The sequence below is a fragment of the Phodopus roborovskii genome, unplaced genomic scaffold, assembly GCF_943737965.1.
Source record: "Phodopus roborovskii unplaced genomic scaffold, PHOROB, whole genome shotgun sequence".
NCBI lineage: Eukaryota > Metazoa > Chordata > Mammalia > Rodentia > Cricetidae > Phodopus > Phodopus roborovskii.
The window spans coordinates 15,042,624-15,104,731 of NW_026126636.1; the positions used below are offsets into that span (position 1 = coordinate 15,042,624).

General features: G+C 42.5%; 3 protein-coding genes across 3 annotated transcripts; 1 reads left to right on the top strand and 2 right to left on the bottom strand.

Moving 5' to 3' along the window:
- Positions 1-6,419: 6,419 nt before the first annotated feature.
- LOC127238506 (platelet glycoprotein VI) lies at positions 6,420-21,882 on the top strand. Its single transcript, XM_051207123.1, has 7 exons — positions 6,420-6,437; positions 6,597-6,683; positions 11,352-11,691; positions 12,410-12,736; positions 18,102-18,152; positions 19,658-19,708; positions 20,193-21,882. Exons 1-7 carry the CDS (start codon positions 6,420-6,422, stop codon positions 20,363-20,365), a joined length of 1,047 nt encoding a protein of 348 aa, XP_051063080.1. The 3' UTR covers positions 20,366-21,882.
- Positions 21,883-28,470: 6,588 nt separating this feature from the next.
- Positions 28,471-37,512, bottom strand: LOC127238420 (natural cytotoxicity triggering receptor 1-like). Its single transcript, XM_051207032.1, is given in 8 exon segments — positions 28,471-29,761; positions 29,881-29,928; positions 32,759-32,809; positions 33,011-33,170; positions 33,172-33,290; positions 36,852-37,136; positions 37,331-37,366; positions 37,444-37,512. Coding segments are annotated over 8 exon segments (984 nt in total). The 5' UTR covers positions 37,478-37,512; the 3' UTR covers positions 28,471-29,510.
- Positions 37,513-44,216: 6,704 nt separating this feature from the next.
- Positions 44,217-58,665, bottom strand: Fcar (Fc alpha receptor). Its single transcript, XM_051207026.1, has 5 exons — positions 58,564-58,665; positions 57,748-57,780; positions 52,040-52,321; positions 47,096-47,383; positions 44,217-44,683 (listed from the first exon to the last, which is right to left on the bottom strand). The coding sequence occupies exons 1-5, from the start codon at positions 58,595-58,597 to the stop codon at positions 44,520-44,522; spliced, it is 801 nt and encodes a 266-aa protein (XP_051062983.1). The 5' UTR covers positions 58,598-58,665; the 3' UTR covers positions 44,217-44,519.
- Between the last annotated feature and the right edge of the window lie 3,443 nt (positions 58,666-62,108).

Genomic DNA, 62,108 nt, shown 5'->3' on the forward strand with positions numbered 1-62,108 from the left:
AGAAAGAGACCATGGGGGGGATACCTTATAGAGACTGGGAGGATAGGACATGTCAGGTATTCTCTGGTAAGATAAGGCCATGTAGAAATATATGGATTAATAGAAATAGGTTAATAATTGAGAGAGCTAGCCAGTAAGAAGCCCTAGTCACTGGCCAACAGTTTAATAATTAATATAGCATCTTTGTGTGTTCTTTGGGGGCTAAATGGCTATAGGACCAGTCTGGAAAGAAAAACTCTAGTTACACACTTTTATCTACCAAACCATCTGGTAAACCTCCAGTGTGTGCCAGTTCTTAAATGCAGTTTGACATCAAGTGAGGTATACTTAAAAGTTCAGATCTGGCCATTCCCTCCTGGGTACATAAGCTGTGTGTTGCATACTGGGGTGCAATTTCATTCAACCATGGGTCACACATGCTATGGGAACCCTATAAGATTATAATAGACCTGAGGCATTCCTACTGACTATTGACATCACAGTCATTTGGTGGTACAATGTATTATTCACGTTTTAACAGATCTGCTGCACTGGTGATCACATAAAAATATGACATGTACCCTTTGTATAGTCAGACAATCCTTTGTGGGAATCCACCACCTCTCTGGCTCTTACAATCTTTCTGCCTCCAGTTCTGTGATGGCTCCTGAGCCTTTGGAGGAGGAGATGTAATATAGCTAGTTTTTAAACTTTAAAACCTGCATTGCAACATTAGGATTTCACAGTGACATCTTCATACAAATGTATCGTGTACTTTGCTTATTTTTACCTTTGGCAGTTTCTCTAGTCACCTCTCACTGGTCCTCCTCTTCCTCTAGATGGTCTCCCTTCAACTTTCATATGATCATATGCTAAAGACAGTCTCCCATAAGTCCATTAAGGGTGCACATAGAGTGATGACCAATTGTTGCTTACAGTCTTACAGTAAAGGTGTTTGGATATAATTTGTCTGATTAGTTTTGGACACATGGTGGAGGATACTGTGGTAGAAGCAGATAAATGTTCTGTTTCTGATATACAGGGAGATGATAAACTCCAACTATCCATTGGACAGATGAATGACTTTTACAGCAGTGTGCAGTTTATATTACAATGTGTGGGGCTGGAGGTATGACTCAGTGGTAGAGCACCTGCCTAGAATCCTCAGCAAGGGTCTGGAAGCATGGCTCAGTGGTAGAGCCCCTGCCTAGACCCACTGAGGGGTGTAGATGTGGCTCAGAGGTAGTACACTGGTCTAGAATTCACCAGTGAGGGCTTGGGGATGTGGATTTGTTGTAGAGTGGAGTGCCTGTTTAGTATCTTCCACTTCAGATGCGGCTCAACATCAGCAAGCTTGCCTTGAACCTACCGGTAAGAGATGAGGCTGTGGCTCAATGATTAGAGCACTTGCCTAATACATGAAAAATCTTGGTTCAGTTTTTCACAATGCAAAAACAAAAACAAACAAACAAACAAAAAACAGAAATAGAATTTAGAAGGCTAATTTTTGATGTGTAAGTGGCAAAGTCACCTCCAAAAGTGTGCTGTGGTTAGTGTGTTATGGCTTTGAGTCCAGGACCTGCCTCGGGGTTGACAAGAGTGAAGACACATGACAAGGCAGACGGTCCCACACTCTGTCACATACTCTCCAGCAGCCACACAGGCTTCAATTTCTCCACAACCTTACCAGTATTTGTTATTTTTCATTTATTACATTTTCTGTAGTAATTTCATACATGAATGTAACATGTTCGGTCATATCTATCCCCATTCCTAGAATCCCTACCACATGATGGGGTTGTTCTTCTGTATGTGTTAATCTTATTGGTTGATGAATGAAACACTGTTGGCCAATAGGCCAGCTTAGGAGATGAGGAGAATTCTGGGAGATGTAGGCAGAGAAGGAGTCATCATGTGAGCCCGGGAAGAGAGGATGAGAGTCAGGCATTCTCCGGTAAGATAAGACCATGCAGAAATACATAGATTGGTAGTTATGGGTTATAATTAAGACAGAGCTAGCCAATAAGAAGCTCGATGATGGGAGATGTCATTCTGTAAATATGTTTCTCTTACTGGTTAATGAATAAAGCACTGTTGGCCAATAGGAAAGCAAGATAGGCGGGACTAGGAGAGATTTGAGGAAGTAGTAGGGAGGAGTCAGCATGTAGAGATTGGAGAGAGCAGACATTGGCCCCACTCTCCGGTAAGATGAGACCACGTGGAAATACTTAGATTAATAGAAATGGGTTAATACTTAAGACAGAGAAACAAATAACTGGCCAACAGCATTATATCTAATACAGAGTCTCTGTGTGATAATTGGGGCTGGTGCCTTGGTGGGTCCAGGCCGGCAGGAAAAACCTTACTCCTAACATATGGTGACACAACATGGCTGGTAAGAACTTCCACTTAAACTTTAACAAAAGCTTAAAAAAGAGTTTTAGAAACAAAAGAACAAAGACAAACAAGGCTTCTTGCTAACAGCATTTTTCTGGGTTGGACTCTGTTTTGTGAGAGACAAGCAAAGATTTGCAGGGCTCCTTTAAAGGAGATTTCCTGACTCAGCATAAGTGGCAAAAACCAACCAACCAACCAACCAACCAACCAACCAACCAACCAAACAAAAAAAACCACGTGGCTTTTAAGAAGTGCTGCTAACAATTTATTGGTGTGTACGAGAGCTGGCAATGGCAGTGACCACATCTCCAAGCCAGCAGCATGCTGCTGGATGGCAGCATAGACCAAGGCAGTGAGCACAGCTCTCAGTTCTGCGGTAAAATACCTGCCGCCATCTTGGATAGATCATGGCTAATACAACTATGACTTTCATTTTAGCAATGTTGTTATTTACCAGATAAAAGACTCATGGCCAGAAAAAAGATAAAGATTTACAGTAAAGACAGATTCACATTAAGAAAAACCTCTAAAGGTTTACAGTGTATTTTCAAATATATGTAGGCTTTGGAGAGAAAAAGAATAAAATAGTTTTAAAAAGACAGAGAGGAGCTAGGTGTGGTGGCACATGCCTTTAATTCCAGCACTTGGGAGACAGAGGCAAGCTCTCTGTGATTGCAAAGTAAACCTGGTATGCAGAGTGAATTCCAGGTTAGGTGAAAGTTACACAGAGAAACCCTGTCTCAAAAAATGAAAAAATAAAAGTAAAAGAAACAGAGTAGTAAAAAAGCCACATAAAGATGGAAAGCACAGAGAGAATCTGGATACTGTATGGTATTATATTGTCTTTGTATCATTTGACTGCAGGAGAAATAACAACTGTTAAATGCTGCTGGATCAATCCAGTTTATATATTTTAAAAATGCTTTGACTTCAAAATTTAAGTCTAAGGACAAGTTACTGGGGAAAAGGATTTCTATTTTTGTTTCCATAGAAAATGAAAAGCTGTGGATTCCTTCCAGACTAATGTGGTTTGATCAGGCCAGACCCCCCTGAAACAGAGTACCAGGTGATCCTACATTCAAGTTGGGGCATAGCAGCCTTGCAGACTACAGCCAGGATATCTGCCTCTTCTTAGGATCCCCATAACAGCGCCCCCTATCAGCAGGAAGCAGTTTGGAAAGAACGATGTCCAAATTCCCAAATATTATTTATAAATGTTTTCATTTAAATGGGGTTAGTTATAAATAGTTAATGACCACAACCAATCTTTTTAAAAGTAAAAAGGGGATTATGGTATAGATATGAATAATTTGTTTTGGAATGGATTTTCATTTATTGATACAAATCTAAGGTCAATTTTGTGATATGTGTATCTCTCCTCTTGTTTAGGTATTGTGTTTATATAGCTCATTTAAAAATAATATATAATGTAGTACAGTTTATAGATAATTACCTATAATAGTCAAAACTTAGGGTTAAGTTAGTTAGGTTTTCGAGTTGTATTTGAGATAAATAGACATTCTTCAAACCTTTCAAAGACCTACAGAATATGACATTTAAAATGGTTTAGGGTTTTTCTTGATAGTGAGACATAACTGCTCCCGGCAATACCATCTGCGTCAGAAAGGAAGATGGACATTAAAGAAACACGTTATGGAGTTTGCTTTCAATATGGCAAGACTAGTCATTTGGGCAAGATACTGCTCTTGTGTGGACTGTTTGACTTCATGATGTATAAACTGGACATGCAGGACCCACAGAAAAGTGACTGCTGATTCAAGATGGATATTGCTACAGGGGTTCCTGCTTCATGGAAGAGTCTGTCAGACATTCTGCAGGACACAGAGAAAAGTGGCTGACAAACTGCCAATAAAAGAAGACAGTTTAAACTTTCCTGCTTTGCTGAAGAGTCTGCTAGAGACACTATGGCCTATAGGCTAAAAATGGAACATTACAGAAGAACTTCAGGTTACTGACCAGGCTAGTAGTTGTTTCTGTCATTTTTAGAGTTTATATATTATCTTTCTGTGGTCTTTGAAGGAGCTGAAGACAGATAGTTATGGTTATAGTTTTCCTTAGTTAGGATTAAAGATAAGTTACATATAGGATGTTAGACTCACGAAGAAGAATAGATGATAGAATATTTTCTTTAAATCTTGCTAAATGTTAATGGACTAAATATTGCTAACACTGATTCTTATTTGATAACTGTTGTGTGATATATTTTGCTATGCTAAGGTTAAAACCCTTCCTTTTATTTAGACAGAAAAGAGGAGATTATGGGAGATGTCATTCTGTTAATATGTTTCTCTTACTGGTTAATGAATAAAGCACTGTTGACCAATAGGAAAGCAAGATAGGCGGGACTAGGAGACAAGGAGGATTCGAGGAAGGAGTAGGGGGGAGTCAGCATGGAGAGTCTGGAGAGAACAGAGGTCCGGGCCCACTCTCCAGTAAGATGAGACCACGTGGAAATACTTAGATTAATAGAAACGGGTTAATCATTAAGACAGAGCTAGCCGATGAGAAACAAGTAACTGGCCAACAGCGTTGTATCAAATACAGCATCTCTGTGCATTATTTTGGGCTGGCACGGCAGTGGGACCAGACCGGCAGGGAAAAACCTTACTCCTAGCCAATAAGAAGCTCTAGTCATCGGACAACAGTTTTATAACTAATATAGCATCTGTGTGTTCATTTGGGGCTGATGCAGAAGTGGGACCAGGCTGGCAGGAAGAACCATTAACAACCACATGTCCTTCCAGCTTCATGCCTCTACTTTTCTCCTCCTCCTTTTCTCAAGATTTAATTTTATTTTTGTGTGTTTATGTAGGCGTGTGCAGGTACCTGCAGAGGGCAGCAGAGGGCGTCAGATTTCATGAAACTGCAGTTATAGGTGGTTGTTAGCTACCAAATGTTGATGTCTGGATGTGACTCGGGTCCCCTAGAAGAACAACAAGTACCCTTTGCCACTGTCATCCACTGAAACATAGGCAATGTACCATGGGCCAAATCACAGAAGAAAGATGGCTTTCCTCATCAACAGCCATTGCCTGCCCAAAGCTCATCAATTATGGCTTGGAAAATTGAAAAAAATAATTATATGTGTATGTGAGTTTGTACACATTAGTGTAGGTGAGAGCAGACTACAGAAGAGGGCATCACATTCCCTGGAGCTGGAGTTACAGGCAGTTATTGAGAGCAGTCCAATGTGGATGTTGGGAACTGAACTGACATCTTTTGGAAGAGCAGCAAGTGCTTTTAACTGCTGAGCAATCGCTCCCCCTTCCCCCCCAACGGAAAGAGGTATTTTCCATGTTTTGGAGGTATAAAGACCCAGTAGGTACATGTGTCTGGGGGAGGACACAATAAAGATGCCACCTAAATGGTCACTCTAATAGGAGGGAAGGATTTTATTGCAAGCATTATGGAGAGAACACCCAGAGGTATCTGAAGAGCCCAGGGTAGGGAGAAAAAGAAACAGACTGGACATGGCCAGGGCTAGGGAGGTGGGAATAGCAGAGGGTAGTGGAGAAAGCAATAGATAGAGGGGACAGACCTTGGTGTTATATAGAGAATAATTGACTATATAGAAGAAGGGAAGCCTGTGAAGATGAAAAGGGCCAGGGTGCTAGTATGGGGGATTTGAGATGTGTAATAGGTATTTGTGAATAGGGGCTGTAGGAGCCTGGAGGACAGCATGGGCTTTGATGCGCAAGCACAGGTATATGTCAATGGAGAGCCATCTCTCCCGTCTGCCAGGTAAGGGCGACGACTCCTTTTGGAAGACTGGAACTGTCTCAGGAGTTCCTGAGGAATGCTGGCTTCTATCTAGCCACCAGAATCCTTGGCCCAGCTTGAGTTGGGTCAAGGGAGTAATTTCTGGACATATCCCCAGTCCTTTGGAGTTTGGGGAATTGGATTGTCATTTGAACCTGACAGTATGAAGTCAGACGTATGAAGTCTGAACCAACATTTCCCCTGTGACTGCAAAGAATTTTGTGGGAGTCTAGGACATAGGTCGTGTTCCTGCGCTCGGACAGATGGCCGACCTACAGCTGGTGAGAGGAGATAAGTGATGAGTTCAGGAGCTTGTGTGCAAGTCATCCCACTGGGGAGATGTCCCTGTCTTGATGACTCCCATTTAGGAAAGCTGGGGCTTGTAGAGTCATGGAGGAGGGAATTCTTCACCCTCATCACATCCTGTGCCTTTGTTCCAGGCATCTACAACTTCCCTGCTTGGCCACACAACTCAGGACCGGGCTGTGGAACCATGTCTCCAGCCCTACATGCTTTCTTTTGTCTTGGTGAGTCCTAAGGGTTGACCTGGGAAGTACTTTGAAACAGTCTCTGCGTACAAAGGATCGAAAAATGTCTTGTCAGTGGAACAAGAATGGGAGTCTGTGAGGTTCCATTTGTTGGAAGGAGAAACAGAGAAGAGATGATACAATTGGTTTCATTGTTTTGGTTTGCTTTGCTTGGCCAGGACGCTTGAACAGGTGTTCTGGGGTTGGCCACACTTCCGCCCTCTATACCAGGAACACCAGGGGCGGCTTTCTTTCCTCTCCTTCTCTCTCTCCACTTAAAACATTAATCATTTACTTATGTTTGTTCAGTGTGTGTGTGTGTGTGTGTGTGTACATAGACACACGTGACTCTACACCATGGAGATCAGAGGGCATCTTATTTCTTGCACATGTTGAGTCTTGGGGAACCAAACCAAGGTCGTCAATTTTTGTGGCAAGCATTCTGACTTATGGAATCACTCACTGGCCCTCCTTTCCTCCCTCCTCTACATATCTTTCTTCATCTTGCCTTTTAAACATTTGCAACACCTTGTCTTCTTTCTTCCTTTGCGTCTCCCTCCTTCTCTCCCTTCTTTCTTGCTTTCCCCTTTCCCTCTTCATCTCGCCCTTGTTCCCAGGTGGGTTTGATAGCGTTTGGATGAGTTCTCAAACCTAGTCTGCCTGTATGTGCTTTGATGGCAGAGCACATGAGAATCTTTGCCAAATGATACTCGGCGGAGCAGGTGTTCCTCTTGTCCCCTCTTCACTAGGCTGGTACTCTCGCCGTTGTTTCCTTATTTTATCAGAAGAATTCCATGGCCTAAAGAGGAAGAGCAGGCAGGGGACTGTTGCACTACTGGGGATAAGAGGCATCCTCTGAATACAAGCAACCTGCCACTCACTCTTTAGCACACGCATGTAACACTTATTATAGGTTAGACATTAATTAGTCTGTGGCTCCTCCCCTCTTTGTTTTAAAACATTTATAACTCATTTACTGCCCCATAGCTGAATGAGGCAGGGACCGTAATTGGCTTCGCTTTATAGGTAAATTAATGAAAACCTGGAGAGGTTAAGTACCTTAACGCGTAGCAGGGATTCAAATAGAAACCAAGGAGTTTTGCCGCTATCTCTACAGCTATTTTTCCAGCATGGAAGAGTAATTGGATTGTTTGTTCTGTTTGTAAAAATAATTTTTATGTGTTACAAAAATTTAAATATCATTCACGCGGCTCTGTTTCTGGGCTGTTCTCTACCCCACGGTGGGTCCTTTTTTCTTCCCACTCATGCCACAATCTTACTCACGATTTAGTTTATCTAGAATCTCCACACTTTAAAAATGCTTATCTTCTTCCTTTTTGTAGGTGGGAGGAGGGACATGTATGGGTTTTCTCACTGTCATAAAAAGGTAAATATACTTATAGTGGAAGAAGACGATGCTTTGATAAGTGTCTGCGCATGGAACAGCTAGCTCAAGCTAATTAACATGCATTTCATTTTTTTGTTTATTTTTTGTTTTTGCACCCAACCACAGTTTCCCTCCCCTCTTCCTCCCCCAGTTTCCCCCCCCCCCACTCCTCCTCCCTGTTCCTCTTCAGATGTGGGTGGATGGCCATGGATATCAGCCAGCCATGGTATATCAAGTTACAGTGAGAGTGGGCACCTCCTCTCCTATTAAGGCTGGATAAGGCAATCTGGTAGGAGAAAAAGGTCCCCAAAACAGGCTACAGAGTCAGAGAGAGAGAGAGAGAGCACCCCTGATCTCACTGTTAGGATTCTCACAAGAGGACCGCATATATTCTAATTTTTAAAATGACGAGAACATTAAAAAGTTTCCAGAATAAAATATTATGTGTAGTCATCTCTCAGCACTAAAATACCTGTTACAGAGTTCATACAAGGCCTCTTGGCTCTTCTCACCCTGCCATCTACCCTAACCATCTTCAGCTTATTTAACTCCCCCTCTGCAGCTTCGCATCCCTCTATAATCCTCTGTTTCATCCCCGCATCTCTTGGTGTTCTCTTGACTCCCCCTCTTCCATGCCCTCTCTCTTGGTCCACCTCTTTTACCCCCCACTTTGCCCATGGCCCAGTTCATTTAGTCTACTACTTACCCTCCCTGCTCCGGATGCTTCCATATGGCTTGGGCTTCACATCTACAATAAAAGCCTTCCTCTCAACCATAAGATATGTTGTTATTAACAACGAACAAGCCACACACAGAGGGAATGTGGCAGACAAACAAGACTTGACAGATTTAAGCCGGACAGAGTCCCACCCCTAGCCAAAAGGCTATTTACAATTGAAACACACCGGCAAAGGGAAATCCAGTTTTCTCCAGTGGAGTGTTACTGGGTTTATCACACTCCATACACACTCCATACTCCAGGGCAGGTCAATGCTCTTGAGTGGTTGGCCAACACCAAATAAACTTTTTTTTTATTTTTGTTTTGGCATTATTTTTGTCTAATTGCTTTTTGTTTGTTTGTTTGACTTTTTTTTGGAAGAAAAGAAAGAACATGAAGTTGAGTAGATAGGGAGGTGAGGAGTATTTTGGAGGAGCTGGGGGAGGGCAAACATGATAAAAATATCCTGTATGAAAAATTATTCTAATAAAAAACAAACCATTTAAAATTTTTTTATAAAAAGTTACACCCCCCACTGAAATACTTAAAGACCCAAAGACTATTCAACTAAATGGTTAATTTCTCTCTCTCTCTCTCTCTCTCTCTCTCTCTCTCTCTCTCTCTCTGTGTGTTTGGGGGTTGCAGCTTTTTATAAGTAGACATTCAGAGCAGAAGCTGTGGAACTTCACAGTATATTTTATACTTTCACTATCAAATCTATTTTTATGCTCTTGTCTTAGGTTAGGGTTTCATTGTTGTGAAGCGACACCATAACCATGGAAAGCCCTATAAATGAAAACATTTAATTGGGGCAGCCCACACTTCAGAGGTTTAACCCATTATCGTCATGGCTGGAAGCATAGTGGTGTGCAGGCAGACATGGTGCTGGAGAAGGAGCTACGAGTTCTACATCTGGATCCTCAGGCAGTGGAGAGAGAATACCAAATTGGTTGTGGTTTGAGCATCTGAGATCCCACAGCCCACTACAGCGACGCACTTCCTCCAACAAGGCCACACCTACTCCAACAAGGCCACACATATGTTTATATATATATGTATATGTATGTTTACACATCAACATATATTACTGACTTAAGGTCACATATGAGGGAAGAGATGCAATTTTTTTTCTTGCTAAGATTGTATATGCCTTGCATTCTAAGTCATCCATTAAAAATCATTAGCGACGTTTAGTTCCTTGACGATATGGTACAGGCAGAATTTCTTTCGTCTTCCATGACATTCTTTCCACCCCCAAAGAAATTAGACACGTATTAAGTGTAGGCGGAAATTTCTGTCCTGCCCCATCCTGCAGTTGTTTAGTCCCAAGGAAACTCGAAGAGACTTACATTAATTATAAACTGTTTGGTCGATGGCTCAGGCTTCTTACTGGCTAGCTCTCTTTGGATTATTAACCCATTTCTATTAATCTATGCGTCTCCACTTGGTCTTGACTTATTGGTGATGTCTGGCTCTCCCTGACTCACCTACTACTACCTTTCTATGTCCCTGTTTGGATTTGCTGCCTGGCTAAATCCTGCCTGTCTATTGGCCTACACAACTTTGCTCATCAACCAATAAGAGAAACGTATATTCATAGCACACAGAAGGACATCCCCCATCAATTAAGCAGGCCCACCTCCCCATGGTCGTATTCCTATCATCCCGCATGAGCACTGGCCTGTTTTCTGCATCCTGAAACTATGGCTTTGCCTTTTTTTGGACATTTCACATGACACCATGCAGTATTTCCTCAGCTTTCAAAAAAAAAAAAAAAATGAGTTATTTGAGAATTTTGTGTGATATATTTAGGTCACATCCAGTTCCCCCATAATCCACTACTTTTCACTTTTTTCACAACTTTGTGTGTGTGTGTGTGTGTGTGTGTGTTTAAATTTTAAACCTGTCAAGTAATTTGCGCTGCCCCTATATTCTTGGGTATGTGATCTTCCACTGGATGATGGCCAAGTCACAGCAGGGGGAACACCCTTAAAGAAAATGAACTCTCTCCTCTAGTAGCTATCACAAGCTAGTAGCTCCCTGTTGGGACTTCACACTCACCATCCCTCTCCGGGCTTGGATTTATTTGGTTTTGAGAGTTGGCCTTTTCCATTTGAATGATGTGCAGCAGTGTCTCCTGAAATAAGTAAAACAATTATGGTCTGGGTATGTAGGTCAGTTGAGTGACTTGCCTAGCATCGGTGAAGCCCTGGGTTCTGTCCCCAGTATCACATAAAACCAGGTGTGGTGATGTGTGTATGCGTGCAATCCCAACACTCACCAGGTGGAGGCGGTGGAATTGTAAATTCCAGGTCAACTTCTGTTCCGGAGCAACTCTGAGGTCGGCCTGGGTTGCATAAATCAATGCAAATGAAGATAATTAAAACCAACACAAATGTAATATAATTGTTACGCAAACTAATGTGTGTGTGTAGGTGGTCGCTCAAGGGAGTCTCTAGCCTCTGGTTCTTTCCCTCAGGGCTGTGTGTACTGCAAGTGATCCTAGCTCGGAGTGGTGAGTACATCTCTCTAGTATCCCCAAGCCTCCTGAGGGTTCAGCTAGGGAGAAATCGGAGGGCGTGCCAGGACTCCAAAGGGACCGGTTTTCATTGGAGCTAACCTAGAGGCTGTGATTCCCTCCCAAGGCCCATTCCCTAAGCCTTCACTCAGGGCTCAGCCCAGTTCCCTGGTGCCCTTGGAGCAGCCAGTCACTCTTCGGTGCCAGGGGCCTCCGGCCGTGGATCTATATCGCCTGGAGAAACTGAAATCCGAGGAGTATGAAGATCAAGATTTCCTCTTCATCCCGACCATGAAAACAAGTAATGCTGGACGCTACCGCTGTTCCTATCAGATGGGGAGCCACTGGTCTCCTGCAAGCGACCAGCTGGAGTTAATCGCCACAGGTAACAGAGCGGGGGGGGGGGGGGGGGATAGAGTGTTGTTGGTCTTTTGGCTTCGGGCTGCCTGGATTCCCTGGTGCTAGAGTTGGAATGGGACAAGTGGTCTTGCTTACTAAATATAGGGTGATGTCTCCAGGGCAGTCACTAATCGAAAGGCAAATAACATTTTCATGCGATTCCCAAAATTTTTTTCTTGGAGAATTTCATGCCTGCAAACAACGAAATATAATCCTATCCACTGCCTGTCTCCAACCTCCAACTCCGTGCCATTTCTCCTAACGCATCCCTTCCCAACTTCATATTTTCCTCTTACAATAAAACTAAGTCTGCTCAGAGCTGCCCGTCTGTGCACGGGTATGGGACTATCTCTGGAAAAGATTTTCCTTCCTTAAGCAGCTGTCAACTGCTGGCAACTCTCCTCTCCAATATTAAACTGGCTTGATCTTGTATAGGTAAACCTATCTGCTGTGAGATCATGTTTGCAGAGCAGTGTCATGCTCTGAAGACGGCATTTTGTAAACCTTCTCCATGCTTTTATTATTATTTTTTTCTGCTCCCTTTTCCTCTATGTTTCTTGAGCCTTGGTGAGTGCATAAGAGGCTTGTAGGCCTGAGTTAGATGGTTGTGTATTCTAAGAGTCTTAAGTAAGCCCAGGAGATGACCTATGGATCCATCTCCCCAGTGTGGTTCCTGTCTTTAACACGGTTTTCTTTCTTTCCAGGTGTTTACGATAAGCCCTCCCTCTCAGCTCATCCAAGTTCAGTGGTTCCTCCCGGTGGGGACGTGACCCTGCAGTGCCGGACCCGAAATGGTTTTGATCAATTTGTTCTATACAAAGAAGGGGATACCGAGTCTCATAAGAAACCTGAGAGGTGGTACCGGGCTGATACTGAGCCTTATAAGAATCCTGAGAGATGGTACCGGGCTGATTTCCCCATCACCACAGTGGCTGCCACTCACAGTGGGATCTACAGGTGTTACAGTTTTTCCAGCTCATCTCCGTACCTATGGTCAGCTCCAAGTGACTCCCTGGTGCTTGTGGTTACAGGTAAGTGGGTCCCATCAGCTTTGGAGGGGTATGAGTGTCCTACAGCTGCTGTAACAAATCACCGCAGACTCTTGCTGCCTCACTGTAACACAAACCTATTACCTATTACATTGTGAAGGTCTCAAGTCTGTAAAAGTCTCACCTTTATAAGACAAAGCTGTCAATTATTGCTATTCCACATCGCTGGCGCCAGAGAAGCGCAGATTAAAAAAAAAAATATTCGAGATTCCAACTCACTCCAGTCAGAAGGGTGGTCATGAATAAAAACAAGCAAACAAAATAACAAATACTGATGATAATGTGAACAAAAGTGGACCATTATCAATGGCCACTGGGAATGTAAAACGGTCCAACCACTATGGAAATCAATATAGGCCTTTAGCAAACTAAAAATATATAACTCAGCTCTGTGTATCATAGAGACACTTGCTTTACCATCACTTAATTGCAACAGTGTTTTCAACAGTGAAGTTATATAATCAACCTACATGTCCATCAACAGAGGGATCGATAAAGAAACTCAGAGTTCTTAAAAAGGGAACGTTTTTTTAAAGCCATAAAGTCAAATATTGCATCTCCTCTCATTTGTGGGTCATAGATTTTATACAGATACATAAACTCTCATATGGACACATAACAGCAAAGCTGAAGCAAAACTATCTAGGGCAGCAGTTCTCAACCATTGGGTCATGATCCCTTTGGCGCCTGAATGACCCTTTCACAAGGGTCACCTGAAACCATCATAAAACACAGACACTTGCACTGCAATTCATGGCAGTAGTGAAATTACAGTCATGAGGTAGCAGTGAAAATAACTTTATGGTTGGGGGTCGCCACAAAAAGAGCCACAGCATCAGGAGCCACTAGTCTAGGGGAAGCAAGGGGACGAGTAGAAGGGATGAGACATTGGAGGGAAGAAGGGCATGGAGAAGCTGTTCAAATATACATATTATCTGTACATTATATATATAAACACACATGTATACAGATATATACGTTTTCATATATATACACACACATACACACACAAAAGGTCTTACATAATTTAGCATGATAAAATAAAAAAAACCAATAAGACAACAACAAAAAGTTACAAAGGCCCGTGGTATTTAAAAAAATCAAATGAAATAAAACAAAATGCATGTTGACGACATTTTAGCAACAAAATATCTTTTGTTTGTATATATATATATATATATATATATATATATATATATATATATATTGGGAACGTTCTGGGTCTATCAGCTTTAAGTTGATTTGGACCAGCAGGCCATTCTTCAGTGGCAAAGTCCTGAGAGAGAGGACCAGATGATAGAGAGGATTGAAGATAGAGAAGATAAGAAAGTCTGGGATTGGGAAGTCTTGCACATGCTATGGCCTATGTTAAGCAAAGTCACTAAGAAGTACATCTTACATACTGTTTTCAGTTGAGAAATAGTACAAAGTCAGCAGAGATTTTTTTCATGCAATGGGGGGAAGTCAGCAAGTGGCTAATCAAGTGATGCTGCACAAAGGGAGCATGCTATCTCAGCAGTATTACAGAGTGACCACACAGTCCCCTGATACTGAAACCTTGACCCTTATGAGGCCCTGTCCCACTAGTTCTGAGCAAGGTCACAGGACTCGGTTCCCTTTGTCCTTTCATCAGGGCCTCCGAGAAAGCCTCAGACCCATACTCATTGTTGCCAGGCAACTAAGGTTGCCTGGGAAAAAAACCTCAAGGAGGAAGGATTTGTTTTTGTTTACAGTTTCACAGGCTTGGATTCATGGTGGTCTGCTTCTGTGTTCCTGGGATCACAGTAAGGCAGAAGAACTTCAAGGAAGAAAGACATAGTAGATAGAGCAAGGTCATTGAACATATGGCAGCCACGGAGGTGAATGATCAAAGGAAGGGACTCTCCAAAGGCAGACCCTCAGTGATGCACTTCCTACAATCATGCTGCACCCTCCATGCTCCTCCCACCACCCAATAGAATGTTCAGAATTTTAATCCACCAGTGGGTTAATCCACCGATCCGGTCGGATGCTTTTTTGGTGTAATAGTTTCTGGAAGTGTTCTCATAGACACACCTAGAGGTATGTTTCTAGTTTCTTAGGCATCTCTTAATCCAGATAAGTTGACTGTCAAGAGGTATCACACACTTATTGTAAAAATAGAATAGTATAGGTACCTCGACAGTAAAAGGCTTTTCCTCTTTGATTTTCCAAGCCACAACTAATTATTAGATTTTATTCTTTAGCAGTCATTGTCTATGACTCTATGGAAACAACACAGCCTGAATGAAAATGATTAGTTCACAAAGAAAACGAGATATAAACACATCAAAGACTATGAGACAGATGCTATGTTTTCTAGACATGACACGGAAGATGGACCCATGAAATCTCAATAATATGGTTGCCTAAACAAGACATGCATAATGACAGCCCTGATTGACAATGACAACTGTGTCAAATCTCACGAGGCCCCACCTCTTGATGAAGAGCTATAGGTGAATTTATGGCTGCTCAGAGAGGGAGAATTTGTCTTCCCTGGAGACGAAGCCACCTGAGATGCTATTCAGTACAAGGACAGCCTGAAATACATGTGCATATGAGTAACACTAAATGCATTCAGTAGGTTATGTGTTACACACACACACACACACATACACACACATACACACAAATAATGAAAAAGTGGTCATGAATTTGACGTGGAGTAGGGGTGAGTTGGAGAAGGAAAAGTGTGGGGTGGTAGAAATGGTGTAAACAGAGAACTTATATATGAAATTTTCAAAAAATTATTTTGTGTTCATGAATTATTGGGTTGTTTACATTTGCTTTGGTTTTACAGTACCTTATTTTTTTCTCCTTATTTTAAAATTTTATTTTTTTCAATTCATGGTCTTATGTATCCCAGGCTGGTTTGAACTTCTTACATAGTGGAGGATAACCTTGAACTTCTGAGTTCTCGGACTACAGGCTTGAGCCACCACGCCTGGTTTGTGTGGTGCTAGGGATGCGGCATGGGGCTTTGTGCACACTAAGCAAGCTACCCCAACTGGGTTGCATCATCAGTCTATTTTTCAACTGTCAGTTTTGATATTTCCATAGAATAGAATATATTATTAAAGAATTGGTATAGATTATAAGTATGATTTAAAATAATGAACTGAACGTATCTCTGGTAGGGCACATACTCAGCATGCACAAGGTGCTCAGGTTCACTCCCAAGTACCAAAAACAATGAATGAGTGGACGAATGCATGAATAAATGAATTAAAGGAGAAAGGACTATCATATTCTGTTCTATTCTAACACTCAGAATACTGCATACTGTTTTCAATATTTACCTCCCCTCCCATTGCTCACTGCCCCTCACCCGTGATTCCTGGTGCATTTCCAACACTTGTCTCCACATATAATTCCTGGGGACAAGTGCCAGTCAAGTGACAAATGACAAGTGAGGGTGTAGTCCATGCAAGACAAAGGTAAGGAAGCAGCTGTAGAATGTACCAGGAAACTTGCCAAACATGCTTTCCAACCTGTCAGAAATGGAAGCTTCTTCATACTCAGAATTCCCAGTTAACAGACTCACAGGGTACCGACTTCCCTTCTTTCCTGATTTCTCAGGACCCACTGCCACTCCCAGTCAGAGTTGCCAGCTCCCATAATAGGTGAGTTCAGTAGTTCCTGGTGACTGGGGAATGAAGCTCTACCATGAAGGTGCCCTCAAATGTAGTCCCCATCCTCAAGAGGTATATACGCACAGGCTTTTAACAATATTTGACTTTATTTAATTAACACTTTTCATTTATTTTATATATCGACCACATTTTCCCTCCCTCCTCTTCCTCTTTCTCCTCCTCTACTCCCTCCATGCCCCTCTTCCTCTATCTTCATTCAGAGAGGGCCAGGCCTCCCATTGGCTTGAACAAAGCATGGCACATCAAGTTAAAATAGGACTCCCCCTGAATAAAGGTTGGGCAAGATAATTCAGCCTGGGGAACAGGTTCCCAAAACTGGCTAATCGACAGAGACGGGCTGTGATCCTACTTCTAGGAGCCTTACAAACAGACCAAACTACACAACTGTTATAGTCCCCCTTAAGAAAGGGAGGAGGGATTGTACAAGCCAGGGGGTCAAGGTCATGATGGAGGAACCTACAGAGACAGCTGACCTGAGCTCATGGGCTCTGGACCATCAGGGAGCCTGCATGGGGCCAACCTAGGCCTTCTGCATACTCACAGGCTTGATGGATTCAGGAAACATTTTGGTAAAAATAATAGGCAGTCTTAGGCAAAGACAATGGACTTAGAACAGAAGAAACCTCCTGAAGAAGAGGCTAATAGCTGGTTCTCTTATGATACCAATTTAAAACTGACATACAATTCACATACCATGTGTCCACTAAGATGGTTATAACTTATACAAACACCAACCAACCAACCAACCCAACCCAACCAACCAACCAACCAACCAACCAACCAACCAACCAACCAGTCAAGTGTTGGAAAGATTACTGGGGAGGGGGTTGTCAAATAAAGCATATGACTTTAAAACTAGACTTGTAGTCTTTCAGAAGTTGAACAGAATTATCCCGTGACTTACTAATTCTGAAATTCTTGGGCTGGTACTAATAAAAATTGAAGGCTTAAAAAGAAAATTGAAAACTTACTGTCTTAATTACTTTTTTTCGTTGCCATGATAAGACACTATGACCAAGGTAACCTATAGAAGAAAGAGTTTACTCAGCCTTAAAGTTCCAGAGGGTGAGTCTGAGGCCATCATGGTAGGGAAGTATGGCACCAGAAGGCAGGCATGGCTCTGTAGCTGTAACCGAGCGTTTGCATTTTGATCTACAAGCATGTGGCGGAGAGAGAGAGAGAGAGAGAGAGAGAGAGAGAGAGAGAGAGAGAGAGAGAGAGAGAGAGAGGTGACTGGTGTGGGCTTTTGAAACCTCAAAGCCTACCCCCCCAGTTGATAAACCTCCTCTAATGAGGCCACACCTGCTAAACTTTCCCCAAAGTTTCATCAGCTGGGCAACAGACATTCAGATCGATGAGCCCATGGAAGGGGCGTTCTCATTCAAGCCGCCACACTTAAGTTCACACAAGCTCTTACACTTGGATGCTTGTGACAGCATTATTCACACCAGCCCCAAAGAGGAAACGACTTACCAGTTGAGAAATGGTTCAATTCTTTGAAGCCACTGGGCACTAAGTTTGGGGCTGTTTGAATTTAGTAATCTCAGCAGTTGGGCAATGTGTGACCGATGAAGGAACTTTAGAGAACTCAGAAGGGTTCAGGAGGGTGAGGCCATTTGGGATGAACTGTTTTTATTCTGTGTCCTTATAATATTTCTGCTTGTAACCCTTAGAACCCTCCAGGGGACCTTCCAACTTACTTTCAACCAAGATACCTACAACTGGTAAGTAGGCATTTAAGCTCAATAGAAAAGAGGCATGAGGGGTGACATCCCCAGCCCTATACCGTTCTTGCTTCTCCCCCTGCCCAGTACCCTCCCTCACTCCTTGCCCCCGCCTCCTCCTGTGGGACCTCTTCCTTTCACAACTAGCCTTCGCTCTGCTTTCAGTCAGGTGGAGTGTGTTGGCGTAAACATACCCTCCCGCCTGTCCACACCTTTATCCTCCCTCCTTCCCAACTTTCCCTTTTTGTATTTTTCTAGACAGGTTCTTGCTTCGAAGCCCAGATTGGCCTTCAGCTCCTGATCCCCCAGCCTCATCTTCTTCACAGGCATGTGCCATCAAACTCAGATCCAGTCACTTTCTTGATGTATTTCATATTAAGTTGTAGGATCAAAAAAAAAAAAAAAAAAAAAAAAAGTGATGAGGATGGGTTTCTGTTTCCTATCAGCAGAGTCTATAGACACTTTTCTCCGAGTCAGAATTTCATGTAGACTCGGCTAGCCCCAGTCCTACTATACGGGAGCTGATGACCTTGGACTTCTGTTCTTGCTTCTTACTGGGATTAAGGCATGTGCCATCATACTCTGTTTATGTAGTGCTGGGCATCAAACTCAACACTGATACATGCGAGGCAAAGTGCTTAACTAGCCAAGCTATCTTTCTGACCCCATTTATGTTTTTATTTATTTTTTTTTGTGGCAGGGTCCCACTATGTAATCCTAGCTGGATTCAAAGTTGCTATGTGGACCAGGGTGGCCCCAGATTCACAAACGTCCATTGGCCTCTGCTTCTCAAGTGCTGGGATTAAAGATGGATACTACCACACCATACTCACATTTATAGTTCATATATACATTAGATATATGTACACACACACACACACAAGATGATTTTATACAATATTTCATTTTTATTTAAAATCTGTATATACAGTAGGTTTTATAAAATTAATTTTTATTTAAATTAAACACAATCTTATTTTACATATCAATCACACTGCTTTCTCCCTCCGGTTCTCCCATTCCCCCCACATCCCACCACCCAGTCGTTCCTCAGGGAGGGTGAGACTTCCCATGGGGAATTATTAAAGTCTCACTCGGTAGGTGTTGTTCATACTATTTCCCCTCCCTAGTTACTCCCAAATCACCAGTTTTGTCCTATAGGGATCAGGCGTGGATTTTTTTTTTTTCATTGTGACATTGTGTCAGTGCTTATAAATATCAAATGTTGTGTTTCACATTTTGCATTTCCAGATTATCAAGGCTTAATCTGTACTATTGCATTATAATATCAATTCCAGATGATAGATGATAAAATCAACTCACAGCTGTTGAGAGACTTCCCAGAGGTCCTTTGTATAACAAGTGACGTACAGGAAAGTCAGATCTGGGCAGCCTGTCTCTGTGGTTTGTGTCCTTGTTAAATGTCATGCGCTTCTGCCCCACAAGCAGATGAGAATGCATGCTTGTCTCCATTTGTTGACACTTGGCCCTTGTTTCATTCTTAGAGAAGGCTATGAACACCACTGCCTCTCTAGAGGGGTCAAGTCCTCCAATTGGTAAGTGGTCCTATTCATTCCTTTATACCCCATCTCTTCATTCAGAGCAGACTCTTTTCCCTGTACATGGAAGATATAGTTCTGTTATCTTGGGACCTGGTGCATAAAACATCAAGAGGACTAGAATGTTAGCATACAGAATTAAGAAGTGTTCAAGAAGATTAAATGGGAAGGTTGAAAATTTCCCAATAGTCAAATAAGGACATTTCCTCTCTCCACCACTCTCTTACAGTTATGTTCTCTCATAACCCAGCAATATAATAGGAATTGCTTGTATCCGAGGAGGGATTGTACTGGGATTCTAGGAAAGGATCTATGAGAGCATTGCTGGATAGAGAGTTGGGTTTACTCAGTTCTGACCCTTGGTGAGGATGGAAGGACCCTTTGGGAAGATGATGAACATCTTATCTGATAATAAAATATCAACCAGGGCCTAGAAATGAGCCTTTTTAGCATTTGTTTTCAACTTTCTTCCTTTGTTTAGGTTTTTCCCACCAGCACTATGCCAGAGGGAATCTGGTTCGAATATGTCTTGGTGCCATGATTATAATATTCCTGGTGGGGCTTCTGGCAGAGGATTGGCATAGTCGGAAGAAACACCTGCCACAAAGGATCAGAGCTGTGCAAAGACCACTTCCACCCCTCCCACGGGCCTAGAAATAACATGGCTTGTAGGATAATGGTTGACCAGATGTCCATCACAATTAGAGCCCCAGACATGGATATACTCAAGAATGGGGATTTTTTTTTTTATAAAGAATGTGTTAGAGACTAATATGAGGGCTGAGCCAACAAGGTAGGATGGAGATCCGTATGCCTTCTTGATGTTCGATCAAGCAGTTGAGTCAGTGTCTACTTTGCTGAAAAAACTCCACATGAGATGGAAAAATCTTGGGGAAATCTATCTCTTTTTTTTTTACTTTGCATGTTGTAGATACCATACTACACCTGTGTAATGGCATTTCTTCAATCTTATCTAACATGGGTTCTAGATTGATTTAACACAGCTGACCTGTTCTATCCTTTACATATCCAGTGTTCTCTGGTAGTCTGTGTTCCTCATAGTAGCAGTAGTCAATAGTCAATAGATTTAGCCTTTATCCTAACCCCATCTTGAGTCACAGTTGGATAAATATTTTACTTTTTAGACTGGAAACCGGTTCTCTAGAAAGTAGGTTAGGGAGTTACTTTTCATGAATATATAATAATCTATATGATCAATACAGTCCTTTTCTTTTATTTACAGCAGATATATTTCAAGAATCCAAATGGATGCTGAGAAGTATCATAGTATTTTTCCTACATATATTATTACATTTTGAGGCCATTAAAATAAGAGGCATCCAACCAGAATCTCTGTGAAAGTTGGTCTGCTAAACAAGGTGGCTGTTATATCCTTGTGAGCATTCAGGCAGTGTATACACATCCAAAAAGGTTGATTCACGTCCTGGAATGTGATAGTGTAGGATGGCATGAGAGTTTATACTGCTACATATAACTTACATGCTATACTTTGTTCATTTCTGGAATTTTACAATTTAATATTTTCAACCTAAGATTGATCACATGTGATAGAAACCATATGAAGCAAAACCACACATAGCATATATATATACACTTGTACTTGAAAAATTATATTCCACTCACTGCCAATCCCTCCCAATATGCTCAGGAGATCTTGTTCCTTTCTCCTTCTGTGAGGGACCTTGTATGAATCTCTTAGGTTCTTCCTTGTATCCTAGTTTCTCTGGTGGTGTGAACTATAGGCTGGTGACACTTTGCTCTGTGTCTAAAATCCATATATGAGTGAGTACATACCATGTTCTTCTTTTTGTGACTGTGTTATCTCATTCAGGATGGTTTCTTCAAGTTACATCCATTTGCCTGTGAATTTCAAGATTCCATTGTTTTTTTTCCTACTGAGTAGTATTCCATTGTGTAGATGTGCCACATCTTCTTTATCCATTCTTCAGTTGAGGGGCATCTAGGTTACTTCCAGGTTCTTGCTATTACAAATAATGCTGCTATGAACATAGTTGAACAGATGTCTTTGTTGCATGGATGTGGGTCATTTGGGTATTTGCCTGAGAGTGGAATTGCGGGGTCCTGTGGTAAACTGATTCCCATTTTCCTGAGGAACTGCCACACTGATTTCCAAAATGGAGTGGAGAGGGAGTTAGGTCAAAGGGAAGGGGAGGAGAGGAGAACATGTGGGACCAGGAAGATTGAGTCGGGGGACAAATAGAGGAGAGAAAAAAAAAAAAAAGAGAGAGATACCATAATAGAGGGAGCCATTATAAGTTTGAAGAGAAAACTGACTCTAGAGAAATGTCCAGAGACCTACAAGGATGACCCAAACTAACAATCTAAGCAACAGTGGAGAGGCTACCTTAAATGCCCTTCCCTGATAATGAGATTGATAACTAACTTATATGCCATCATAAAGCCCTCATCTAGTAGCTGATGGAAACAGAAGCAGACACCCACAGCTAAACACTGAGCCAAACTCCTGGAATTCAGTTTCGGAGAGGGAGGAGTGATAAGAAAAAGGTGACAAGACCAGGCTACAGAAACCCACAGAGACAGCTGACCTGAACAAGGGGGAGTTAATGGACCCCCCCCAGACTGATAGCTGGGAAACCAGCATTGTACTGACTCAGACTCCCTGAACATGGGTCTCAGCTAGAAGGCCTGTGTAGTCTAAGGGACCTCTGACAGTGGAACCAAGATGTTTCCTTGGTGCATGAAAGGACTCTGGGAGCACATTCCCCATGGAGGGACACTCTCTTAGCCTAGAGGCAGGAGGGAGGGCCTAGACCCTACTCTAAATGACTTGACTTGACAGACTTTGATGATCCCTCCTGGAAGGCACCACCTTCCCCGTGGAGTGGGTGGGGAATGAGATGGGAGGGGGGTTGGGGGTCATGGGAGGGAGGGAAGGAGAGGGAACTGGGATCAATATGTAAAATAAGAAAAAATAATACTTATATAGAGAAAAAATTATATTCCAACTTCACAAAATCCAAATAACTGTTTATGATAACAAGTTACTACAGATGTTATAATACAATAAAACTCTGAGTAATCTTGAAGGAAACCACCAGTGATATAGGCATTTCGAGATTAACAGTCAAGATGCCAACCCACAACACTAATTCAGCCACTCAGCCTGTGGGCCCCGTCTCCAAAAATAAAAGAATCAGCAAAGAAAGTGGGGAGGAGTTGAGAGAGATTGTTATCAGCTCAGGACACCCCAAACCCAAGTTCTCAGCACAGAAAGTTTTATTTGCTCCTCAGGGACAGAGGGCAGGGAATAAGAGACCAAGACGGAGACAAGGGGGAGGGGGAAGGGAGCAAGGGAGCGGGGGGGGGGGGAGGCATATTTACCCTAGAGGAATAAAGACTGCCTCTGGACAGACAGGACACAGACATGGCTCATACACCAAGGGTGGTTTATAGACCCCACATTAGGACAAAGTGTTTAATTTTAAAAATTAATTAGTTTTTTACATTCCAATCCCAGTTTCCCCTCTCCCCTCTCCTCCTGCTCCCTCCATTCCTCTTTTCTTCTATCTGCTCCTTAGAGAGGGTGTGGCCTCCCCTAGGAAGTCTACTAAGTCTGTCCCATCATCTCTTTGAGGCAGGACCAAGGCACCCATCGACCCCCACACCCCTGTGTCTAGGTTGGGCAAGGTATCTCTCCATATAGGATGGGCTCCAATAAGTCAGTTTGTGCAATTAGTGTTAGATCTTGGACCCACCTCCAGTGGCCTCATACACTGTCCCAGTCACACCATTGTCACCTATATTAAGGGGATCTAGTTCAGTCTTTTGCAGGTTCCCCATTTGTCAGACCCGAGTCATTGATCTCTCATTGGCTTGAGCCAGCTGATTCTGTGTGCTTCACCATCATGGTCTTGACTCCTTTGTGAATATTATCGCTCCTCCCTCACTTTGATTGTACGCCAGGAGCTTGGCCCAATTGTTAGTTGTGGATTTCTCCATCTGTTTCTGTTTCAAGCTTCTCTAGGGTTGTGGACTGTAGGCTGGGTATCTTTGCTTTATGTCTGATATTCATTTATGAGTGAGTACATATTATATTTGTCTTTCTGGTTTTGGGTTACCTCAATCAGAATGTTTTTTTCTCTAGTTCTGTTCACTTCCTGAGAATTTTAGGATATCATTATTTCTTACCACTGTGTAGTACTTCATTGTGTAAATATACCACCTTTTCTTTATCCATTCTAGGTGAGGGGCATCTAGGTTGTTTTCAATATTTGGCTATTGTGAATAATGTTGACATGAATATAGTTGAACAAATGTCCTTGTGGTGTGAGTGTGCCTCGTTCAGGTATATGCCCAACAGTGCTATTACAGGGTCTTGAGGTAGGTTGATTCCCATTTTTCTGAGAAATTGTCATACTTATTTCCACTACAGCTGTACAAGTCTGCACTCCCACATGCCTTAAATGTCTTATGGGTCACTTTTATACTATGGTACAAGATAGAATTGCATATTGACATTATACATTTTATTTTAATATATGGTACATGCATGCATACATGCCCATTCGTGTGTTGGTGGACTACACTCTTGTGTCTGCATACAGAGGTCAGAGGTTGCCATAGGGATGTCTTTCTCAATCAATTGTTTACTATTCTGCCCCCACCCTAGTTTATTTTATTGTTTTGTGTACATGTATGCATGTGAACCACATCTGTGAGTGGTGCCTGTGGGAGCTCAGAATTGGGCATTAGATTCCTGGAACTGAAGTTACAGATGATTGTGAGTACCATGTGGGTGCTGAAAACAAAAACCTGAGTTCCGTGCAAGAGCATCAAGTGCCTTTAGCTGTCCGTCCATCCCCCCACTATCTTGCTCTTTGAGTCAGGATTCTCTCACTGATGCCCTGGAGATCAACATTTTGGTTTAAGTGGAAAGTGGCTGGCCAGCAATCTTCCTGGATCTTCCTGACTCCATCCCCAAGTACTAGCGCTATAAACCTGTATGCCATAGGGCTTTTATGTGTGTATTGGAGATTCAAACATTAGGACTAAAGTCCTAATGTTGGCATAGCAAGGGTTTTACACACTACGTTAAATCCCCTACCCCAGCATACTGGGTCTTGTTAGCCTATGCTAGCCTCAAACTTGCTATGTATCTAGGGATGGCTTTGAATTTCTGATCTTCCTACCTCCGTCTTCTACATTTGCTACCATACCCAGGCAGAGCTCCTGGAGGCCATATACTTAAGAGTATGTGGGCAGCACAAACTGTAGTTGATTGTTTAAAAGAAGGGCATAATTTGAGTGTGTAAGGAAGGGCAGATGGACCTGGGAGAAGTTTGGGTGAGAGGGTAGGATGCAACCAAAATATAAGAAATTCTCTAGAAGTAAAGAAAATGAGAACAGTAAGTAAAAACAAAGGAATAAGGTTGAGAGCAACTGAAGACAATAGGCACTGACCTATGGCTTCTGCAACCACACCTCTGTACACATGGACATGTGGGTTTACTTATGCCAGAGCACACCCCTTTCTAGGTAGAAGGCATATACTTCAGGGATAAAACGAATCGCATGATAAATTCATGACCAAGTGACATGGCACTGTGCATTCTATACTTTAATTCTACTAGCAGCATGATGGATTTACTTGTAGCAGAACCGCCTCTAGCACGTGGGGTACTCTTCACACTGCTATGTTAAGATGCCTCTGGTGTCATCTGAGAGGGACTTTCCTTATGTGATCACCATCCTATGTGTCCCACCACTGACCAAAGTGTTACACAGCATGTGATGTTCCATGGTATGAGCGACAGAGGCACACAAGGTCATCCCTAAAGGCATTTAACAAGCCTTGTGGAGGAACTTCCTGGAATCTGGAGTGAGTAACCACAGAACAGGATGGTTTGAGGGTGCATATACTTACCTCCAAGTCCATTGACTTGTTCACATTAAATATGCACCTTTCATTATTTTATTCATTTCCCCTCAGCTCTGCTGAGAAGCAATTATCAAAAAGGTAATATTCATGTTGGATAATGGGGTTGAATATACATATAAACTGAAATGTTACAACCAAATTGCTGAACACACCCATGACCTCGAAGTAGTTTTGTGGTAAGAATATTCCAGGTATATTTTAAGTATCTTTTGAAAATGGAAATTTGATTTCCCATGAAATATATTCTTATCATGGTTTCTCCTCTCCCAACTCCTCCCGGATTCTTCCTACCTCCCAACCTACCCAAATCCATACCCTTCCTTTCTCTCTCTCATTAGAAAAGAAGCCAGCACTTTCAAAATGAAATAAAAAGATGAAGATTAATGTAAAATAAAACTGAAACCAGAATAGGAAGAAACAAACAAAGCCAAATAAAATGTATAAGAGACACATAGATGCAGAGACAGGCACATTAGGAACACAGAAATCTCATTAAAAAAACACAAACCAGAAACCATAGTCTATAAGCAAAAGACCTGCAAGTAAAAACAAAACAAACTAAAAGCAAACTAAAACCTACCAAAGTATCTGGAGTTTACTTTGTGTTGACCGTCTACTACTAGACATGGGGCCTGACCTTAAGTGAGGTTTTTATACCCAGCGAGACTCTTTTGGCGACAACTAATTTTTTCCATTGTGAGCAGTTAAAATTTTGTGATAAGAACCTTTAAAATACATTTTAACGATCACATTGAAAGAGAAGTTCCATATAGTAATTGTAATTACTACACAATACAATGGGCCCCAGGACGTTCTCACCCTAAATAACTGGAATTTTGTACCCCATAGACCATCAACTTAATGATCTTCTCTACGGCGTACGGGAGGAGGTCCTTCTTTGCCTTTTGACTAGGTTCCTAACTTTGTTCTCTGTCCCTGTCCCTTGTCCTGGAATGCCAAATGCCTTTGCTGCCAAAATACTACAGAAAAACAAAGGTGGCTATGCAAGGGTGTGTGAGTGTGTACTGGGTACAGCAAAGGGTATCTGTGTGCGCCATGCAGAGGTTCCTGGTTCAGACTTGAGTTGGTGTGAAAATTCACTGAGACTTCCAGGCTGTAAGGACACCCCCATTTCTCCTCTCCTGTGTTAATTGGCGGTTGAAAGGCTGTGGGGAAGAAGGTCAGCTCCCGGTGTTGGCCTCCTGAGGAATCCTTCTGGGGTGGTTGGGTAAATTACACCTGTTACCTAGGCCATGCTTAGTGCTGGCTGCTGTGCCCAGGTGAGTCAAATGCATGCAAGTTAAGTGGAAAGTTACCCTTGCTTAAATGAGTCTCAGTGTTTAAGGAGGCCTGATTTGGAAATGCATTGAATGACAGAGAGGATAACACATGCATCCAGGACACAAACGTAAATCTTATGCAACAGTGACTGGCACATATCATCACAGATTTAATCCTGAGGCTGAACTATAATACCTTAAGATATTACATCACCTCTATAAACAAAGTGTGATTGATGCCATTTGTTAAAGGGGGATGCTTAGCCAGGCATGGTGGATCTTGTCTGTAAGCCCAGTACTCAAGAGGCTGAGTCAGGAGGATTGCGTTGAGGATTCGACTACAGCAAGACCCAAAAATAGGGGGTGAGGAAGGAAACAGGAGAGGTGTCTCTCAGGACAAAACCACGGTGTTTCCAAACTCAACCCACTGCTTGGCCTGACAGCTGGTAGGCTCAGGTATTGCAGTTTTGTTATCTGTGTGCTCCAAATGCCCCAGAGAACAGAAAGATCCCCTGGCACCACACTCTTGCTATGCTCAACACCACACCTGTTTCTGAGTCTCTGAAACACAGAATATTCTGGACCTGGGTTCCAGTGAAGGAAAAGCTGTTGCAAGTCACGGAAGGAGTTGTTGGGGATGTCTTCTCCAAGTCCACTACAACGTTTGCACAGAGAAGTTCTGAGCACTGGGGGATGAGATTTAGGTGGCTGAAGCGCCTGCCCAGCCAGAGTACTGAGCTTGGCGGAGGGTGTCAGGATTGAAACACTTAATAGACCACCACGAAGAGTGAAGAAGTTGCTGCCATTTATTACAGAGTAATGGGCTTATATACTCAAGCCAGGGAATGGGCTAAGCATAGGAGGAAATCATGCACCACCCACACCTTGGGTCAAGGCATGGACACTGCACACCTGAAAGTTAGGAGAACAACTTTGTTTGATCAACCTTGAGAGCATGGGAGTTCTACAGCTGGGTAGGGAGGAAGAGAGCTGTAAGGGACAAGTACTTACATTTCCCAATAGTCGGCCAAGTGCTTGCCTAGCATGCACAAAATGCTTGAGTACAGGAACAAGCTTGTAATGTCAGCATGCTAGAGCTAGAGGCAGGGGGGTCAGTTCAAAGACATCCTTAGCTATAGAGCAAGTTGAAGGCCAGGCTTGGCTACATGAGAACCTGCTTCAAAGAATCAAAATTGAGTTCAAACCCCATGTCTAATAAGTTTTTCCTGGAAAGGCATCCAAATAGTCATGTAAGGGGAGGAGGAAGCCACAGAGACACTCCCCAGAAGAGTAAATAGTCAATGGACTGTGGCTCATCTCTCCAAAGCCAGCGTCTACGCAGGCTCCCTGCATAGGTGTGGGGAAACACTCTTATAAGGTTGCCTTCCCAACGGAGCTCCGTGATTGGCCCCTGGGAATCAGTTCTGTCCCTGAGGAATTTCTATCTAGGAAAGGATAGGCAGAGACTGACCTCTACTCCAGCTGTATGCGGTTCCTAGCCACACCAGTTGTTTGCAATTTTGATTGCAGTTAGACTTGTCCATGCCAGGGTGGGTGTCATTTCACAGTGCTAATGTCCCAAGAGTCTGTTTTATGTGGCTGTCAAACATTAAAGAGTCATGAAAGCCAAAGGGGACTTGAGAGGGGGAAAGACAAGAGATAGTAATGGGAGAAACAAATTACAAGTAATTGTGTTTGCTCTCATAGGAATCTAGATTTATTTGTTTTAACATATGCATCTACAATCTTAGCATGTATGACTCTGTTTTGGTTTTAGCTTGGCTTGTTGGAATCCATGATGAGTTTTAGGATTTTTTTTTAGCTATAAAGCTGTTGGTCAGTTACTTATCAGCTATCTCTGTTTTAAATATTAACCCATTTCTATTAATCTAAGTATTTCCACGTGGTCTTATCTTACAGGAGAGAGGCCCCAGGTTCTTCTCTCTCCATCCTCCATCTTGAATCTCCTCCCTACTCCTTCTGGAATCCTTATTTGCTACAGGGTTCCTGCTTCATGGAAGAGTCTGCCAGACAGTCTACAGGACACAGAGAAAAATGACTAACAAACTTCCAGGGCAGGTGGACAGTTTAAACTTTCCTGCTTTGCTGAGGAGTCTGCCAGACACACTATGGCCTATAGGCTGAAGATGGAACATTACAGAAGAACTTCAGGTGACTGACCAGGCGAGTTGTCTCTGTCATTTCTAGAGTTTATATATTATCCTTCTGTGGTCTTTGAAGGAGCTGAAGACAGAAAGTTATGGTTATAGTTTTCCTTAGTTAGGATTAAAGATAAGTTACATATAGGGCGTTAGACTCACAAAGAAGAATAGATGATAGAATATTTTCTTTAAATCTTGCTAAATGTTAATGGAAAGACAAGAGTGGTTAAAAGTATAGCTTGGGGTAAATAAGCATTAAAGTACTTAAAGCTTAACAGAGACATCAAGAATCTGTCTACAGTAGAAACTGTAGGCTTCATCTCACCATGCCCTTTAGAATGCTTTGCTAAACTTGGTGACACTACCCCTTTATTCCTGCAATGACCACTTCCTTCCTCCAGGGGGCAGAATAGAGCTCATATGGCCCCAGGTCCAGGAATTGCCTTCAGTCCCCCCATAGAAATCGCATCCTTTTGTTCCTCTTCAAGAGAGCATTGCAGACTCAGTCTTCTTCTGCATTCCCAACTTGCTGATCTGTTGTTCCCCTCTTTATCCCTCTTCCTACTGAGCCAGTCTTCAGCCAAAAGACATATTAGAGCCGTCAGGACTATGCATGCCAGACCAATCCGAATGAGATTTTGGGTTGTATGATCCCAGAGGGCAGAGCCTGGAGTCAGAAGACAGAGTGGCTGCTGACAGAGGCTACACCCACCCCTCTTTCTCTTTGACATTCCTGCTTTACCCATCACCTTTCCCCAGAGTCTGTGCTTCTCGATGTTCACTTACCCTTCTGTAATCCTGATTCTTTGGTAGGAAGGTTGTCCTCCCAGTAAACTGAGGATAAGGAAAAGACGAAGGGATGAATGAACAGGTGCTGGATTCTTCCTTTGAAACAGTTCTTTTTCCCTATATGCCCCATGGCATCCTATGGCTTTCCAACATTGGTTCCCACCCAGAATTCCAAGTCCTAGGGGCTTCATATTGGCAATAGAGCAGACTAGTAAAGAGATGGATGTACTCAAGTGTGGATTCACCCATTGTACTAATAGAGATGTCTTCATGGCAGACAGTAACTCTGGGGAAGCCTTATGCTCCTCACTCATCCAATATAATTTCCTTCTCACATGAAGACAAATCCACAAACAGCATTTCCTTCACTGTCTGGAGCAAGCTGCCCCCATCCCCATCATCACTTCTGTGATGCTCTGTTTTAAATGTCAATTTGCCATGATGTAGAATTCTCTGAAAAGGGAGTTCCAGTGGGAAATTATTTAGATCAGTTTGGCCTGTGGGCATGTCTGTGTGGGATTGCTTTAATTACTATTTGATGTATGAAGATCCAGTCTATTATGGATGTCGCTGATGGGGGATGCCCTTCTGTATGTATGGTTATCTTATTGGTTGAAGAATAAAACACTGTTTGGCTAATAAAGGCAGGAAGATAGGCGGGACTAGGAGACAAGGAGAATTCTGGGAAAGGTAGGCAGAGAGGTAACTCAAAGAGATGCCGTGTAGCAGAGGAAGGAGTAACAGGTATGGATCCTTCTCTGGTAAGATAAGGTCATGTGGAAATATCTAGATTAATAGAAGTGGGTTAATAGGAAGACCTAGCCATTGGCCAACAGTTTTATAACTAATATAGCATTTGTGTGCTTATTTGGGGCTCAAGGGAAGCCTGGTCTGGTGGGACAAAAATCTCCAGCAACATGTCACCATTCCCTGGGCAGGGGTGTATGAATGTAGAACAGGAGGACACTTGACAAGAGCAGAAATAAGTAGCATGGATGTATTTGTTTTTCTCTGTGCTTGGCTGTGGATGTAATGTAACTAGCTGCCTGAGTTCTTGCCATGACTTCCTCTAAGAGATGACCAAATCAACCTTTTCATTTTCCATTTGCTTTTTAGGCAGGGTGTCTTATCACAGCATCAGAAATTTAATTCTCACTGGAGAATTACTGTAATGGAGGCCTGTAGTTGCTCAAGGTGGAATGCTTTACCGTGAATGAGCTTTATCACACTCCTCTTCCCAAGGATTAGGGATTATTGTGGAAGGGGTGTGGTGGAAAGACTTCAAGAGCCAGAGGTGGGGGATGACTGCAGTGAACTAGCTTCTTCTGACCACAACAGGGGATGTGCACATACAAACTCATAAGTATGATGTTACCATTCGTAAGACCTGTACAAGCTCAAGCTAGATCAAATCCCAACCTGGAGAGAGGAGGTATGTGTGAAGCCCCATCCCTGGATGAGGAACCGTTGGCATTTGATGGCTGCTGGTGGAGGAAGAATAGATTCTTTTATGTTTTTGTTCCCTTGTAGATTGACCATACTCTTGTGGAAGGTTACACAACCAAGAGATATGGAGAGCACAAATTGTGTTTAATGAGTTTTTTTTTTTTTCTAAAGAAGCCACAAAAATTGTGTGATGGGGGATGTCATTCTGTAAATATGTTTCTCTTATTGGTTAATGAACAAAGCCTTGTTGGCCAATAGGAGAGCAAGATAGGCGGGACTAGGAGACAAGGAAGATTCGGGGATAGGTAGTAGTATTCAATATGTAGGACCAAGAGAACAGAACTCCAGATCCTCTCTCCAGTAAGCAAAGACCATGTAGAAATACTCAGATGGATAGAAATGGGTTAATATTTAAGACAGCACTAGCCAATAAGATGCTAGTAACAGGTCAACAGCTTTATATCTAATACATTGTCTCTGTGTGTTATTTGGGGCTGTCATGGCTCTGGGACCAGGTTGGTGGGAAGACAACCAGAAACAATTGTGTAGTGAGGGTTTGAATATGATCAAAACATTGTATGAAATTCTCAAAGAATTAATACAAATTTGAAAACTGAAGTTAAACTAGCCCACACAGCTGTTTTCACCCCAGTGGCCTCACTACAGTTCCATATCATTCAGTTCACCTTCCTTCCTGAAGCTGTGTTTACATGTCTATGGATCTCTTTCCATCTGTACCTCCAAGTATTTGCCCAGTTGTTGTTGTTGTTTTAATCTCAGATGCTTCCCACTCTGGGAAACCATCTTTCATATTTCTGCCTTCCCTCCTGACCAATTTAATGCATTATCTTTTCCTACATCAATGCTTCCCCTTTATGCTATAGATAAAACATTTATCCTTTTTGACTTGACTGTTGGTTTGTTTTTTATTGCTGGGATATAAGCTTCTCTCTAAAGGTAAGGGTGTTTGGCTGACCGACTCTGCAACAGCTGCTAGAAGGTACTGTGGATTAAAGGAATGTTATGAGTAAATAACACATTTTTAGTGTCATTTGATCTTTCCTATGGTGTGTGTGTGTGTGTGTGTGTGTGTGTGTGTGTGTGCACTCATGCATATAGGTTATATGCATATAGGTATGCATATAGGTCAGAGGTCAACATTGGATGCCTTTTGCAAATCCTCTCCATCTTAATTTTTGAGACAGAGTCTTTTACTAAACCTTGAAATCATTGATTCAACTGGACTGGCTTGCCATTGAGCACCAGGGTTTCCCTCTCCCTCTCTCTCCCTAGCACCAGGATTACAGGCATAGGTTACCATGCCTGGATTTTACATGGGTGCTGTGGTTCTGACTTGGGTCCTCAGTGTAAGTGCTTTACCAGTAGCTAATTGCCCAGCTCCCTTCTGGTGGGTTTGGAAGTGACTCACCAAGAGAAGAAGTAGGGTCTGTGGGTACAAGGCCGGTGTTCCCCTCATCTCCTAGAAATAGAAAACAATTTTAAAAAGGATTTTAGGTCTCCTCCTGTATCCTTTATTCCTTCACCTGTCTCTGCCCCTCTGGTATTCCTGAGTGGCTAGTTGGATCTCCAAGAAGCGGAGAACTCTTTGCTATCTTTTGAAAATCACTGTCAAGGGTATCCTCTGGAACTGTGCTTAAGATACAGGTGAGAATATCCTTACCTGGGATGAGTAGTGTCACAGGCTCACTGGGGAAAGACCATGCATGGTGGTTGTAAGAGCCAAAACATCTGTATGTCCCTCTGTGGGCTCTGGTCATAGGGCCCATGGGGAACTCTGCTTTCTTGTTCCCATGTCCTTGCTGGACATGGTTGGGTTCTCTCCTCCTTGAGAAGAAAGAACTTGCTTGTCCCACCTTCCAGAAGGCAGGAGAAGGTCACATTCTCCCCCAAGGTTACATCAGGCCCTGGATGAACGCTGAGGTTGGGCGTGTCATACATACCTGTGGGAGAAGCAGGGCTGATAAATACAGAACATTGTCACATCCCCAATTCCTCAGTCTTCTTCTCTTCCTCTGTGACCAGACATCACTCTTTGGAATCTGGGCTCCTTATGCGTGCTTGTCACAGATAGATCCATTTTCCTTCACGACTAAGGAATTTGGGCCTAGCTTCTGCATCTCTACCTATGGCTCCGAGCTTGGTCCTCAGGACCCAAACCACTACTGTCACTTAGAAGGCTGAATATGTTTTGTTCCTACCTGGAATATCAGAAACCCAGGGACAGGATAGACTTTTACATTTTAAAAATTAGTATTTATTCTTTCCAAACTACCAAATTCCCAAATATTGTGTATAAATGTTTGTTTTCATTTAATTGGACTTTGTTATATAAAATTAAATAAAAAATACTCTATATGCATAAAAAAATTAGTATTTATTTTTGAGATTATAATATGATCATACCATCTCCCTGTCCCTGCTCTCTCTCCAAAACATCCTTGCTCACTTTCAGATTTGTGGTATACTTTTTAAATTAATTGTTGTTACATATCTGTATATAAATACATATAAACACACACACACACACACACACATTCCTAAATACATGAGTACAACCTGTTCAGTCTGTATACTATTACTTGTTTGTATGTTTTCGGAGTGGACCATTGCACACGGGCTAACAGATTGGTGTGCTCTTTGCTGGCTAAGACTTTCTCCTGGTGTCGTCATTCCTTAGGTTGGCTTTAGTGTAGGGTAGAGGCCTCCTGGGCTTTCTCCTGCCCTAAAGATATCTCTTTTCCTTGGAGGAGGGAGCTGGGAAGGTGGCTCAGTTGGTAAAGCCCTGAGTTTGATCCTTGGGTCTGGGTTTGATCTGTAGTATACACACAGAAATCAGGCATGGTGGTGTATGACTGTGATGCCACTGCCAGACAGGCAGGGATAGGGAGATTTGTTGGTCACCCGACCTAGTGCATGTACGTGGTGAGTTCCAGATCCCAACAAGATAACTCAGGTGAACAGCTCCTGGAAAATGACACCTGAGATTGTCCTCTGGCTTTCACATGCACACACACGCATGCACTCACATGCACAGGCACACACACACACACACACACACACACATGTGCACACATGCACACAAGCACACATGTGCGTGCACACACACATGCACACACACACCCCTCTTCACACATGAACTTGCACATACTTGTTCAGAGTCATTAAACATATGACACTGCTACAAACCATTAGTAGCCTTCACTTCTAGAATGTTTTCTTCTCAAAACCAGAAACCTTTAAACTATTAAATAATGCCCTTTCTGCCTTCCCAAGATCTGGCAACTATCCTTCTACATTTTTTTTTTGTCTCTATGAATTGCACTATTCCAGGTAACTCAATTAAGTGCAATCAGACATTATTTGTCCTTCTGTGACCGGTTAGTCTCCATTTTCTTAACATCCTCAGGGTTACAGCTAAACACTAAGCTGAATTCCTGGAATCCAGTTGTAGAAGGAGGAGTGATAAGAAAAGGGGTCAAGACCAGGCTACAGAAACCTACAGAGACAGCTGACCTGAACAAGGAGGAGCTCATGAACCCCCAGACTGATAGCTGGGAAACCAGCATTGGATCAACTCAGACCCCCTGAACTTGGGTCTCAGTCAGAAGGCCTGGGCAGTCTAAGGGACCTGTGACAGTGGAGCCAGGATGTATCCCTGGTGCAGGAAAGGACTTTGGGAGCACATTCCCCATGGAGGGATACTCCCTTAGCCTAGAGACAGGAGGGAGGACCTAGTCCCTACTCCAAATGACTTGACAGATTTTGATGATCCCTCCTGGAAGGCATCACCCTACCTGTGGAGTGGGGGGGGGGAATGGGATATGAGGGTGGTGGTGGGAGGGAGGAAGGAAGAGGGAAATGGGATCGACATGTAAAATAAAAATAAATTAAAAAAATAAAAATAAAAAATGCCCTTCCGGGATAGTGAGATCAACAACTAACTTATCCACCATCATGGAGCTCTCATCTAGTACCTGTTGGAAACAGAAGCAAACACCCACAACTAAACACTGAGCTGAACTAGAATCCAGATGCAGAGAGGGAGGACAAGACCAGCCTGCAGAAACACACAGAGAGAGCTGACCTGAACAAGGAGGAGCTAACGGCCCCCAGACTGATAGCTAGGAATCCAGCATTGGACTGACTCAGGCACCCCTGAATATGGGTCTCAGCCAGAAGGACTGAGCAGTCTAAGGGACCTCAGACAGTGGAGCCAGGATGTATCCCTGGTGCACTAAAGGACCTTGTGAACATATCCCCCGTGGAGGGATAACTGCCTTAATCTAGAGACAGGAGAGAAGTCCTAGTCCCTACTTCAAATGACTTGACAGATCTACATGACCCCACCTGGATGGCATTGCACATGTGGAATTGGGGTGGGGGATGGGAGGGGAGGGTGGTCAGGGTGCATGTGAGGGGGCAGAAAGGGGGTAAAAGGGAGGGAGGGAATGAAGGAGGGAGGGAGAGGGAACTGGGGTTGATATGTAAAATAAAAAATAAATAAATAAAAAAAGAAAAAATATATAAAGAAAACCTTCACCAGTAAATAAAAAAAAAAAATCCTCAGGGTTCAGCTGCATCATAATGTGTGCCAGAAATTTCTTCCTTTGCAAGACAGAGTAATATCCCACTGTATGGATATACCACATTTTGTTCATCCAGTTATTCACTAAGAGACGCTATTGTTATTACTTCCTTTCAGCTACTGGTTTATTTATTTCGTTTCTCTATTTTTCCCTCGGTGTGATTGTGTGTGGTATGTGTTGTGTGTGTTCCTATGCGTATTTAAGTGTGTGTACCTGTAGCCCATGTGTGGAGGCTGGAGGTGGGTGCCCTGTTCTATCCCTCTTCATCTTATTCCCTTGAGACAGAGTCTCACCCAACCCACAGCGAGGCTGGTGTCTATGAAGCCCTGAAATCGGGTTGGCATTCCCTGCCCAGTTCTAGACTCACATGACTTTTTAATATGGTTTCTGGGGATTGAATTCAGGTTATCATGCTTGAGAACAGCAAGCTCTCTTATTCACGAGCCATCTAACCAGCCACCTTTTGACTATCATGACTAATGCCAGTGTGCGAGGGATCTGTGTTGTTACAAGGCCTCCAGGTGTTTTTCAAGCGTGATTACATTTGAGAACCATGCACGTGGCTATGTTTTCAGATGAAACTCCATCAGGGGCCAACCTCTTGCTACCCAGCTTAGATTCTCTTGCCCACCAGTCCTTAGTCATACCCCAGCACACAGTGACCCATTACAGAAACATCTTTCAGAGGTCTTGATCTAAGACACATTAATGTGCAGGGAGAGAGAGCTGATTCTGAAGTTTTACCCTTATAGGATGTGGCTATGATTGGACAACATCCCCTGATTTCCAGCCAAGATAAGCAGTGTGGTGCTTAAAGAGTTTTTTTTTTTTTTTTTTAATTTTGGTATTTGCAAACACTGGCACTCCCCTGATTCATACCAAGGCGACGCTACATCTAAAAACCAAGACACTCACCAGTAACTACCAGCACCAGGAGTTCGCTGTGTTCCGACAGAAGCTCCCCGCTCTGATAGAAGCAGTAGTATCTCCCTGCAGTGTTTGAGGTCATTTGTGGGATGAAGAACTTAGCTTTACTCACTGATGTACGTGGCTTTGGTTTCTCCAAGGCGAAAAAGCTTCCTTCAAAGTACAGTTGGTACGCTGAAGCACTCTGAGGCCCCTGGCACCAGATGTTCACGGGGGTTCCCTTTGTGACCCTGCTACTAGGTTTGGCCCAGATGATGGGTTTCGGGAGAGTCTCTGACAAACAAACCAGAAGCACAAGTCCCAGGTGAGCCATTACCTGACTCCACTGCCCGCCCGCAGTCACCAGCTCGAGGCCATCCCAGTGAAGCAGAATGCCTGCCGCTCGCTGGCTATCTCTGGGTGTTCTCAGATGGGCCTCTGAGATAAACCCCTAAGAATGACCCTGAGCCTCTCAAGGCAGGACTTACGTTTTCCTGTGTTGATCCTCTGGCTCAGACATAGCTCTGGGAAACAACAATAACACTATAAGGTCTCCCCGAATCCTGCTCTTGATGCCATCCCCCTTTTATGAAGGACTTACCCATGCAGAGTAGGGCAGCGAGGATTGACAGCATGCCACTGGCAAGGCCAAAGCTCTACCGCGTCTGTGGACTGAGTCCAGTGGGTGACTGCGATGCATAGGATGTGGTGGGCGAGCCCCGACACCAATCACTATGGGACTTTTGCACATTTCTTTTCTTTTAAACAGAAAGATTCACAGCTTTCCCCTCAACACTGACCTCGGGCTTCAGGGGAAGATGTGGTTCACACAACACGTTTAACCATTTTGAGTCTGAAATCCATTTCTGGGCCAACCTATAAATTCATTCAGAGATGGCATGGGGGAGATGTATACATTTTCATAAATATCCCCCAATGTTTGTTTCCTTTTTTTCTATACAGAAATATAATGCAAATGGTCTATTTGTAGTCTCAGTCCAATTAAAGATTAAAAGCTGGCTTTGGAGTTGGAGCATGGCTCTCTCCTTCTGTAAATCCAGGCATGCTTGTTAAAGTAAAATATAAAAATCTCTGGTGTCGGAACAGCCATCTTATGTAGAACAGAAGAAAAACAAATATTAGGACTGTGGTATCGCTACTAATCTCATAATTTTGTCATGATATTGATGGTCATATAGAGTACTAACTGATTCTAGAAGAAGGGTCTCATCTTCTTTCATGTACATGATTTCAGGTCTGAGACTTTCAGTGTTCTACAGTGAACCACAGCCATGCCTAACAACGCCTTTGGCAATTTCACCAGGACTATCACAACACCATTATGCTGAACAATGCTAACTAAAGATCAGCTTTGGAGTACAAACTGCTCATAACAATTTCGAGGTGACTTGCTGAGATGACCCAGCCTAACAGACACTGCTCAGAACAATTTCAAGGTGGCTAGTTATCCAGCCTCATAGACTACATTAGTCAGGATTTGAAACAAGTACTTGCTCATTATGCAGAGATGGAACAACAAATGCTCCCCTAAAAATGTCATCACCCCCAAACAGCAGGAAGTAACTCTAAGAACAGGATACCCTCATTTTTAAGAGGTGGGGTGGATGGTTTTTGGTCACTCATTGGTTATAGATATTTGTCATTGTTTAGGGGGATTGGTTACAAAATGTTGTTGCTTATGATCAGGAAGAAAATTGAGTAAAGGTGTTCCAGTTTTTGTTTAAAAAAAAAAAAAAGGAATCTAGATATGATAGTTTAGATAAAAAGGGTAGATTATTGAATCTACTCTGAAAAAGAATAAAGGGAGGCTATAGATATGATAAGATGAAAAGGTAGATTACTGAATCTACTCTTAAAAAGCAACTAATAGTTTTAAATATTTTACATAATCCTGGATTTTTACATATTGTATACAAATGTTGTATACCGATACGAATTTAAGATTGATTTTGCTAAAACATACTGTACATACATTTCCGTATTTTTCAAGGCATTGTATCTATACAGCTCATTTAACAATGCAATACAAACTTCTAGCCCTTGAAAAGTTATCATCAACTATATAGCACTATAAGGAAATGTAGTTTAGTAATTAGTCTACTATTACAATCAATTAGGTATGCTTACAGGGCCAAACAGATATCTTAGAAAGACAGGTCATCTTCAAACACTTCAGAGATCTACAGAATATGGCATTTAACATGTTTTAATGACTTAGGTTCTTTTTTGTGACAGTGAGACATGTCTGCTCCTGGCGGTACAGATATACGTTGGAGATGATGGGCATCAAAGGAACTCCACATGAAGTTTGCTTGTTTCCTTTCTTTGTGACTAAGGTAAGCCACTGGGCAAGAAAGTGCCCTTGACTCAACTGCTGACACTATGCTGTCCAAATTGGACAAACAGGACACCAAAAAGAGTGAATGCAAACCTTGCCGAGACAAGGCGGTCCAGTCCTTCAGATTACCATGGTTCACAGAAATGTCTGCAAGATATGCTAGGCCTATAGGCCAAAGATGCATACCCCAATGTTGTAGATCAATCTTGGCTGACCGTGTAGGCATCCAGCTGTCGCTTGTTCACACTTCCTGTTTACTCAGTTAATATTATTTCCTTCTTGGTTCTCTGAGGGAGTTGAAGGCTAAATAGTGTAGTTATAGTTTTCCCTGTTTATCAGAATCAGTAAAGAATCTCACTATAGATGTATTAAGTGTAATATGTGTAAAAGATATAAAAGACAATTTGATAATGCAAATTAGAATAGAAAGTAAATTAAATACAAGACTTTGGAGTCATCAAGAAAGAATAGATATGGAATATTTTCTCTGAATTTGTTTAATGCTAACGGACCAGACATTGTTGATGTACTTATTGCCTGCATATATTTTATGCATTATTGTACTTATTGTATATAACTTTCCTATATTAGTTATAACTTTAAAAATTTTAGACATAAAGGGGGATATGTGGTAAAATCTTGTTTGTACAAATAAAGTCTGTCTGGGGGGTCAGAGAATGGGGCTTGCCACTAGCTAACCATAGAGGTCTGGAGGTCTGTATAGATAGACAGGGAGTGAGGTAGCTGGGCAGAAACAGGATATAAGTAGGGAGAAACTGGAACTCACTCTCTTGTCTGCTGAGATGCTTATGAGGTAAGGTATGGCGGTGGTTTGCTCCTTCTCTCTGATTTTCAGCATTTTCTTCTATATCTGACTCTCACTTTTTATTACTTAGACCAATTAAGAAGGACTGGAGGTTTCCTAACATGTGGATTTTAACCTTTGTATTTCTGTGTGCAACATGCATGCGTTTGGATTTGATCATTGATTTAATAAGAAAGGAACACTAATTCAATATTAAAACATTGACTATCTTATTCCAGGAAAATACTATTATTGTATTTTTTTCATGTATGTGTGTGGTGTGCATATGCATGTTTATGTATGCCTGTATGTGTTGGACAAGTGTTCATGTGGGGTTCTGAAGTTGATGTCATGAATCATCTTTGATTGGTCACTCTTACACCTTACTCACAGAGAGGCAGGGTCTCTCAATAAAACTCAGAGCTCACCAATTTGTTGAATCTTTTCAGACAACTTGTTCTGGAGAATCCTTGTTTCTGCATTCCAAGGCTGGAATTACAAGTGGGCTTCCAAGCCCGTCTGACATTTAATATGGGTTTTAGGGAGCTGGGGTCAGGTCTTCACACTAACATTGCAGGCATTTTAATCATTGAGCTATATCTCCAACCCTTACTAGGTGTGTGTGTGTGTGTGTGTGTGTGTGTCTGTCTGTCTGTCTGTCTGTCTCTCTCTCTCTCTCTCTCTGTGCAAGCACATATCAACCTATTTTTGGATACAATGTCCCTCAAGAGCCAGGACCTTGCCAAGTTCAGGATCTTGCTAAGTAGGTTAGGTTGGCTGACCCCTAAATTCTAGGTATCCATGTCTTACCTCCTCATCACAGTCATTATAAGAGTGTGTTACCACACTTGGCTTTTATGTTTTTAAGATTTCAGTGTGTGGATGTGTGCACATGAGTTTAGTAAATTTAGCTGCCAGAAGAGGACATAAGAGTCCCTGGAGCTGGAATGGTAGGTGGTTGTGATCATTCTGACATGGGTGCTCTTAACTGCTGAGCCATCTATCTGCCCAGCTTTTGCCTGGCTTTAATTTCTATGTGGCTTTTGTGGATTTCACTGACATCCTCATACTTGTAAGGTAAGCATTTTACTGACTTATTGGTTAGATTGTTTGCTCTTTCTCCTCTGTTAATGTTGGGGTTTGCTGCTTTACTATATTGGATATCATGGATTTCTTCCCATCTTGTTTATCTCTTCCTCTCATGAACATTATTATTTTCTGTATCATTGCAACCAAGAGTATCATTCTTCCTCCTATGTGCATGATGCTAATGCCATCACCTTCTATGTGGCTCGCTTGTGGTCATGACCAGCCTTAGTTTGTGTTTATCTTGAAATGTCCTTACTTCCTTTTCAATTTTATGGCACAACTTTGCTGGGTGTAAGCATTAGCTTAGTGAATTGCTTTCATGTCTTGAAATACAACATCCCAATTTTGTTCTGCCTTTTAGGGTTTCTGAGGGAAATGGCGTTATTTTGATACATGTGCTTTTATAAGTGAGCTGGTGTCTTTCCTTTATTTTTTTTAAATATTCTTTCTTTATTTTGTATTTTTGATATCTTGACTGTATTATGTCATGCAACGTTCTACTCTGATCATGTCTATTTGGAGTTCAAGATAACTCTTGGATTTTGGATGTCTAGTCTAGGTCTTTCTCTAGACTTGGGAAAGTTTCTGCTATAATTTGATTGTATAGATTATCTAGACCTTTAATATTTTTGTCAACATCCTTGTCACCTGGTGGACTCTTGGGTTTTGTGTTATAATCACTGTCCCAGCTTCACTTTTGCTGCGGTGATAAGTTACCCTGGGGGGGGGGTTTGCCGTGATAAGTTACCCTGGGGAGGAGGGAACCACCTAGGGGAGAGATGGCTTATTTGGCTAACAGCTCCACATTAAATTCCATTACTGCTGGAGTATCAAGGCAGGAATTCACACCCTATTTTCTCAAACTTGTAATTTATTATATTTTTGGTTGTGGGCCTAACCTTGAATGGCTATTTCTCCAGTCCTCATAATTCCTGTAATGATATAAATGTTCGAATAATTTATTTTGGATTTTAGCCAGTTTTATTAGCATGTATTACTTGCATACATGAGGCTTTTGTGTGTCATTTCTACACACTGCTCTGTGGTCCTAAAGATATCCACCCTTTCCATTACTTTTTTATTACCCCTCCATTTTCCTTCCTCATCTGTAATAATCCCCATTTTACTTTTATGTACTCCCCCCCCCCAAAAAAAAAAAAAAAAAAAAAAAAGTTGGTGGGGGTGTTTCTGCAGTTGTTTTCCCCCTTTAACTCTTTGAAACATACAATTATTGGTTCAATAGTGTGAAATACATTGGTACCGTTACAAGACAGAACTCTAGCATCGTTTAAAGTTGTAAATGTAAACTTGGTGCCCCAGATGAAGTTGTCACTTAATAGCATCTCATATTTCCCAGATAGGATTGTGGTATTCATTTGCTTTTGTGTTTATGTATTTAATTTACATTTAGACAAAACCAATACCTCAAAGACAAAGGATGGGACCTACTATTGTAACAAGCTTAGTAGTTATCTATAATTGATGGGTATGCATTTTAAAAAAATCTAAACCCCAGTATAGATGGGGAATGGGAGGCACAAAGTCCTACCCCTCACTGAAGAACTATATATATATATTTTAATTGCTAGCTGCTGGGAAAGGGAGTTAGTTTCCCCCACTCTCAAGGGTGCAACCAGGCTCAGTGTGTTTTAAAACAGAGTGTGTGAGGTTAGGGTGCGGAGTGGTGATGTGGATAGGGAGAGAATTTAAGTGGGAGGAGGATGGGAGTGAATTTTTTCAGAATACAATCACACATGTATTGCGGTTTAATACGGATCAGGATAATCAAATAGGCCAAATAAATGTTTATTCAGGGAGGAATAACTAAAACCTAGACAGATGAACACCAGCAAGTTTCACCGGATGCTCTCCTCTCTGAGTCCTGCCAGCAAGAGAGCGTTCCCAGGCTCCTCCTCAGACCTCCTTCCACAGGTCACTTCCGCCCCTGGCTCCACCCCCAATGGGCGTGGTCAGTGCCACAGAAGGAGACAAAGTGAATATCCCACTACACACATGGAATTCTCAAACAGTAAAAACAAAAATATAAAAAAGAAGTATAAACATTCTCCATGGAGGGATACTCCCTTAACATAGAGCAAGAGGGAGGTCCTAGTCCCTACTTCAAATGACTTGACAGATTTTGTTGACCTCCTCCTGGAAGGCATCACCCTCCCTGTGGAGTGGGGGGGGGGAAGGGAGGGCAGGAGAGGGAACTTGGATCAATATGTAAAATAAGAAAAAAAATAAACATATATATCTGTGATTAAAAAAAAAAAAAGAATAAAGAAGAAATCTGAGAAAGAAAAGAGGTCCAAGCCTGCTGGAGCCTGAAGGGGCAGGAAGTTTGTGGCATTGGTGCCTAAAGAAAGAAAGACTCGTGGTTTCAGTTACTCAGGAGAGTGTTGGTCTTTCCTGTTCTAATCTAATATTTGTCTAACCCCAAAGAAGCCTAGTGTAAAAGAGAAAGATCTAATCTAAGAAGCATTGTAAATAAAGGCCAAACTATATTACCAAATGGGATAGCAAATACAATAACAAAGAGGAATAAGGAACTTTTGTCTTAATTTTCAGGATTCTCCTGACCCCACTTACTCAGAGCAGCATACAAAGCCATAATCACACATCATCAATCTATACTCACATGTTGCTTCCAACATAGAACCAAAGCAGGCCCCCTGAACACGTGTGTCAGCTATGAGGACTGGGCAGTCTATGGGGCCTCTGGCAGTGGAACCAGGATGTATCCCTGGTGCACGAATGAACTTTAGGAGCCCATTCCCCATGGAGGCATACTCCCTTAACCTAGAGTCATGGGGGAGGGCTTAGGCCCTACCACAAATGACTTAATAGATTTTGATAATCTCTCATGGAAGGCCTCACCCTCCCTGGGGAGTGGATGGGAGGATGGGATGTGGGGGATGGTGGGGGGTATGGGAGGGAGGGGAAACTGGAATTGATATGTAAAATAAGAAAAAATATTAAATAATAATAATAATGAAACATAATCTGAATACTAACCAATAGAGAAGAAATAGCTCAGTTCCACCTAGGGTCTGATAATTCCATATACTAGTTAATTTTATTTTTGTCTTGAAAGAAAGGAACGCAAGGCTAATTCTGATGTTTTCAGAGAGAGTAGTTTATTATGGCAGGAAAGTCTGTAATAGGAACAGCTCCACAGGAGTGCAGAGTGGCAGGGAGCTAGATGGGACCCTGAAGTGAGTATAACCTTCGAAGGGTAGCCTCCTGGGGACAATATATGTCACATCTCTCCAAACAGCACCGTCTTCTGGGGAGTGAATGCTCAAACACACAAGCCTGTGGCCGGCACTTTTCACTCACACCTTACATTCTGCAGGTGGACCCAAGCTTCTAACGGCTTTTCCTTTTTGTAAGATGCATCCCCACCTGTATCTTCCAGTGTTTATCCACTCCATCCCGGTGCAGCCAATTCCCAGCAGTCTTCCTTGTGTGGCACCCTGTGGCCATTCCAATATTCAGCTAGTATCACCAAGACGACCACAAGGATCAACCCTGCCATACCCATCCGGATAGAATTCTCCATCACATAGTCTTGCTTCTTGGAGTCTAGAGACGTAAGGGAAAGAAACAGGCAAGTGTTGGCCATGGTCCATTCAATACCAATCCTACATCCTTGATGTAGGAGGGACTCATGCTCCTGTCTCTGTGCCAAAATGTGATCCTAGCCCTTTTAAAATGAGCACATACATTTACAGGTGCCACGCTTTTAGGGTGTGTAAGATAGAGGGAGGCCAAAGGTGAGAAATTGTGTTTTTCAAGAAAGGAGTTGATTATGGGGAGTTTGTCCTCCTTTGTCTTTCTCACCTTTGACCACTCAACTTTATTTCTTCAACACCTCCCTATGTCGGAAGCTCTGAACTTTTCTCTTTGTGCTTTCCTCACTCTACATAACAACTATGTGGCAAAATAGACACACAGTCACCACTACCTGGGAGATTTAAGGTAAATTTAGCTAAATGTTATCTCAAAATGACCCTTGCGATGGAGCCAATTGCTTTATGCTCTGCCCCTCAACTTCCTTCCAACTTCTCATCTCCAATTATATAGGCAATGGTGATCAGTGAACTACTTATTTTTTTCATGTGTTAGACTGTCTTTATCTTTATAAACCTGTTCTCCCCATGATTGCAATGTAATATGAAAGTTTATAATGTTCAGAAAAATTAAATGCTTACTACTTCCCTGGAAAAAGAGGGGTTTATTTAGCATGCATGAGTTAGTGAGACTCTATCTCAGAAAAGCAAAAGGATTCTATTACCTAGATTTTTTTTTCCTTTTATCATTATCATGATGATTAGTTTGGTTGAGTTCGTTAGTCCTTTTACTTAGAGCAAGCAGATCCTGTATCTTGTTTTAGAAACCACCTCCCATGTCAGGGTCAAGATTACTCTCTTCTGTGGTCTCCAATAGAAGGATATCTTTTGCAGTTAGGCGTCCAGTCCATTGGGAGTGTGCTCTTGTTTAATTCTCCTGTACCGAGACCCAGTTGTCTCCATACTACTAATGGAAAAAAACCTATCTAGATTTACAACATCGAAATGCACAGCTATCACACTGCATAGCTGATAGCATGAGAGGGATAATGACGCTTTTTTTCAGAAGATGGGTATGAGATATGGAAAGAGGTCAACCCACTCAGGTGGCAGCAACTAATTTTCTCTGCCTGAATTCTCTCCTCCTTTCTTTTCCCTCCTTCAGGTATAGTGTCATATGTCAGCCACATGGTAAATGAGTCCTATGATTCAGTCTTTATAGCGAGTCACTCCCAGTGGATTCCGAAAGTGAGTTTAAGGACTGCTAGTCACTAAGACTACAAATAAAAAAAGATGCACTAGAGTAGACTGTGTTTGGATCTTCCATTTCAACATGGATCCCTCATAAGTGATTCTGAATGTTGGGCCTTTCCTTTATAAATAGATCAGGGAGCTGGAGAGGTGATCCAGTGGTTAACACCATTTGCTGCAAAGATACCCAGCCTACAATCCACAACCCCAAAGAAGCTAGAACCCTCTTCCAGAAACAGATGGAAGCAGATGCAGAAATCCACAACTAACCAATGGGCTGAGCTCCTGGAGTACAATCAAAGAGAGGGAGGAGAGATAATGTGAACAAAGGGGTCAAGACCATGATGGGGAAACCCACAGAATCAGCTGACCCAAGCTAGTGAGAGATCGCTGACTCAGACCTGACAAATGGGGAACCTTCATAAGACTGAACTAGATTCCCTTAATATATAGGCGACAGTAGTGTGGCTGGGACAATATATAAGGCCACTGGAAGTGGGTCCAAGACCTATCACTAATTGCAAAAACTGACTTATTGGAGCCCATCCTATATGGAGAGATACCTTGCCCAGCCTAGACACAGGGGGTGTGTGTGTGTGGGGGGGTGGGGAGGTGTCTTGGTTCTGCCTCAATGAGATGATGGGACAGACTTAGTAGACTTCCTAGGGGAGGCCTTACCCTCTCCAATGAGTAGATGGGAATTGGAGGGGAGTGGGAGGAGAGGAAGGAGGGGGAACTTGGATTGGAGTGTAAAAAATAAATTAATGAAAACTGCTGACTTGGAGAGGTCCCAAGTTCAGTTTCCTGCATTCACATTGGGTCATTCAGAATCATCTGTAAATTCAGTTCCAGGGAATCTGTCACCCTCCTCTGGCCCCTACCAGCACCATGCACGCACGCACGCACGCACGCACACACACACACACACACACACACACACACACACACAGAGAGAGAGAGAGAGAGAGAGAGAGAGAGAAAATAAATCTTTAAAAATAGATCACGGGTTTCTGAAGGGTGTTCTGGAAGACTTCAGAGAATAATGTGAAAGATTAGTGTGGAGTAAGCGAGAAACCCCTTTCTCTCCACGCTCCTCAGGACAGCGCGTTTCTATTGCCATACTCATCTTACATTTCCACCCAGAGGACAAAGAGCTGGGCTGTGACGCATCTACCTGTGACACTGAGCTCCAGGGCATCACTGGGGGCCGACCACACGTACGGGCTTCTGCTGTGCCATCCATAGCACCGGTAGCTACCGGCAAAGTCAGGGTGCACAGGCCCGAGGATGAAGTTGCCTTGATATCCTTCATGCTGCTGCTGTGGCCAGGACGTGTCTCCCTCCTTGGCCAGTGAAAATCTGTTGAACAGGTTGTGTGCTGACCTACACTGGAAGGAGATGTTTTCTCCTGGTTTCAGCACGTGGCTTTGATCTGCGGAGAGGATGGGTTTGTCGTACACGCCTGAAAGAGAAGACAGTGAGCTATTAACAAAGTTTTGTTCAAAATTATTATCAGGGTCTGGGTGTGGGGGCAATGAATGGGTCTGCTCTTCCAGAGTCACAACTGTTTTTAAATCCAGGATTTGATGCCCCCTTCTGGCTTCCAAGAGAACTACACCCACATGGTGCACAAGCAAAAATTCGTATGTGGAAAATAATAATGATTAAGAAAGATTCAGTTGATGTGTTGGTGAGATGGCTCAGCAGTTAAGAGCACTGGCTGCTCTTTCAGAGATCCTGAGTTTGATTTCCAGAACCCACATGGTGGCTCACAACCATCTGTAATTATGGTCTGAAGTCTGAGTTTCTATTCCGCAGGGTCTCACAGCTGATTAGCCCCATAAAGCATACAGAGGCATATTAATTATAAACTGTTTGGCCAATGGCTTAGGCTTCTTATTGGCTAGCTCTCTCTTAATTATTAAATTATGATGTGTATCTGTTAGACTATGTATTGCCACGAGGCTGTGGCTTACCCATAAGCTGGCATGTTACTCCTTCGGGCGGCTACATGGTGTCTCTCTGGCAGCTCCTCTCTGCCTCCCTCTCTCCTGAATGCTCCTCATCTGGTAGCCTCGCCTGCCTGGCTACTGGTCAATCAGTGTTTTATTCATCAACCAATAAGAGAAACATATATACAGAAGAACATCTCCCATCGGTCGTCCCATGGGATCTGATTCCCTCTTCTAACTTGCAGATATATGTTCAGATAAAACACTCATAGGCATAAATAAATAAATCTTTTAAGGAGAAAAAACATTCGGTTAGTAAATTGACTAAAAGGTGCTCTCTTTTACTTGCCCCCTGAACATGGGTATCAGTTAGAAGGCCTGGGCAATCTAAGGGACCTCTGACAGTGGAACCAGGATGTATCCCTGGTGCACAAAAGGACTTTGGGAGCACATTCCCCATGGAGGGATACTCCCTTAGCCTAGAGACAGGAGAGAAGGCCTAGGCCCTACTCCAAATGACTTGACAGATGTAGATGACCCCTCCTGGAAGGCCTCATCCTCCCTGTGGAGTGTGTGTGTGGGGAATGGGATGGGAGGGGGGCCAGGGGGCATGGGAGGGAGGGAGAGGGAACTGGGATCAATATGTATAATAATAATAATAATAAAAGAAAAGGAAAGAAACCACTTGCAGCCAGGCATTATGGTTTGCGAATGTAATCTCATCATTTGGTAGGTGAGGTAGGAAAGTTACAAGTGAAGGTACTGAGTGAGACTCTGTCTCAACAAGTAAAAAAGTTATGGAATCAACTCTATGTCTGTCTGGGGCATGTGGTGTACAATGGGGTTGTTTCCAACCACAAAGACAAAAGTATGTCATTGGTAGGAAAATGGGTACACCTCGGGATTATTGTATTAAGTATATTAAAACAGATTCAGGAAAAGAATCACATGTTTTCTCTCATTTGTGGGTCATAGACTTTTATATAGATACATAAATTAATGTATGACTATAATATATGATAAGAGAGGCAATGCTAACTACACCAGCCCCCCAAAAACCCAATAAGAATGAAAGCAAATTTATCATTTGTTATGGGGATTGAATCCAGTGCCTCATGTGTAAGAAGCAACACCATCCTACTTTTTATGTATTGACTTTTTAAAAAAAGTTTAAAGATTTAAAAAAAAATTTAAACATAATTTTTATTGATTCTTTGCGAAATTCCCATCATGCATTATAATCCCACTCATTTCCCAGGCTCCCCATATTTCTCTTCTCCCTTACAGCTTCCTCTAAAAGAAAATGAAAGTATTAGTTAACAAACAACCAAAAAAAGAACTCCAAAACACTCCATTCCTCTGTCTTCCATGCCTCTCCATCACCTCTTTATTCATGTTAGTTGCACTGGGAGCTGTGGTGTGTCAGGACCCCTTTGTCCAAAGAACTTTACTTGCAATTGTTCATTGTAATATGTTGTTGGTCTGGCTCAAGGCCTCTGGCTTCTGGTAGAGCACCAACACTGACCACTCACTGTAACTCCTCTTAGGTATTCTGTGGCTCCCTGGAGTGATGGAGATCCTGCAGCTCTTATTTCACAGGACCAGTCCCTTCATGTGCCCCAGTAGGTCATGGACAGGGTAGATGTTGGGGTGGGCCAACTCAAAGCCACAAGTGGTGGCTCAGACCCCTGGCATGTATATAGCCTTTAGGGTAATAGGAGCCACAGACATCAACACAGACCCTGGCTGAGGCAGACCATAGCCTCAGATATGGCTCTCTGCAGCAGCTCAGGCTTGAATGTGACCATGGCACAGGACACTGAGATTAGGATGGTCCCGGTCGCAGCATGGTTCTCAGACACCAACATGGTCTCAGGTGGTGACCCAGATGCTGGGGCATCTTCATGGTCTTCAGTGGTCACAGGAGCCATGCACATCCATTCCAGCTGCTGTAGGGCTGTAGACCCAGATGTGGCCCTTGGTAGAAGCCCGACCAGATATCACCATGGCTTTGGGTGGCAGTTTAGCGGCTTCCTTACCGCCTTTGCTCTTCCAGCTCTTCCTCTCTTACGGCACGTGAACTGCTCTGCGCCTCTTTCTCCCCCATAAAGTTGCCTTGAGCTACTGAGGGGGTGGCGAGCTATGGGTGTGTTCCACCTGCTCAGGTTGAGCAGGGCTGAGTGGGCTTGGGGGCCAATTTCTTTTTTATTTTAAATGTACTTAGGTTTTGAGATGGGGTCTTGAAATGTAACTCAGGTTGGCTTTGAACTCATGATCCTTCTGTCTCAGCTTCTTGAGTGCTGGGATCACTGGTGTATACCAACACACTCAGCTTTTCCTCCCCGCTCTACCCCTCTCCTCCTCTCCCTCTTCTTTACCCTCCCCTCCCATTTCCACTCCTCTCTTCTCTCCTGTGATCTTCTCCTCTATCCTTTCCTTCCTTTTCCTCTCTCTGTTTCTTTCAGCTCACTCTCATGTAGCCAGGGCCAATCCCAAATTATGTGTGAAGCAATGGATGGCCTACAACTTCTATTTCTCCTGCTTTCACATATGGGATTATTGGATTCCTAATGTGGCTTATTCACATGTGGCTCATTTTTAAAACTACAGAGGCTTTGTGTGCTTATCATCTATACCATGATGTGCATCTATCATGTACACCATGATGTTGGATACATGCACATATTGTATAATGACTAGTTGGAGTGTCACCTCACACAATTATTATTTTTTTATGTAGAAAGAACAGTTGAAATACAACATGCACTGATGGGAGGTGTCATTCTGTAAATATGTTTCTCTTGTTGGTTAATGAATAAAGCACTGTTGGCCAATAGGAAAGCAAGATAGGTGGGACTAAGAGACAAGGAGGATTCCGGAAGGAGTAGGGAGGAGCTTCAAGATGGAGGATGGAGAGAGAACACCAGCCCCTCTATCCAGTAAGATAAGACCATGTGGAAATAATTAGATTAATAGAAATGGGTTAATATTTAAGACAGATCTGGCCAATAAGGAATTAGTAACAGCCCAACAGCTTTATATCTAATACAGCATCTCTGTGCGTTATTTGGGACTGGTGGGACCAGACTGGCGGGGGAAAACAACTCATAACAATGCACCACCCCTGGTTTTCTTATAATGACCCTATGAGAACAGGGTCAGACAATTTCTAAGAATGGGAAGTCCCAGAAATTATTTGCCTGTACTTTTTCAAGACCACAAAGTCTATCAAAACCAAGAGAGAACTAAATGCAACATGAGATCTTAGAAGGGGTCCTAGAGTAGATAAAGGCCATTAGTTGGCAATGAAGGAACCCTGAATATGCTTTAGATATCAGCCAAGAGAATTCTTGGTCTTTTCAGTCTTCAACATCTCAGTTTTTTGTTTTTTTTGTGAACCTAAAGCTATCCTAACAATGTGGGAGGTGGTGAGGATCTGGGGAGAACTGAGAGAGGAAAAGGAATATGATAAGAAATGTTATGTGAAAACAATTAAAAAATATAAAAATATCAACACCATTGAATGCGGAGACTCACAGCTGCCCAAGACACAGAGATTAATTATAGTTGTTGACCCAGACATACCAAAGACATTTATATCATCCTTGTCTAAGACCTAGTCAACACTGCCCATAGGTGAACAGGAAGTATATAAAAGTCAGAAGACAGGGCGAGGACCAGTAAATGCCATTCTCTAGACTTGACAGAACCTCCACAATTATTAACATACGGCTGTAATTACCTGCATTGGGCCCACATGAGAGCAACCCTGTCAGTGATAAGTCAAGGAAGTAGGGGAGTTGGGCGACGAGGGAGTGATCAAGGGGTCCTATCCTTTGTGATGGAATTACTGGCTATTGATAGACTCTGGGAGAAGGGGGAATTGATCCCTTTAGTTGTGTACCTACTGCTGAGCCCACCAGGCTCCAGAGGACACATTTATACCCTTAGTAATAGGAATTACCCTTATAATCTCAGTGGGTCACGAAACAAAACAAATAGAAGTGGTCAGTATGCAGTTGTGTACATTGTATGAAATTATCTACTAATGAATGTAATTAACAAAAAAAAAAAAATGAAAACAACAACCCCCCACCCTCACAAAGTCTGCTAAAATGAAGACAAAATAAGTAGCGGAAGGCCAGGCTCCCAAGGCGTCTCCTTACCTGTCACCACCAGTTCCAGGGGTTTGCTCTTTTCTGACCAGTGGTACTTCTTCCTATACTGACACTGATAACATCCTGCCGTGGTTGTGTTCATGTGGTTGATGATGAATTCGGCTTCTCTCTGAAATCCCATTCTATACTCTATAACTATGGGTGTGGAGTTTTTCATCAAGGACAGCTGATACAGGAAGGCTTCGGGCGTTCCCTGGCAGATGATCCTCACAGACCCATTCCAGGGAACCACAGTACTTGTGGCAGCGGATATTATGGGAGTGGGAAATTCTGAAAGGAAGCAGAGCCCAAGCTCAGATGGCTTGAAGAAGCTGTTGTATTCCATCTGTGTTGGGGGGCATGAGTTAGACTGCAAAGGACCTGTAACCATTTCATTTAAAAACAGTATGGTGGGTGTCTGGAGATAAATCTCAGCTGATAAAGTGTTTGACTCGCAAGCTCTTTTTTTAAAATAAACAATTATTTAATTTTGTTTTATGTGCATTGGTGTTTTACCTGCATGCATGTCTGTGTGAGGGTGTCAGGTCTTGGAATTACAGACAGTTGTGAACTGCCATGTTGGTGCTTGGAATCGAACCTGGATCCTCTGGAAGAGTAGCCAGTGCTCTTACTGGGCTCTCCACTGGGCCTTCTGTCCAACCTCCTTGACTTGCAAGAATGAGAACCTAGCTTTGCCTCTCCAGAACTGCATAAATAACCAGGAGTGGTGGCGTGCACTTATAACTCCACTGTGGAGTCAGACACAAGCAGATTTTTGGGCTTCTGGGCCAGTCAACCTATACTAATCAGTGACCCCAGGCCAGTGAGAGACCCTGCTTCAAGGAACCACACTGAATGCAGAGAATCATGGTTGCCTGTAGTGCTGAGAATTTTTGAAGGCTGCATTGTACAGCCCTCAATGTGGGCACTGAAACCACCTCCTCTAAGGCTCAGGGAACAGAATTGGAAAGTAAGAGGTGGAAGTTAGGGAGAGGAGCTGTGAAATGTGATCCTGGGGGAATGACGTGGCCAGGGCAAACATATTTCACAGTAGCAGCAGCGTCTGTCAGTAATGAGCCTGCACAAGACTGGTGTTGTCAATAGCTAATGATAGATGTGAGAAGAACCCACATGGCCTCACCCATCCTTGCTGAATTATTGATTACTGATTGATTCTGAGGAAGGGGTGGGCATTATCTTCAGCTGTGTCCCATTAGTGGGCCCATCGGTCCCCAATGAATACCTCCAAACCCATGGTTGCACCGAAGGCCCAGATTAAATTCAGTGGGTCACAAAACAAAAGGAAAGGCATGACCATGTGAGAGAGACTTGTAGGAAATGAGTGGAGGGTAAGGGGGGGTGTCAACGATAAGAACTCACTACGTACATGAATGAATTTGCCAAAGAACAAATTTAAAGATTTAAAAAGATGAACAAGGTGAAGAAAAGTCAACAAGGAGTATGTCATCTGAAGGGGAAAAACAGTAATGTCCTGCTCCTGCTATATGTACATATATGTACATGCTTGTCTGAACATACATGAACACTCTTTCAAATATAATAGTTGTTGGCTGGGTGTTGGTGGTGCATGCCTTTAATCCCAGCATGCAGGAGGCAGAGGCAGGTGGATCTCTGTGAGTTTGAGGCCATCCTGGAAAGGCTCCAAATCAATACAGAGAAACCTTGTCTCAAAAAACCAAAGATAAAAAAAAGGAAGTAGTTGTTTTGGAGTATATTTCATACATTGAAAAATTTACCGTTGGAAACAGGGTTTTACTATGTACTTTCAAGCCCACAATCCTTCTGCCTCCCAAGAATTGGGGTTATGTATATGCACCATCATGCCAGTCTTGCTTTTTAATGACTGTCAGGGTTAATTTAGTTGTATTGATTACTTTCATCACGCTGTACAATCACCACATTTTACAGTGGTTTCACAACCTCAAATAGAATTCCTGTAACCGTGAAGCAGTAACTCTCCCTTTAGTCAGCATCTGGACCTCAAATCCATTTCCTGTCTCTAAGTACCCAAATAAACAGAATTGTAAAAGAGGTGTGTGTGTGTGTGTGTGTGTGTGTGTGTGTGTGTGTGTATTTTACACATGCGTGCATACCTACATATCTGATAGAGGGATGAAGAATACTGTAGAACAGAGTCAGGCAACGTGGAACTGGAGTGGGCAGATCCTGATGCTGTATCCAGGACCTCTCAGGGAGACAGAACATGCTAGCTGTCTTCCTGGCTTTCCTCATTAGTATTGACTTCTGCTCTTGAAGACTTCATTCTCAGATTTTAACTGTTACGTGGAATAGTCAACGGGCACTGAAAACCCTCAGGCGCCCTTTACCATGACAGTTTGTGGAACATTCCCTCTCACACAGGAAGTCCTGGGTTTGACTTTTGGTATCACAAAGCCAAACTGAAACAATACAAATACTGTATGCTCATCATTATATGTGGGTGTTTAGAAAGGTGATTTTTTTAAAATATTTATTTATTATGTATACAGTGTTCTGTCTACATGCTTTCCCTGCAGGCCAGAAGAGGGCACTATATCTCATTACAGATGGCTGTGAGCCACCATGTGGTTGCTGGGAATTGAACTCAGGACCTTTGGAAGAGAGCAGGCAGTGCTCTTAACCACTGAGCCATCTTTCCAGCCCCCTAGAAAGGTGATTTTTAAAATACCTTTTCATTTTTAAATATGTATATAATACATTTTGGTTATTTTCATCACCTCATCCCCCTCTATTCTTGCTCTGTGGCTGAATCCACTCTTGACAAGAAACCCCTTTGTACTTTGATGCCTTCTTTTGACCCACCAGTTTCAATCAGTGTTTTTTGGACATGTGTGAGAGGTTATTTAATGACATATGAGTAACTAGTGAAGAAAATGACACCTTTTTCCCAGAACCTATTAACTGCTATAGACCCACGATGAGGTTTATGACTGCATCCATGATTTCATATAGTTAAAACGGCTGAGTTATTTTATAGGTGGTCCTAACACTCAATCAGTCATTCATTTAGAAGACATTGATGGAGTACTTAACATATACCTAGCATCATAGTTTGCCCTGTAGGTAAATGGTTAAATAAACAATAGTTGTTGAAGTCAATAAATTTGACTTGAATGTTGAACGGTGGTCACTAGAGGCTCGGAAGTATAAGGGAATGAGAACAGGAAGAAGTTGAATTTGAATAATGGGCAGTTCAATAAATGAGATATTCTCTACAGAGCAGCTAGGTAATTACAGTTTTCAATAATTATTCATGTTGTGCATAAACAGGTGAGAAGAATTTATAAGTCTCCAAACACTATATAATACTAAGGTAAAAGGCAAGGACAGATATCTAATTTGTCCTGTGACTTCCACATGCATGCTGTGGTAGTTTTATATATGGACATGGAAATATTAATCTGTCTTGACCAGCACATGTGGTGTGAATGCATCTGTGTGCCACATCACATTGCACCCTACAGATGTATGCAGTTAAGATGCCAAGTACACCCATGTAGCTCTGTGATCGATCGGCAGTGTCAAGTTATAGAAAAGGAGATTGGGTGTGAGAATTCAGAAAGGGAAGTGGAGGAGGTGTGTGTAGGTAGGGTGGAGCACTGCAGAGAGAAGGAAGGGGGCATTACAGGAAAGGCTGAGAACTAGTGAGTGCAAAATGTGAAAGGTAAGCTCAGTGAAGCTGAGCATGAGTGAAGAGAAGAGACAGACTCTCTGGAGAAGTAGATATAAACCAGGAAAGAAGGTGGGAGGGAACTTAGAACATTGCACCTAAGACTGATCTGAGAAGGGAGATACCTAGAATTGTAACTTTTTTTTTTTTTTTTTTTGGTTTTCTGAGGAAGGATTTCTTTGTAGTTTTGGAGCCTGTCCTGGCACTTGCTCTGTAGACCAGGCTGGCCTTGAACTCGCAGAGATCCGCCTATCTCTGTCTCCCGAGTGCTGGGATTAAAGGCGTGCGCCAACAATGTAATTGTATTTTAAGCATACATAACTCAGTCTTTAGAAAGGTGCTGGAATTATTCATAATTGTCAGAACACAGAAACAACCTAGATGCCCCTCATCTGAAGAACGGATAAAGAAAATGTACATTTACACAATGGAGTATCACTCAGCAGTAAGAAAAACAACAAAAGTCATGAAATTTGTAGGCAAATGTATGGAACTAGAATAAATCATCCCGAGTGGGGTAACCCAGACTCAGAAAGACAAACAAGGTATGTGCTCACTCATAAATGGAGATTAGATGTAAAGCAAAGGATAACCAGGCTACAATTCACAACTCTAGAGAAGCTAGGTAAAGCAATGACCCTACACGGGACATACATGGAGGGCCCCAGGAAGGGGCAGTGATTAAGATCCCATGGGTAAACTGGGAGGGAAGTAGAGGGAAAGGGAAGGAAAGGGGATCATGAGGGGTTGAGATGGCCGAGTAGGGGGAGATAAGGAGAAGGAGAACAATGAAAGAGATATCTTGATGGAGGGAGCCATTATGGGGTTAGGGAGAAACCTGGTGCTAGGGAAATTCCCAGGAACCCTCAAGGATGACTCCAGGTAAGACTCCTAGCAAGAGTAGAGAGGATGCCTGAACTGGCCTTCCCCTGTAATCAGGTTGGTGACCACCCTGTCATCATAGAACCTGCATTCAGTAATGGATGCAGTGATCCACAGCCTAGCACTGGACCAAGCTCCTGGAGTTAAGTTGAAGAGAGGGATGAGGGATCAAATGAGCAAGAGGGGTCAAGATCACGATGGGGCAACGCACAGAGACAGCTGAACTGAACTAGTAGGAGCTCCCGGAGCCTAGACTGACAGCTGGGGAAACTTCATAGGGTCAAACTAAGCCCTCTGGATGTGGGTGCCAGATGTGTGGCTTGATCTATTTGTGGAACCCCTGGCAGTGGGAACAGGACTTACACCAGATGCATGAACTGGCTTTTTGGAGCCCATTTCCTTGCTCAGCCTTGATACAGGGGGAAGAAGCCTGGCCCTGCCTTAATTTGGTATGCCAGACTTGGTTGGTTCCCCAAGGGAGGCCTTTACCCCTTTCTAAGGATGGGATGGGGATGGGGTCAGGGGGAGATGGGAGGCATGGGTAGGGGAGGAAGGGGAAACTGGGGTTGGTATGTAAAATAAAAACTTAAAAAAGTATGCTGGAGAGAGAAGGCATGGTAGATGAGGGTTTCACAAGAACTAGGAGGCCAAATCAAGAGTTAGAGTTGCAGGACAAGCAGAATTTAGCACTATTAGCACTTGCTTTAGCTTAAGTAGATGCTTCTCTCAGTACTACTTAGGACCCAACACTGGTATAGTACATTAGTGTACAATACAGCAAGGATAGACTGACTTCCTCTAAATAACTGAAGTAAAAAAAAAAAAAAGACTTGATTTTGGAGCAAAAAGGGAACCAACATTCAGGAGGATGTTAAGCAAAGACAACTCATGACTTCCTCTTACGAATATTCGGTAAAACACAGGTCTTTGTTAGCACATGTAGCTAGCTAGCAGAGGCCAAGGCTGTAGCTCCAGGGTCTGGGGTCTCCTTAAAGAGATAACACAGTGATAAATAGCAGACAGTATAATGGGGCTAGAAGGGGAATTACCCTGGGCTTCAGAGTATCTTTCCATTATTCTACTCCATAGCTGCTGTGACTAGTGTCTAAGGTGTGGTGAAGGACACGACTTAGGGGACACTTACCTTCTTGTGCCCAAATGGACTGTCCCAGGAAGACTGTTGGAAGAGAACCATTGAGGAAATTTAACCTTCTAGTATCCAACCTCTGGTACAGGTCTCTCTGCATAATGAGTTATGGAGTAAATCTCTCTCTCTCTCTCTCTCTCTCTCTCTCTCTATCTCTATCTCTATCTCTTCTACTCTGTGTGTTTGTGTGCTCTCTGTGGGTGTATGTGTGCCTGTCTATCTATTTATCTACCTACCCCTATTATTATCTACATAACTGTTATCAATACTAATTTTTTAGTTATCTATCATCTATTACCTTTCTATTATATATGCATGCATGCATGTATGCATCTATGTGTTGATCATCTCTACCTACTCATATAGCTATCATCTATTAATTATCTTTTATCTATTATTTGCAATCTATCAATCAATCTTCCGGTTAGTTTCAGTCATTTACTTATCACCCTTTTTTCTATAGACCATCTAGTTTTGTCTGTGGTGTATCATTTCTTCGATCTAACTCTGGCTTTCACATGTATGTTTGCATATCTGTAAGACTATTTTTTCCCCCCAAAATAACCAGTCTTGAGGGTTGCCCTTACATTTTCAGTCCCCCCATCTCTCTCTCCTCTCATGATGCTCAGCAGTCATCATGAAACCCCTATCTATTGTCTATGGGCTGTGGGCAAGACCCAGAGACAGAATGCTAAGGAGATTAGTCTATCCTCGGCTGCCACTTAACACCACCTAGCCTTCATGCCAAGAGAGGGTCTAGCTTTTATGGGAGTCCTGTCTTTCTTGCTAACCCATTTTCATTTCAGGACTCACCGAAACACAGGAAGGTGAAGTCCTGTGGAGCCATGTTGCTGATATGACCTCAGTCCAGTTAGCTTCCTGTCTGTGCGCATTTGCAGACAACAGACATTTGTGAAACAGTAGGACCCACAGGATTTCTAAACCTTCCGCTCCATGGGCAAAACAGTTCCTTTTTGAAAAGTTCTCAGTTCATCATGGGTGGACTCTTAGAAGAGACCAAGAACCCTGCTGTCTAAATTTCACACACAACACAATGTCTAGTAATGCTCAAATTCCATACTTTTCACCTGATCGTTAATTTTAATTTTTTTTCCTGGCAGGGTTTATTACGCAATCTTGGCTTCTTTGTCAAAAATCAGGTATCCATAGGTGTATGGATTAATGTCAGGGTCTTCTACTCAGTTTCATTGATTATTGTGCCTGTTTTATGCCCAAAACAAGCTGTTTTTATTTCTATAGCTCTATAGTATAGCTTGATGGCAAGGGTGATGATGCCTCTGGAAGTTCCTTTACTATACAGGATTGTTTTGACTATCCTGGCTTTTTTGTTTATACATGTGAAATTGAGCATTTTTCTTTTGAGTTCTGTGAAGAATTGTGCACTGAATCTGTAAGACTGCCATTTTTACTGTGTTGATCCTACCTCTTCAAGAGGATGGGAGAGCTTCCCATTTTTTATACATTCTTCAATTTCTTCCTTCAGAGATTTAAAATCTTGTCATTCATGTCTTTAACTTGTTTGGTTAAAGTTACACCAAGATATTTTATGTTATCTGTGGCTATTGTAAAGGGTAATGTTTCCTTAGTTTTTTTTTAACCCATTTATCATTTGTGTATAGGATGGCAACTTATTATTATTATTATTATTATTATTATTATTATTATTATTATTATTTTGCATTAATCTTGTATCCTGCCACATTGCTGAAGGTGTTTATTAGCTGCAGGAGTTTCCTGGTAGAATTTTTGTTTCACTTATGTAAACTATCATATCATCTGCAAACAGCAAAAATTTGATTTCTTCCTTTCCAATGTATATTCCCTTGATCTCCTTTTGTTATCTTACAGCTCTGGCAGATATGGTGAGAGTCAGAGCCTTGTCTTGTTCCTGATTTTGGCGGAATTGCTTTGGGGTCTCTCCATTTAGTTTGATGTTGACTGGTTGCTTGCTGTATATTGCCTTTATTATGTGTAGGAATGTTCCTTTAAGGCCTTTATCATGATTTTGTCAAGGGCTGTTTTAGCTTCTAATGTGATGATCATGTGATTTTTCTTTCAGTTTGTTTATATGGTGGATTATGTTGACAGATTTTCATATGTTATACTATCCCTGCATCTGTGGGATGATGCCTACTTGATCATGGTGGATAATTTTTTTTTTTTTGGTGTGTTCTTGGGTTCAGTTTGCCAGTATTTTATTGAGTATTTTTGCACCAATATTCATGAGAGAGATCCGTCTGTGATTCTCTTTCTTGTTGCATCTTTGTATGGTTTGGGTGTCAGGTGACTGTAGCCTCATAAAGAGTTTGCCCTCTTCTGGACTGCAGGCATACATGCAGACATAGCACTATGCATATTAGATATGTATCACTATTATTATTAGTTTTGGTCTTTTCATGGTATCCCAGGTTTCTTGGAGGTTTGTATTAAGAATTTGATGGATTGGGCATCCTTCATCATATCTTCCCCACCTTATATTCCATCTCTTGTATTCTGTTGGCTATGCTTGCATCTCTGGTTCATGTTTACTTACCTGGATTTTCCTTTTCCAGAATTCCCTTAGTTTGTGCTTTCTTTTGATGGGAGATGCCATTCTGTAAATACGTTTCTCTTATTGGTTAACGAATAAAGCACCGTTGGCCAATAGGAAAGCAAGATAGGTGGGGCTAGGAAACAAGGAGGATTCAGGAAGTAGAAGGGAGGAGATTCAAGATGGAGGATGGAGAGAACACCAGCCCCTCTCTCCAGTAAGATAAGACCACATGGAAATACTTAGATTATTAGAAATGGGTTAATAATTAAGACAAAGCTAGCCGATAATAAACAAGAAACTGGCAAACAGCATTTATATCAAATACAGCGTCTCTGTGTATTATTTGGGGCTGGTGCAGAGTGGTCCCAGGCCGGCAGGGAAAAATTACTCATAACATTATTTTTTGTCTTTATTTCAATTCTCAAGTCTTGAACTGTTTCTTCACCCGTTTGATTGGTTTTTTTTTTCTTTGCTTTCTTTAAGGGGTTTATTGATTTCTTCTAATTTTTTGTTTGTCTTTTTCTCCACTTTTTAAGGGAAATTTTCATTTCCTCTTCATCTTCATAAAGTTATTTTCATGGTCGTTTTCTTCTGCTTCATCTGTGTTGTCATGTTTCAGCCTTGCTGTTGCAGAACCACTAGGTTCTAGTGGCACAATATTGCTCTTTGTGTTATTTGCTGTATTCTTACACTCTCTTCTACCCATTTGGGCTTGGGGTAATTACAGATACTGGCATCGATTCTTCCTCCAATTGGTGCAGGTCGTGTCTACATCTCAGGGGCCCACTTTTCCTCCAATCAGTGCCGGTAGCTCCTGCGTCTTCGGGTAGCCTCTGATGCCACTTGGACTGCTGGTAGAGTGGCCAGGCTACTGTTGTAGCCTGTTGGGGCTCTTTCTCCAATCACTGCAGGTGGAGGTTGTGCTTTCAGGGGCCTCTGATGAGGCTGGAGATGGTGGTAGAGTGAGTGGCTTCTTCATCCAGTTGGTGCTGGTGGGGGATGACTCTGGGGACCTCTCTTGCAGCTGGAGATGGTGGTAGAGCGGCCTGGCTGCAGGAGATATGCTTGTTGACTGGCTGCTGGGTCTGGGATGTGTGGGGAAGGGGTGTAAGGAGTTACCCTGGACCCAGGGCCTAGAGACTGGGGCTGCCCACTTTGGAGAACAGCCAATCCCCATTCCTGCAGTCAGTGTAGGTAGGGGCTGTGCCTCTGGGGCCCTTTGATGTAGCTGCTGTGGTGGTGGAGCAGCCTGGTTGCAGGAGACTTCCCTGCTGACCAGATGCTGGGACTGGGATGGGCAGGGGAGTTTTATTTGATTTTTTATTAGTGCAGAGTTTTTGTTTTTTTCATGCAGGCCTAAATGCATCTCTTTCTTTTCTGCATTCTTGGAAGAGAACTTGGAATATGGAGACTTCAAATAAGATTACATCTGCAGGATACTCACAGTCCCTATAATCTTAACTCTTGGGAGGCTGAGGCAGGAAGACCACAAGTTGGAGGATACCTAGTATAACCCTGTTTCAAAAGAGCAAACAGTCGCATACACAAACCAGGATGCCTCTTACAGTCCATTCAGGAAAATGCAAATGAGTACATATGGGTAGTGTAATAGTTTGCTTTTGGCCAACTTGACACAAGATGCAATCATTTGAGAAGTGGGACTCTGAAATTACAAAATTTCATCCATGTGATTCCTATGGGCAAGTTTGTTGGGCATTTTCTTGATTCATGGTTGATGTGTGAAGGCCGAGACCTCTGTGAGTGGTGCCAGTTCTTGGCAGGTCATTCTGAAGTGTATAAGAAT

What these genes read in the sequence shown, in the direction of transcription:
- Fcar (XM_051207026.1), bottom strand. Translation starts at nt 58,597, where the DNA reads ATGGCTCCACAGGACTTCACCTTCCTGTGTTTCG. An exon ending in CTTCACCTTCCTGTGTTTCG is followed by an intron (nt 57,781 to 58,563) that starts GTGAGTCCTGAA and finishes CTCTTCCAACAG; the next exon opens with TCTTCCTGGGACAGTCCATT. An exon ending in CCTGGAGCTCAGTGTCACAG is followed by an intron (nt 44,684 to 47,095) that starts GTAGATGCGTCA and finishes TTACGTCTCTAG; the next exon opens with ACTCCAAGAAGCAAGACTAT.
- LOC127238506 (XM_051207123.1), top strand. An exon ending in GCTGGAGTTAATCGCCACAG is followed by an intron (nt 11,692 to 12,409) that starts GTAACAGAGCGG and finishes CTTTCTTTCCAG; the next exon opens with GTGTTTACGATAAGCCCTCC. An exon ending in AACCAAGATACCTACAACTG is followed by an intron (nt 18,153 to 19,657) that starts GTAAGTAGGCAT and finishes TTTCATTCTTAG; the next exon opens with AGAAGGCTATGAACACCACT.